Below are 72089 nucleotides of genomic sequence, written 5' to 3'. Positions count from 1 at the left end.
AAGTCCAGCATGTAATAAGTATATCTGCACCTACATTTTAGGAAGACATTCAACATGGTATAATCATTTTTGTATAATTTCATTAAATGAAAATGATAGCAGTCTGCTGGTTTTAAATGATGTACATATGTCCTATGCAGATAGTCTATTTGTAATAAATGCACACTATATCAGCCCGGCACAGGGCAAAACCAATGGATTGCACTCCACAAAGCAGCTGAATCAGGAAAATCCAGTCGTCAGCAAAATGAAGACGGCAAAAACAGTTAGCACCAAATGTCCTTTATTTAATCAAAAGTGCATCAGAGAAGAGGACCTGAGGAGCACAACGACGCGTTTTGCGGTTCTCCGACCGCTTGATCACGTAAGTAGGGAGAACATAGAAGGAGGACTCCTTTAAGCAACGTTCAAACTCTATGGTAACAATGCATAGAGAGGACCTAGACACACGGTAATGCAATGTATAATTGACTCGGCAGCCATATTGGAATGTGCAAATAACAGCATGTGGTTTAGTGTACCATCAAATAAATAGAATAAAGTACAACACTGTATATTAACAGTCAGCAATCACCAATTTCAAACTGGCAAGTAGTCTGCGCAGCCGCAATATTCAATAAAAGTGGGAACTAAAAAAAGAGACGTAAAACTAAACGTATACAATGCGTGTAAAATACGAACATACAGAGGATAAAACCACAGCCGGTAGCAAATGCCGCTGTCAAATGAAAACCCCTTATAATGGGCCATTAAAGAAAACCTATGCCGTTAATGTTGGCATACTCGGCTAAGTCATACCGTCTCAATAATTAGTCCCACAAATTGAATTTAAAAAGATATATATCGCCAGTGAAAAAAACCTTCGTTAAGAGTTAAGAGTGAGCTAAGGTGATCAGGTTTTCTTTGTTAAAACATGTTTTATTAAGGATTAATATACAATGCATGTGTGCATGTGCAGAACATGACATGATAAGAATGTATAACAACTTATCAATTGATATATAAGTCAGAATTGAATGATTCAGGGTATTGTAATGAATGAAATATAGCATTGTATTGATACTATGTATATTCTAATCAAATTATTTTTTAGGAATAAAGCGGGACGGGGAGGACATATAAGACATACAATAAATGACAAGAGGTAAAGGAGAGGGGAGGGATAAAAAAGAGGACAGGGAGGGAAGTGGTGAGGGCAATGATTAGTTAATTATTTTGAGTTTATGTTAAAGTAGTCAGGTTATCTGAGGCAAGGAAATCAGTAAACATTTTCTATTTCAATGCATATTTGCAAAACAGTAACAATGTCAAAGCATTAAATCCCTCAATTCTATGAATATTGCATGTAGAGTCTGCCATATTTTGTAATTAATAAATTCAGATTTTTTCCAGTGGAAAGTTATTTCTTGAATTGCAATTAGAATAAGAAGATCACATCGATTAGATGCATGGGAGTTTAGATGATGAAAAAGAACGCTACCCAAGAATAGGATTTTTAAATTAAAGGGTTTAGTCAATTTAAAAATACATTTAACAAAATGCCATACATTTTTCTAAAATCTTTTAATTGAGCAATTCAGCAAACATGTGTTGAAATGTTCCTTCTCCATTTTTACAGTTCAAACATTTATTGTCTAGAGTGATTTTACACTTGGACAGGCTAGCAGGAGTAATAACAAGTAAGAAGAAGAGCGTTTGGGTCAAATTAGCAGCAACAGTTATGGTAGAAGACTTTTTCCAAAAAGCCATCCAGGATCTTCCAAAATGATTGAACAGTCTTGTTGCCATTCTTGTTGTGTTTTCTATTGAGGGTCCTGATTGGCATCGTTGGTGAAATCTTTATAGATTATAGAAGTGGGAGGCAGTAAACTGACATCAGAAGTTAGTCCAGATGGCTGTAACAGTGGCTGTAAGTTGTCTGAAACGCATTGATTAATATAGACTATAAAATGTCTGTGGAATAAGGAATTTTATTCTAAATTCATTAAATGTTAGCAGCATACCTTGCTTAAACAGTTGATGTACAAATTTGATCCCTTTAATAATCATATTTTTCCAGAAAAGGACTTTGGCATTGATTTCTATTAGTTTGTTAAGCCATATGGATTGTGGTATGAACTCGGGTGGATTTTAAGAGGTAAGATACCTCTTGATCTCTTTGGCTGTCGAGTGCACATTGTAGTGTTTGGTAAATCTATTATTAGAATCAAATGTATAACAATCAGCAAGAGAGAAAGGTTTAAACATGTTCATTTCCAAACTAACTCATGTAGGTACTAAAAAATGTTCATTTTGAGAAAACCAACATTGCCCTTGTATGCAACCCAGGCCTTCATAGTGCATCAAATAGATCATCCCACTCAACTCTATTCAACACATTTTCTGCATTTAAGGCAACAGCTGCATATGGATCTGTTGAGAGGGTAGTGATATTCAAAGCATTCAGAAACATTCTAATATTGGATGCAGAATATCTTCCTTTAACATATCCCACTTGATCTTGTTTAATTTGCTTTGGCATGTACGGGAGGAATGTATTAGCTAGAATTTTTGCAAAAATCTTAAAGTCGGTATTGATTGGAGAAATTGGCCTAGAGCTATGTGATAATTCTGGGTCTTTCTTGGGTTTAGGGAATGATAGGAGCATAGATTCAGTAAAGGATCCTTTTGATTTAGAGTTAGCGATAAAATGAGTTAAAAGGTTCTAATAACTTGGGAGTGTGTATTGATTTGAAGTGGGCATACAAATCCATTGTAATTTCAGTTTGTGTTAAGGCAAATTGAGTGACTCAAAATTGATCGTTGGATAGTTTGTGCATGTAACATTTTGAAGGAATGCAGCAATATTTGGATTATTGGGGATAGATTTGGAGGATCATAATTGATGATAGCATTTTTTGAACACGTTGATGATGTCTTTATCATTACATTTTCTGATGTCATTCAAATCTCTTATCACAGTAATTCGGCTTCTTTCCTTTTTGATTTTGAGATAGGAGGCCAGGGATTTTGCTTATCTTATTAGTGAATTCATATATTTTGTATTTATATTTGAGCAGATTAGCACTAGAGTAATCAGATGTGAGTTTATTGTTTTGAATTCTTAATTTTAATATGTTTGAATGAATTATCGGGGAGGGGTTAGTGAAACCTTGTTTTTCAAGAATTTTGAAATTTATGTAAAATTTCTTCAGATGCTCGTTTCATCTATTTTTTATTTTTAGCTATGAAGGAAATTATTTCTCCTCTTAAGACAGCTTTATAACAGTCCCAATTGGTGGGAATAGATGCATCTTCTCCCATGTTCATTTCGAAATAGTTTTTGTGCATTTCTGTTAGAAATGCAGTACATTTTTTGTTTTTCAGTAGGGCCGAGTTAATTCTCCATCTATTTGATTTGAAGGCAGGATTGGAATCGCTTAATTTAATATGAACCGGGGCATGGGCTAATAAGGATGTACATTCTATATTAGAGTCAATTAGGTTGGCAGATATAGATTTAGCGAGGAATATATAGAGAAGTAATCATGGGGGAGGGAATGGAAGGTGTATTCTATATCTGATGGATGATGTAGCTGCCAGGGGGCAGTAGGGTAGGGCTCATTTCAGAGATAAAGTTTAGAAATTGATTGTGAGATTTTGGGTGTTTAAATGGAACTTTAGATTTTCTATGAAGAAATTGATCCACTATTTTGTTGCAGTCTCCACATATAATATTTTGTATATTAGAGTGGAGCAAGTGTTTTCCGAAATTTAGGATCAAGTGCATTTGGACCGTGTACATTAAGTATTGAATAATATATGTAGTTAAAAACAATATTCAAAAGGACCCATCTCCCTAAATTGTCAGATTGTGAACTTATGATCATACAGTCAAGTTTTTTGTTCACTAGCATAATGACTCTGTTTTCCTTGCCACTAGCTGCATTTGCAAATACTTTGCCAATCCAAAGCTTTTTAAGTTTGGCCGCTCTTGTATACAGGCAATAGAGGGCTTGGATCTGTTAAGATAGGTGAGAACCTTTTGTCTCTTGATAGGATTGTGGAGACCTTTAACATTCCAGAAAGTTATATTTATAGACATATTAAAACATAGGTGTAAAATAAAGGCCTAGAATAAGACATTTGTTCAGATTTTTTTGGTGAATATACTTGGTTACAGTTCATTGCAAATATGATATTCATTTCAATCATTGTGTGCACAAAGTTACCTTTTAGGAAAGAACAGGAGGAATAGGTGATACACGAGGGGAGAGGGATGACAAACGGCAACATGAAAAAGAGTAAACATTGGTAATGACTCTTAATATATGAAATCAAAATGGCTAACAGGAAACATAACATTTCATGTTGAAATAAAAAAGCAAACATTGTAAGGGCGGTGTGTCCAAATTAGATTAGGCCACACAGGGCATCACTCACACACACCTCATGTAAAGCCTACTGAGTCTCCAGGAAGAAAAAAAAGAGAATAGCTTTCCTTATGGTATGTTGTTAGAGGAGGAAGAGCCTCCGTGACTTCGAACTTTGTAAGTGAATGAAATGCTTCAGATCTTCTGGGTTATGAAAAGACATAGTGTGACCATTGAGGGTTACGAATTGAGTAGCAGGATGTACTAATCCATATCTAGCGTTGATTTGTTTGAGTGCAGGCCTTAAAAGTAAGAGTTATTTTCTTCTTGCAGCTGTTGAGTTTGCAACATCTTGGGATAAAGATGTGGTATCCATTCCAGATTAGATGTTAAATAAGCTTTGTTTTTGCACTATTAGCTGAACATGCTTGAAATCCAAAAGAGCAAAAATGAGAGTTCTTGGTGCATTTTTGATGTTTGTTTGAGGAGGAATAGGTCAAATTCTATGCGCACACTGAATGTTTAGTTGTAATGATGAGGATAAATCCAATAACTTGGTGAGCATGTTCACAAGGAATAGGCTAGCATCTGATGCTTCAATTCCTTCAGGAAGGCCAACAACAATGAGTATGTTGTTTCTCCTGTTTCTATTTTCTACAGTGTTTCTGGAAAGCTGTGACTGTATTTTCCAGGATTCCAACTCTGTTGGTGATATCCTCTGCATCACTAACACTGCTCTCCACTTCAGCTATCCTTGTATCAAAAGCCGACAATTTTTCCTCTAACAATTGCAGTTTATTATTTGTTGCTTCCATAAATGGCTTTAAGGCTCTCATTTCAGTTAATATGGTTAGCATGACTGGGTCCATAGCTTCTTCCTGGGTTGGTGAGTCACTTTTAGGCCTCTTTAAGGTAGTAGATTCCTTGCTGGGATTTTTTAAAGAGGTGGCAATAGTGTATCTTGGAGAAGATTTGGTAATAGTTGACGCTGAACAAAGTTGAAAAGAATTGGCTCTGACCAACAAGCGCACTTTATGAAGCCACAGCATTCAGTTTATTAATGGAAAAAGTGTTGTCATGAAGTTTGGTGTATTTTTCCTACATAGAGTTAGTTTAAATGCTTGTTAATACTTGACAATGCTTGTTCCAACTGTTTTAGCTCTTAAAGTTGTAACAGTCACAGAAAATTGAGTGAAAACATCAATACTTTTGTTGTCTGAAGTGTCTGTGTAAATAGGGCTTTTAGCTTTCAAAGCGCGTTACCTTTAAGAGGATCGTGCTTTTAAGGAATCGGCTTCCATAAGCTTTGCAGTGTGCTTGTCACATGAGAGCCGACCAACTGACAGGAATTTCGGCTGTGTGTTAACTGTGACACACTGTAACGCAGGCCCTGCTTCTTGTCACTTCTTCTCTTCTGCCCTTCAGGACATGGAAACACTGAGGCGCTGCAGGAGCTCTAAACACATCCCCTTATCTCCCAGAGGTTTTCCGCACTACATAAAAGTAAGGCTTTTGGTTTTTAGTTATATTTAAAGAGATTTAACCGTGTGTGGTGTGAGGAGCCAATCGCTAGCCCACCAACCCATACAGCTCCAAGCCACGCCCCCAAGATCATCAGGTTTAAAACAACAAAAACCCTGAAATTCATCAATCGCATTTTGAGCAAGTCCACCTTAACTATGTGCCCCGTTGCACAGCATCTGCCAACATGATGACATCACTGGTGGCAGCACTAATGTAATCATGCAGGACTTCACTAATGTCACTGTTTTGATTAATTACATTTTGAAATATGACAACTTTGTTTTTTGACATAACATATATGTGTACATATTTCATACTTACACAGTACAATGTATTCTGCCCTTGTTTCTTTAAATGTAAAGTGTGGTATACAATTGTAAGTACATGCAGACAGTATAACAAAGAAGAATAGTATGTAGGCATGTATGTACTTTGGAAGATAATCTGATATGTTGGAATACAAATGCATATTTTCATTTTTTTTGTAAAAGGACTACACATATTAGTAATACCATTGCAATGGTCATAAATAAATATTTACAGTCTAATATTTGTTCCTTTTCTATAAATGTAATTATGTAGTATAAGTAACAGATTTTTTGTGCATATTAACCAGGTTTCAAATTCTTAGATTCTATATCATCACAATGCGCACATACACGTACTTTCTTTTCCTACTGAGTTATCATAAACAGACAACCAGGTAAGGGAAGTTACACTATTACAGAGTCTGCTTCGGCTTATGCCGCTGACTTTCTCAGAAGGTTCCTGATAAACAAACACCCCACCCACTCTAAAAGAATTTGAGAAATTAATCAAAGAGTGGAGGCGTTCTACGCATTTGGGGAAAGAAAACAAGCAATGCAACCTGTTGTGCACATATACCAGGCACAAAGGGGAAGGGCAAATTGGTGAGACAGGTGAAAATAATGCACAATTACAGATCATTGTGAATGTGTTTGTTAGGGAACCATTCACAGTCTACCACACTAGCAGCAAGAAAATGCCAAAGAGAAAGTAAGCAGGATTCAAAAATGGGCGGACAAAAACACAATGAACCGAGGAATTTGGGATACACGTATCTATACTGCGAGTTTATTTGATCAATACATTTCTAACGCGCCTCTATGTGATTTCACTTGCAGGGTTAATAAAACATGTTGGCATTTAATTTGATACAAAAAAGAAGGTGGGTGAGGCGCGCACTCCCGGTCCTGGTCAATTGAACCTGTTGCAAAAAATATAATAAGTAGCTGGGTCAAATCCCAAAATGGGCAAATATTCACAGGGTTAGATCCCTTCTGCTGCAAATCAGGTACTCAGTAATACCAGGGTTAGATCCATTGCTGCAAATCAGGTACTCAGTAATAACAGGGTTAAATCCCTCAGATGCAGTTCTGTGGTCTGTAGTTGTTCTCCTCCTAGCGCTTTCTTATCTCAAATAATCATCAGGGAGGCTGTTGAGCAGGTGTGTCTAATTAGACTCAAAGGATTCTGGTAGCTGTAGTGAAAACTTTTTTTCTGTTCAGGTGACCAGCAACCGACACCCCTCCAAAGCACAAGTCCTTCCCAAATTTTGGGCAGGGGAGAGAACCATCTTTATGATTCTCCAAAGTGGGGCACAGTCACCCCGTGGCGCTGCCTCTGGAGCCCGGGACTCCCATAGCATTCAGTACAAAAAAGAAGGTGGGTGAGGCGCGCACTCTCGGTCCTGGTCAATTGAACCTGTTGCAAAAAGTATGATAAGTAGCTGGGTCAAATCCCAAAATGGACAAATATTCACTGGGTTAGATCCCTTCTGCTGCAAATCAGGTACTCAGTAATAACAGGGTTAGATCCCTTGCTGCAAATCAGGTACTCAGTAATAACAGGGTTAAATCCCTCAGCTGCAGTTCTGTGGTCTGTAGTTGTTCTCCTCCTAGCGCTTTCTTATCTCAAATAATCATCAGGGAGGCTGTTGAGCAGGTGTGTCTAATTAGACTCAAAGGATTCTGGTAGCTGTAGTGAAAACGTTTTTTTCTGTTCAGGTGACCAGCAACCGACACCCCTCCAAAGCACAAGTCCTTCCCAAATTTGGGGGAGGGGAGAGAACCATCTTTATGATTCTCCAAAGTGGGGCACAGTCACCCCGTGGCGCTGCCTCTGGAGCCCGGGACTCCCATAGCATTCAGTACAAAAAAGAAGGTGGGTGAGGCGCGCACTCCCGGTCCTGGTCAATTGAACCTGTTGCAAAAAATATAATAAGTAACTGGGTCAAATCCCAAAATGGACAAATATTCACAGGGTTAGATCCCTTCTGCTGCAAATCAGATACTCAGTAATAACAGGGTTAGATCCCTTGCTGCAAATCAGGTACTCAGTAATAACAGGGTTAAATCCCTCAGCTGCAGTTCTGTGGTCTGTAGTTGTTCTCCTCCTAGCGCTTTCTTATCTCAAATAATCATCAGGGAGGCTGTTGAGCAGGTGTGTATAATTAGACTCAAAGGATTCTGGTAGCTGTAGTGAAAACGTTTTTTTCTGTTCAGGTGACCAGCAACCGACACCCCTCCAAGGCACAAGTCCTTCCCAAATTTGGGGGAGGGGAGAGAACCATCTTTATGATTCTCCAAAGTGGGGCACAGTCACCCCGTGGTGCTGCCTCTGGAGCCCGGGACTCCCATAGCATTCAGTACAAAAAAGAAGGTGGGTGAGGCGCGCACTCCCGGTCCTGGTCAATTGAACCTGTTGCAAAAAATATAATAAGTAGCTGGGTCAAATCCCAAAATGGACAAATATTCACAGGGTTAGATCCCTTCTGCTGAAAATCAGGTACTCAGTAATAACAGGGTTAGATCCCTTGCTGCAAATCAGGTACTCAGTAATAACAGGGTTAAATCCCTCAGCTGCAGTTCTGTGGTCTGTAGTTGTTCTCCTCCTAGCGATTTCTTATCTCAAATAATCATCAGGGAGGCTGTTGAGCAGGTGTGTCTAATTAGACTAAAAGGATTCTGGTAGCTGTAGTGAAAACGTTTTTTTCTGTTCAGGTGACCAGCAACCGACACCCCTCCAAAGCACAAGTCCTTCCCAAATTTGGGGGAGGGGAGAGAACCATCTTTATGATTCTCCAAAGTGGGGCACAGTCACCCCGTGGCGCTGCCTCTGGAGCCCGGGACTCCCATAGCATTCAGTACAAAAAAGAAGTTGGGTGAGGCGCGCACTCCCGGTCCTGGTCAATTGAACCTGTTGCAAAAAATATAATAAGTAGCTGGGTCAAATCCCAAAATGGACAAATATTCACAGGGTTAGATCCCTTCTGCTGCAAATCAGGTACTCAGTAATAACAGGGTTAGATCCCTTGCTGCAAATCAGGTACTCAGTAATAACAGGGTTAAATCCCTCAGCTGCACTTCTGTGGTCTGTAGTTGTTCTCCTCCTAGCGCTTTCTTATCTCAAATAATCATCAGGGAGGCTGTTGAGCAGGTGTGTCTAATTAGACTCAAAGGATTCTGGTAGCTGTAGTGAAAACGTTTTTTTCTGTTCAGGTGACCAGCAACCGACACCCCTCCAAAGCACAAGTCCTTCCCAAATTTGGGGGAGGGGAGAGAACCATCTTTATGATTCTCCAAAGTGGGGCACAGTCACCCCGTGGCGCTGCCTCTGGAGCCCGGGACTCCCATAGCATTCAGTACAAAAAAGAAGGTGGGTGAGGCGCGCACTCCCTGTCCTGGTCAATTGAACCTGTTGCAAAAAATATAATAAGTAGCTGGGTCAAATCCCAAAATGGACAAATATTCACAGGGTTAGATCCCTTCTGCTGCAAATCAGGTACTCAGTAATAACAGGGTTAGATCCCTTGCTGCAAATCAGGTACTCAGTAATAACAGGGTTAAATCCCTCAGCTGCAGTTCTGTGGTCTGTAGTTGTTCTCCTCCTAGCGCTTTCTTATCTCAAATAATCATCAGGGAGGCTGTTGAGCAGGTGTGTCTAATTAGACTCAAAGGATTCTGGTAGCTGTAGTGAAAACGTTTTTTTCTGTTCAGGTGACCAGCAACCGACACCCCTCCAAAGCACAAGTCCTTCCCAAATTTGGGGGAGGGGAGAGAACCATCTTTATGATTCTCCAAAGTGGGGCACAGTCACCCCGTGGCGCTGCCTCTGGAGCCCGGGACTCCCATAGCATTCAGTACAAAAAAGAAGGTGGGTGAGGCGCGCACTCCCGGTCCTGGTCAATTGAACCTGTTGCAAAAAATATAATAAGTAGCTGGGTCAAATCCCAAAATGGACAAATATTCACAGGGTTAGATCCCTTCTGCTGCAAATCAGGTACTCAGTAATAACAGGGTTAGATCCCTTGCTGCAAATCAGGTACTCAGTAATAACAGGGTTAAATCCCTCAGCTGCAGTTCTGTGGTCTGTAGTTGTTCTCCTCCTAGCGCTTTCTTATCTCAAATAATCATCAGGGAGGCTGTTGAGCAGGTGTGTCTAATTAGACTCAAAGGATTCTGGTAGCTGTAGTGAAAACGTTTTTTTCTGTTCAGGTGACCAGCAACCGACACCCCTCCAAAGCACAAGTCCTTCCCAAATTTGGGGGAGGGGAGAGAACCATCTTTATGATTCTCCAAAGTGGGGCACAGTCACCCCGTGGCGCTGCCTCTGGAGCCCGGGACTCCCATAGCATTCAGTACAAAAAAGAAGGTGGGTGAGGCGCGCACTCCCGGTCCTGGTCAATTGAACCTGTTGCAAAAAATATAATAAGTAGCTGGGTCAAATCCCAAAATGGACAAATATTCACAGGGTTAGATCCCTTCTGCTGCAAATCAGGTACTCAGTAATAACAGGGTTAGATCCCTTGCTGCAAATCAGGTACTCAGTAATAACAGGGTTAAATCCCTCAGCTGCAGTTCTGTGGTCTGTAGTTGTTCTCCTCCTAGCGCTTCCTTATCTCAAATAATCATCAGGGAGGCTGTTGAGCAGGTGTGTCTAATTAGACTCAAAGGATTCTGGTAGCTGTAGTGAAAACGTTTTTTTCTGTTCAGGTGACCAGCAACCGACACCCCTCCAAAGCACAAGTCCTTCCCAAATTTGGGGGAGGGGAGAGAACCATCTTTATGATTCTCCAAAGTGCGGCACAGTCACCCCGTGGCGCTGCCTCTGGAGCCCGGGACTCCCATAGCATTCAGTACAAAAAAGAAGGTGGGTGAGGCGCGCACTCCCGGTCCTGGTCAATTGAACCTGTTGCAAAAAATATAATAAGTAGCTGGGTCAAATCCCAAAATGGACAAATATTCACAGGGTTAGATCCCTTCTGCTGCAAATCAGGTACTCAGTAATAACAGGGTTAGATCCCTTGCTTCAAATCAGGTACTCAGTAATAACAGGGTTAAATCCCTCAGCTGCAGTTCAACATTTAGAAACCTATGATCCTAGTGTGGTTGCATTTGCTCTATTAAAGAAACTGTATCCAGACATGGGGTCGTTGACCATTTGCCCGAGCAATTCCTGCTGGTGAGCGGGATCAGTCATGGGTGCTCCCTCTCACCCCTCCTCTTTTCCCTAGCAGTAGAGCCACAGGCAGAGTGGTTCAGGTGCAATTTGATACCTTTGGGATTCCACTGGCAGGTGGGATCAGAGGATAGGATATGACTGTTCTTGCATGACCTCCTGCTATACCTTAGTAATCCAGATATTTCCATATTGAGAGCAATGGACAATTATTATGGCATATGGGGACCATAGTCGGATGGGGATTATTTAGGAGAGGTCCATTTACTTTGCCGTTAAGGATCAGAGTTGCCCTGGTCTGAACAGATACACACTCAACCTGGCTAAGATCACATGTAAATACATGATCATCCATTTTTCCAGATGCAGGGAGATTTTCTTTACACTTTAATTGGGAACCCCTGATTGAGGTATTCATGACAGATGTTAAACAATGCATTATGCTATCACTAACATTGCTGAGCCGGGCATTACTGTTTAAAATGATCTCTTTCCCGCAATTCATATATATTCGGCAGTCAACCCCACACAACATCTCAAAATGTCATTTATTAAGTTAAATAGGGTGATTCAGAAAGGTCCATTTGGGTTGGGCACTTGGCCTTCCGGACATGAAAATATACTATTGGGCTAAACACATTGCCACAACCAAGTGGGTACATTCAGGGCACAGTAACTGGTCAGTCTGATTAGATCTGGATTGTATGGATCCATACTCCCCAGAACATGTGCTAAATGGTGAAGTGAAGGTATGCACACTTTGCCCAGGTTGCAAGATAGTAGTGCAAACATCAGGGTAACCTATGGTTATGATAGGCTGGAGGGATAGGGCGAGTGTGGCAGTGCCATTGTGGGAAAGTGTACAATTCCAAGAACTACAGAAAATTCCAAATTTTAGAATCGGAACAGATTGTGGAATTTTGAGGTTGCGGGACCTAGTGAGCATTGCAAATATTTTGAGATGATTGTCTGGAATCTTCTCGACTGCAACGCGATGTGATAGATAAGGTGATAAGCACTTAAGCCCATCTTCACACTACATATGGTATCTGCAATAACACTGTACAACTATTTACGAAACTATGATCAAGATGGTAATCTATTGGTATGTTTGTATGAATATATTGCTATGTTTGATGAGGATGATTGAGCTGAAGTAGTGATGGCACCCTGGGAGGTGGCGATTAGCAGTACGTTGTGACAAATACAATTTAAAATACTATAATACTAATTAACTGACTTCCCACTGGCCCTGAAATAGTTCAATAATAAAGAACTGTAAACTGTGCAAAAATGTAATCAGACACGGTTCATTCTTACATATTATATGGCCTTGCCCACAGGTTTAGGGATAATGGTATACGGTTTTTGATAAAAATTCAAGGGTCCTAGGGTTGCAGCTTAACACTGATCCAAGGTTAAATCTGTTAGGAATATGGGAGGATTTCAATGTAAGAAAATATGATCAAATATTGTCACCATGGATTTCGTTACACCTGCAAGAGACATCACAAAGAAATCGGGGGCAGCTGAGAGACCTAGGTTTTTGGAATGGATGTTATCACTGGATAAAAGCTTGACATTTGCAACAACTCCACTAGAAATGTAAGGTACACCAGATGAGGCATGAGAAGAATTGGGGAAATTGATATTTCTTGCCTATTAAGGTTTTGGATTATACTAATAATTGTAGGCGTGAAAGGAAAGAGTAGGGTGGGGGAAAGGAATGGGGGCATCTCAAGAAAGGTTTGTCTATTTATGTTTCTTGGTTTCTATGTTTTCAAATGTTAATAAAACAAGATTTTATTAGAAACCTGAGATGTGTGTCAAAGGGGGTAATATGTATATGGCAAAACAGAAAAATACATAAAATGTTTTTATTCAAAGTTTTGAAATGATAGAGACTGGGGTGATTTACAACAACAATGCACCTTGTTAATCTCCTCAGAGCTGGGTCACAATGGTGTTTACTCTTCTGGAGTGCTCCATGATATATTGCCTGTTTTGTAAGTGACTTCAATCCAGCAATCCAACTAAGTCAATGCCTAGTCTGGGTTGCCCAATGGAAGCCCTTATTAATATATTTTTATGTCAAATTCTTTGACTCTGGATGATAAACCCTTATATAACGCCCCTCTCTATGAATCCCCCTGACCTCACAGAGCCAAGAAGTAAGTTTGTTTTGCAAATTAAAATATTTATTTGAGGAATAAAACAATATATATATCACACTTTTATGAATAAATTAATATTTGATAGCACACTTATGAATATAATAGTGATCAACAATGGATAATATTACAATAGCACAATTGTTTAATCACTTAGGAGTTGGTATAGAAAGAATAAGGTAGCAGAGAATACTTTGTATGGTTTCAAGGAAATGCAAGATGGGAAAGAATGCAACACAGAAATAAACTCGATATGGTTTCAACAAGAGATGATATATCACTTTTTCCCCTGTGACTACTCACTCCCCAATATTCAATATGAAGAGATGGAAAGGAGAGCACACAGGTTTCCAGAATACAATCAAATGCAGTTCAGTTCCAGTTCCCCCCAGCAAACTTAGAGAAACAGGGATGATTTTAAAACACAGGCCAAATGCTTTGAAATGTGGTTGCAATGGATGAGAAAATATGCTAAATGCTTTTTAATTCACTAAAGGAGATTCAGGGTAGGTGATAGTTACTTTAGATTGGTACAGGTCAACACTAGCAATGATTCATGAATGATTATCAGATTGAAAACAAAATTCAGCAGTTGCAAGCAGAAGACAGCAATTTTGACAGGTGGTGAAAGGGAGCTAATTTTTCAATTCGTGGCACTTTTTCCACGTGCGTATATCGTGATTACGGAAAAACTATAATGAGTTGGAATGTCTTATGGGGTTTTTTTGAAATCTTAGGTTCATAGCTTTAAAATGATAGTTAAATCTCGCTTCTAGGACGTGTGGTTCAAAAGATACAGACATTTCTGTTTTTTGTGGAGGTAGATTTTCAGAATGACAGATGGCGCTTTTACAGATTTGAAATCACAGAATGGACAAACGATTTCTATGCAGTTCTGGACAGGTTGAAATGGTTTGAATAAGATTATTTTAAACTAAGAGATTGATTCTGTACAATTCTAGACTGGATACTCACTCCTAGTTTTGGACTGGAATGGCCTTGGACTGCACTCTCGCCACCGGATGGTCTCTGGCACTGGTTCTGCTCACAGCGTGGCCTTTGGTCTGCTATCAGCACTGCACAGCGGTCTGGTCAGGGTCTGACAGGTTCTGGATACAGCGCTGCTTTCTGGGTCTGGCTCTGGTTCTGGCACAGGGTTCTAGCCAGAAGCAAAACAGCTTACCCTGATGTTGAATAGTTTAGTTAGGTTGCTGGATTCTGAGGCCTGCTGAGAAGAGTTCAGGTTGTGGATTAGGCCTCTACTTCTCCAAAGTTCTAGAGTTTGGGTTCTAGAGTTTTGGTTCTGGAGCCTGTCTGGAATCTGGAGCCTCAGGAGTCTGGAGTCTTTGTCTGGATATGGTCGGGCAGCATGCTGCGCAGGAATCGATGAGTAGTGGGAAAAGGCGTCTCCCTATCTGGGTCCCAGTGGTTCTTTTTATGTGTTTCCAGTAGGTGTGTGGAGGCTGACTTTCTATGCCCAACCCACTAAGGATTTGATAGGTTAGAGGATTATCTGTGCCCTGACTGGAGAATAGAGTAGTGAGTCATCCTATGTCATCAGGGGTCATGTTTATGGCTTGCGGAAAGAACACTCCCCTTTGCATTTACTTAGAAAAACAATTTTTCATAACCAAACATGCTTCTCAGATACACAAGTTGTTGAGAATACATGTACATATCACATATTAATTAAGACAGGTCTCTGTTTAACCCTGATCTTTCTAAGAGCTTGGGTTCAGAAATGACAACTTATCCACGATTTTAGTGGGTTTCGCAATATTGGTTTTGCACCGAATATTACACAGAGGTACACACCCTATCTCCGCATATTACTATAAGTTTTCAATTTTCTAGTATAAACACAGTGTCTACAATATTAATACATATGGGGCTTGGCCAACTTAGTCTTGAACTGTGAATGCATTTTTCATATTAAGACTCTCAAAATTGTACATTTCTATCAGCAGGTTACAATGAGTTATCAGTATTCTTATAAAACATTTATTTGCCTTCACTTCAGTACACCCATTGGTTTGTCCCCGCCCCTAGCAGCTTGGCTTGACTCAGAGGTCACATGTCTTGTTTTTCCTAGAGCAGTGTGGACAGTTACACCCAAAATCAGCATATTCTATTCAATTGAAAGAGTCTATTGTCTTGTGTTCCTGCCAGCATGCCAGGGTGCCAATCTCCATCTAATTAACATGACCATGCGATTTCCTGCCTTGTTGCTGAGAAGACTAGGTGTGAAGGCTTCCCAGGGATAGCAAGCCTTTTGATGTCTTAGCTACATCAGGTTACTGTTCTGATCAATTGCAATAGAGTCCCTTGTAATAAAACAAATATAACATTATAAACAGAGAATAAGCAACATATCTTTAATCAAGTCTTTTTCCACATTTGATCAATGTGTGGCACTCTATATGGCATTTTGATAGACTTCTCTGCTTTGGCTTATTTAGCTTCTGCAAGACAGCTCTCCTGTCAGGATTGGGAATCGCCAGCACCTGTCAGTGGCGAGCACCGGTATTGCACCCATTTTTGACAGCTGTCTTAAATTAAATGTCTTTTAAAAAAAGGGATTTTGTCCTAATAACATATGATTCTTCCTGACATTGTACTGATGTGGATTCTTGCAGTAGAGTAATGTAGAACACCCAACAAGAAGTTGTATCCTTTTGTTGGTTTTGTGAGCCATGATTTTAGCAATTTTGACGATCAAGAAAATAGATTCCCAACAGCTGTGGGTTGCTTTTGGCAATCAATTTTGCTATGGTTCCAGGCTACTGTGTGTGTAGCCCAATGGTGGTTTTAGGCAGTGACCTCCTGTGCTCACTAATATAGGCAAAAAGTGGGTGGTAGCCTATTTTTCAGATTTTTACTGTGCATTTTTGGATGATTTCTGGCAAGCAGCATGCTTTTCGGTGGCCACTCTAATATCTCTGCTGCCAGCGATGTTGTAGGGCTTGGATGCATGGGTGAAAACATCCCACAGTTTCTATTTAAACATGTTATTGTGTTTTCACTTTGTTTCCCTATTAAACAAATCTCTTCTTTGTACTTTCTGCTAAAGCATCCTGATTCAGCCTAGTTCTGTATGGATACATGTTAAGGAGTTTCTTATGATTTTAGTCCATATCTACGGCACTGCTTTATGAAATACGCAGGTGCTAATTCATAGGAATATTTTGATTTGCTTGCGTGGCAAAATAAAACATGCTGCATCCATCATCGGGTATTCATTTCGTATTACAGTGCACTTGCCAGATGAAAGGGTGCTGACAGAGTTTCTAAGCAGGTTTGATAGATATTAGCGAATCCGAGATGTAAACATTTTTGCGTTTGAGATGCCACATCAAGCAACCAGATGAGGCCCTGAACACATTGGACAACTGCTTGCTTAAAATGTGATGCTGCTTCAAATGAATGGCAATCCGGATAAACTCAGGATTATGTACCTTTAATAGTATAGCGACGATTATGGGACATACTAGCAGCATTCCAGCTATGCAGAGGAAAAGAAAGCTCTGTTCATTCAGAACTATTAAGCCGCAGGTTGAGACAAGGTTGAGAATAGCTTTGTGACTAAATACCACAACACCAACCAATCAAAGGGATGCTCGCCCAATGTGTGCAAGTGTGCAGCACGCTTGCTAATTAGGTCTTTCACACACATCAGATGCCAGTACGGATACGATGGGAGGATGGACAGAACATTTATGACATGGTATGTTCAAGTTAGGCATACCATGAGTATGTGGCATATATGAATCCTGGTGACTGAATTCCCAAATGTGTTTCTGAGGAAAGAAATGTGCATGCAAAGAATGAAAAGGTTCACACATGCTCCTCAATCATTGATTTATCTGGATACACGTAACTTGAATTATTTATGAAACAGCAGGATTGCTTCTTATTAATAGGAAACCAATGAGATTGATTATCAGGATCCATGCAATCCCAACGTACCCATTTTGTGTTATGTAATAATATACTGTATTCAGTATTAATGTGCCATTTGTACAATTTTCAAAGCATGATAATCCTCAGAAATGGTTTACATATTAGAAATATTAAAAAATGACCGAGGAGGTTTGGATTGGAAAAGTTTGAGTATCATGGTGCTGTGCCATATAAAGCTAGGGACAAGTGAACAACTTCGGCACACATAAAGAATATTGATTGCATCAGCATCCAATTAAAGAAATTGCTGATAAGAAAATTGATTATCATTGCGCTATTAAAGAATTAAAGAAGGATATCCATTTGCACTAGCCGATCCATAGTACCAAGTGAAAGCAGTCTGATCCCAGACTAACCAACTCCTCCTGCAGGAGCAACATTACAGAGGAAGGCAATGACTTCTCTTCCTCTTATGGATCGGATCTTCAGGATACTGCTGGCGAGGTGGGTACACTGCAGACATGCAGGCTGCATTTGAGAAGGCCGTGGAAACAGGACGTAGGGCTAGATTTGTAAGGAGACCCATATAAATACTCCCCCTATTTCGTATCTGAGAAAATAGACAAACAGACGAGGCAGGCATGGTCTGGCATGGGACACCACTAATGGAGGGGTTACTATGGACAGCTAATCATCGGGAATCATGATTACTGAGCGTTCATGGAATATTCCCCAAGAGGCGAGCAGAGAATGGGTAGAACCTCGGGCATGTGGGACTAACAACTACTTTTGTTCTATGGGTAAATTTATGAATTTCATATACAGAGCAATGGCCTTACATTATACAGTTGTGATTGTTCCCATTGTATTATGTGCTTAGTATGTTATAATAAATCAAATAGGGTGCATCCAACGTAGTAGTCAAGTAACATTTCTCCAACTAGTAAACTGTATATTAAATAATATATTATACCCACATAGGATGAATGTATGCACTCATCTATTGCACATAAGAAAAAGAAAATGAAAGAAAAGACAAATAATCCACAGCACATCTCCATTTCTCCATTGTGGTTGCATCTTCTCAATTGTATTACTACTCAGACTCTTCAACTAAAATAGCATGAATTGGGGGTCCACCTCAAATAACCACGCTGACTCGAGGAGCAAGACCATGGAGGTTTATGTGAAAATCAAGACAGGGTGGCAGTGGGTTTGATGGTATATCTCTTCAGGCTACTGGCTTCTTTTGGGAACGTGGCACTAGAGCTGTCCCTCTCGAACTTGTCTATCAAGCTCTTTCCCTCCCCCCTAGCCCAGGCTTCCATAACCAGATGTTAGTACTGCTGCCAGGTCACCCCTACTGTCTGTTCTTCCAGGGGATAATGTTTCCCCTTATACAGTGGCTACCTGACTCCCTAGGGGTCTTCTAGTCTTTTGCTGACCTTCCCCACTCCAAAGTTTTAGGGAGTTGGGGATGGTGCCTTCTTTCCCCCAGTGCAGGTTTTTCATGGCCATTCTCTTGTGATCCTTTTCTACACTGTTCTCAGGAGATATTCTCCTCCCAAAGTACTACTGTGCCTCAAATCTCTCACTCTGACTTTCCAACTCTACCCTTTTACCTGACTTCTCCTCTCCCTTCTCAACTCTATCACTTCTTACTGTCGCTACCTCCTGTTACCTCTATTGTTCCTTTCCTCCTTCCTCCAACTCTACTTCCTTGCCTGTTGCTGTTCTTCTATTATAATATGCCTCAACTCAGACCATTACTCCTATTCTCTGACTCCCTGTTGCTCCTGATATGCTCCTTCTACTGCTATTCCTACTCCATTATTAATCCTCACTATCACCCTCTACTACCAACTATGCTCTACTGTCTATTCCACTACCACTACTACTACTTATTACTGTTCCTTCACTTGCTACTCTGCTTCTCGCACTACCACTATCTCCACTTCCAACTACTACTACCTCTGTCACTACTACCACTACCACTTCAGTAAGTACAACATCCTTTCGTCACCTGCATGTTCATCCCCAGTCGTTTTAATGTGCACATTGCATCGAATGTCCTCATCTAATTTTTTAGGGGGGGGGTGGCCAAATAAGGGGCAAATAAGGGTTTAGGCGGGTAGGCAATTGCAAAAATAAGTGTGGAAGGGGGGTTTGAGGGAACCCCTCCAACCCCCCCCAAAAAAAGAAAACAAAGTGAGCATTTTCCATGGAATATGCACATTAAAAAGACGGGATGAAATTGCAGGCCATGAAATGACATGGAACCCTCCAGCACTCCTACTCTCACCTTACTATTTATGCTCTCCACTCCCACACAAACACTCCACAGTCCCCCTCCTTAGATCAACCTCTGCACTCCTTTCAGTCTCACCTCTTCTGGTCTCTCAGACATCCTCCACCACCTCTTGCCCTCACCCAACTAACCCAAGCTCAAGCATTCTCACATACCTCCTTAACTACTCCACCCCTCCCAGGATTGATTACTTACCCTGGTGAATTACCTACCTGTCTCCAGGGGGTGTGACAGAGGAAGGGCCAGGGAGGGCTGATGAGGGCTAGTAATCCCCGCCCCCTTCTTGCTGCATTCCTCACAATGGCCTTCCTTTGAACAAAAGAGAACTTCTGTTCCTTCTTCCCTAAGCCTGAGAACTGGCCAGGTTTTATCTCGCCATTCTGTAGTGGTTCAGTGGGAACGTTGTGATTAAGGCCATCCATTGTTTTTAATGAATAATCACTGGTGGGTTAGTGGTGGTGTGTAGGCTCCATCCTTGGATGCCACATTGACTCCTAGAGCATCTGAGAAGTCGTTCTCCTTTATGGCCAGTGTTGTGGTGGTTGTGGCATCCCTAAGGATACCAGGAGTCCTCTTCTGCACGGACGCTGCTGATGTAGCCATGTTAGGCTCACACTAATGCCCAACATCTTCTGGGTTTCGCCGGACCTGCTGCTGCCCCTTCGGCTCCTCCTTACTCCACTGTGGGGTCCATGGACCTGCCGCCATCGCCTTCAGGTAAGCATTGGAAGGAAGGCGCCCTGGCCACACATGCCCTGACATCTACTGGGCTGTTTGGGCTCAGGTTCCGTCCTCCCCAGACAGAGTCCATTTCTCTACCCTGTCACACATGCTAATACTTATATCATAAATGTTATCCTCTCCATGCAAGTCAGTAAACAATGCACACATTTCTTCATATAAATCACTCCTATCTTGCCTCGTGTACATTTTTTTTTATTTTATTTAGAAAATATAGAGCGCAAACAAAAGGCCCGAAGGCATATGGGTGCTGCAGCAGACAGAAGGGCAGAAAAGCAGTAAAACATAAGATTTCACCAGAAAAAAAGGGCGTACAAGAAATTAAAAATAAATAGGTTTTTAAGGCCCTGTGAAAACTCATAAGGCCCGTAATCTACCGAAACTGGGACGACTACTTTTGACAGGTGCACCGGATTGAGGTACCCTGGTAATAACTTTGGTAACCAGGATTGGTGAGCTAATGATGACTGGGACGAGTAGAATGAGCGAGTCCGATAGTGTTGACTCCCGTAGTAATCCATGCTGCAATTAAAGAGAGTAGGGCAAAGACAGAAGAGGCGTGGGATGTTGCAGGAGCCTGCTGAATGAAGCAGTGGTGGAGCAGAACTGTCATTGAAGCTAGGGGGTAGAGTGCGGCTGAGGCACAACGTGGCCCATAATTTGGCAAGAGCGGCCTGAATGCTGCAGCAGAACAACAGAGCCAGGAGTGCGATGAGGGCTCCACAGCAATACATTCTGGGTAATAAGGGTCGCAAAGACCAGGAAGATGATCAAGTAATGCAAAGAGCTACAGCAGAAGCTTTGAAAATTGCTTTTTTAAATAGATGTAGTTAAATTGAATATTAAAATCAACCTATTAGCATAACATGCTCTCTAGTGTCGTTTGGACTAATCTGAAAATGAATAGGACATTCTAGAGCATGGTTTCCAGCTTTACCAAAACTTAAATGAAGGAGTTATGAAAACAAGTGCACAAAAGTGTAACTAATTCTAATTACACACCACACAAACAATCAATATAAAATCAAAATGCGCGCACCCGAATATATTCCAATAGTTATATGTCGAACCTTAACAACTGTCACTGTAAGATCACAAATGTACAGCCATGAGATGCATAACACTTAAGTAAACAGGCCATATGTGTTCACCGTGAGAAAGAAGCCTTTCAATTTGAATGCTACGCTGTGCATAGTTAAAATGCACATTCCAAATCATTGGGGCAGGACCGATTCCAAGCTGAATCCACATGCAGTAGCATCTACTCTATGTGCCAACTCAAGTACAACTGACCCATAGGTTTTACTCTTGCTTTTTAAGAAACATGCCAACTGCGGAAGGAGGAGATAAGAGCACTTCGAACGTTTTTAATTGACTGAATACAATTCTGTGCAGAACAGAATTATGAGGTTGTACTAAAACAAATTGAACTGGAGTCACAAAACCGTATTTTAGTGTAAGTGAAGGATGCTTATGCAACTGTGAAGGATGCTTATGCAAATCAGGAAGCACCCTGCTGAGGCACAGCCTTCACTTGTGAGGAGAAAAGATGCCGCGTATTCACAAAGGTGTAAAAGAGAGCGGCAGGTAAATTGAACAATACAAGTGTATACATGGCCAGGAGACGCTGGTGGCAATGCAAGAAGGTAGCCCAGCTGTGCTGCACATTCCTTTAGTGAGGGAAACATTCACCTGGCTGTGGAAAGAATTAAAAAAGGTGTATTGACAACAAGTGGGCTACTTATCTAGCCGACAAAATTGCCTATCCGCATTCACTTCAATCCAGAACTGCAGCAAAGTATGGAAGGCCAGCTGCATCCAGCATGGAGGATCTACTGGACCTCATGCAGCTGCGTCGCCTGAGGAGGAGGAAACGCAGGACAAGGGCCACCAGGGTTACGGAAAAGATGGTTAGGAGGAGAGAAACCTTCCCTTGCTCCATTAGATGATGAGCTATGTATTAGCTACAGCTCCCTCACCACCTGTGATACTGGAAAAGCCGGCTCATTGGATGAGTGGCCCGACTGCACCTGCAACGCGTTCATTGGCCATACAACCACTAGTGGAGCTAGTAGCTAGTAGCTGCCCTGCATTTCTTTAGTGGCCTCACAAGAAGAACTCAATGTAATTGCATTCCCTGTTGCTCAAAATATTTCCAAGCTCTATCATTCCCGTATAAGGGCATGAATAGAGTGAACATATTTCTTCTTACCTAGATTACAGGGAGTGTGCAGAACAACCTGTGATACTGACATTCGATCAGTGTTCAACGGGTGTCTGAAGCCAGTAGCATTATCCTGCTACCTCGGTGCCAACTACCCTGGATCCACATACAGCAAAAAAGTAACAAATAGTTGCTTGTTAAGAGAAGCATGAACGAAATTGACACGTATATCCTTAACGTGCGTTTAGACACTGCTGGCATGACCATCAGGTGACTGTAGATACTCCATTAGGTAACTTCTGGGGATAGTGTTTTATGGCCTTGTTCCAGTGTGCATTATCATAGTCATCAGTAAACTGCTGCATAGTCAACATGTATTTTTCCACCTTGAAAATACATATCAATCATGGCCTGTTCCCAAAGTCACAGATCCTGCGTGCTATTGCTATTATATTGAGGGATGTTGCAGAGAGCATTAGTACAAACCTGGTAGCAAGATACTCGACAAAAGATCCTATGTGTTCCCTGCCATGACGAACTGCAGTGTGCATGAATGGTAAGTGACTTTTTTTAATAAACCATAACAATGCAGCATGGTATTTCCCTGACTCTGCAGCGGTCCTGCAAAACATGTTGAAACACCTTGCTGTCCCGCAGGGGCGGAGAATGATTTTGGTTGCCGAGGTCAAGCAACACACCAACTAATAGGCCTGGGCTCATCTCTGGGGCCATATTAGATACTTAACTATTGCACGATGGTGCAATGCGTGGAAACATAAACATCCACAGCAGCCACAACAAGGCTAACATACTCTATAGTCTGAGTCTGATGTGTCACATTGGTTTAGGGAGATTTGACCGAAAAACAATTGGCCGTAAAAATAGTCCCAAAAAAACGGACTGCATGCAACACCATTTAGTAATGGTAATCAGGCTTTCTCAGTGGCTGCAGCCAAACTTTGGGATGAGCTGCCACTGCCATGGAGGTGTGTTTCCAATCACCTGGAGTGCAGACGTTCCCTGAAGACTCTCTTGTTTTAGGCAGTGGCCTGTGGTCTGTGTGTGTGCTGTCCTAGCGCCAAGATACCCCTGGGGGATTGTGCACTTTAAAAGACTTGCTAACATAACATAACAGAGTGAGGTGGAGTTAGTGGGGGACTGTGAAAAGAAAGAGTCAAGTGGGCTAGTTGGGGACTGTGATGAGGAAGAGTGATGTGGAGGTAGTGGGGAACAGTGACTTGGCAGAGAGATGTCCGGTTAAAGGTAAGAATACTATTAGGTATTAGCATGGACAAGAGGGATGTGGGTTAATGGTAAGAGGAAGAGGGATTTAGGAGTAAGGACATGGATTACAATTGGGTACTGGGACGATGAAGACAGGGTAATGTTAAAGGTAGAATTAATAATTACGTACTGTGACAAGGAAAAGGGATGTGGGTGTAATACTAGTGATTACTATTGGGGTACTGTGAGAAGGAAGATTATGTGTGTATAGTGCAGGACTTTGGTGAGGAAGAGTGAGGTGGGGTAGTGGGATCTATTATGAGGAAGACTGAGGTGGGGTTAGTGGGTGACTGTGATAAGAAAGAGCGAGGTGGGGGTAAAGGTAAGAATACTATTGAGTAATGTGCCGGGGAAGAGGGATGTGGGGGTAAAGGTTGGATTGCCATTGGATAGTAGGACAAGGACAAGGGATGTAGGGGTAATGACATGGATTGCTATTGGGAACTGGGGTTAGGAACAGGGAGATGATCATACAGATAGAGTTAATAATTAGGTACTAGGATGAGGAAGAGGGATGTGAAGTTAATGCTAGTGATTACTATTGGGGTACTGTGACATGGGGTATTTGGGGGACTGTAACAAGGAAGGTTTAGGGTGGTAGTATGGGACTGTGATGAGGAGCAAGGATATGCGTTAAAGGTAAGATTAGCATTGGGTACTGGAATGAGGAAGAGGCATGTGTGGGTAAAGGTAATATTTCCATTTGATACTGGGACAAGGAAGAGATATGTAGGAGTAATGTCATGGATTGATAATGGGTACTGGAATGAGGAAGAAGGAGGTGATGGTAACGATAGGATACAGAGTTAGGTGCTGGGATGAGGAAGAGAGATGTGATGTTAACATCAATTATTAATATTGGGGTACTGTGATGAATAAAAATGAGGTATGTGTAGGAGGAGACTGTGTCAAGGGAGATGGGATAGTGGGGGAATGTGATGAGGAAGAGAGAGTTGGGGATAGTGGGGGACTTTGATGAGGAAGTGTGACATTGGGGTTGTGGGGGACTGTGATGAGGAAGAGTGAACAGGGGCTGTGGGGGACTGATGAGGATGAGTGAGATGGGACAACGCAAACTGTGACGGGGAAGAATGAGGTGAGGTTAGTTGGGGTCTGTGATAAGGAAGAGTGAGGTAGGGTAGGAGGGAACAGTGATGAAGAAGAGTGAGGTCAGGGGCATGGGGGACTGTGATGAAGAGAGGGGGGTAGTGGAGGACTGTGATGAGGAAGAGGGAGGTGGGGAAGTGGGGGACCTTCATGAGGAAAAGAGAGGTGGGATTAAACAGGAACTGTGAGGAGGAAGAGTGAGGTGAGGGCATTGGGAGACTGTGACAGGAAGAATGAGGCCAGGGTAGTGGTGGACAATGATGAGGAAGGATGAGGTGGGGGAAGTGGGGGAATGTGACAAGGAAGATGGAGGTAAGGGTATTAGGGGACTGTGACAAGGAACAGTGAGGTGTGGTTAATAGAGAAGTGTGAAGAGGAAGAGGGATGTGGGGTAGTGTGGAACTGCGAAGAGAAAAAGTACAGTGGGTTAGTGGCAGACAGTGATGATGTAGAGGGAGGTGGAGTAGTAGAGGACATTGATGAGGAAGAGTGAGGTGAGGTAGTGCGGGTTGTGATAAAAAAGAGTGAGGTAGGGTAGTTGGGTACTGTGACAAGGACGAGTGAGGTGTGGTGGGGGACTGTGATGAGGAAGAGTGACATCTGGTAGTGGGGGACTGTGTTGAGGAAGAGTGAGAAATAGTGGTGGACTTTGACTAGGAAGAGAGTTGTTGGGTGAGAGGGGGAATGTGATGTGGAAGAGTGAAGTGGGGGACTGTGGGAAGGAAGAGTTAGGTGGATAGCGGGAACTGTGATGAAGAAGAGTGAGGTGAGGGTAGTGGGGGACTGTCATGACGAATAGTGAGGTTGGGGTAGTGGAGGACTGTGATGAAGAAGAGTTAACAGGGGTTTTTGCGAGACTGTAATGAGGAAAAGTGAGGTGGAGCAATGGAAACTGTGATGAAGAAGAATGAGGTGGGGTTAGTGGAGGACTGTGATGAGGAAGCGTGAGGTAGGGTAGCAGGGTAATGTTACAAGAAAGAGTGAGGTGAGGGGTGTGGGGAACTGTAATGAAGAAAAGTGAGGTTGGGTAGTGGAGGACTGTGACAAGGAAGAGGGATGTGGGTTTAAAAAGGAACTGTGACGAGGAAGAGGGAGGTGAGGGTACCGGGAGACTGTGAGGGGAAAGAATGAGGTAGGGGTAGTGGTGGCCAGTGATGAGGAAGAGTGAGGTGGGTGAAGTTGGGGACTGTGACAAGGAAGAGGGAGGTAGGGGTAATAAGTGACTGTGACAAGGAACAGTGAGGTGTGGTTAATAGGGAAGTATGAAGAGAAAGAGTGATGTGGGAGTAGTGTGGAACTGTGATGAGGAAGAGTACGATGTTGTAGTGGCAGACAGTGATGATGTAGAGGGAGGGGGTAGTAAAGGACAGTGATGAGGAAGAGTGAGGTGAGGTAGTGGGGGCTGTGATAAGAAAGAGTGATATGGGGTAATTGGGTACTGTGACAAGGAGGAGTGGGGTGTGGTGGTGGGAGACTTTGATGAGGAAGAGTGAGGTGGGGATAGTGGGGTACTATGATGAGGGTGAGACTGTGACGGACGACGAAGAGTGAGACACAATGGTGGACTTTGACACGGAAGAGTGTTGTTGGGTGAGAGGGGGACTCCGATGTGGAAGAGTGAGCTTGGGGTACTCGATGCTGTGACAAGGAAGAGTGAGGTGGGACTGTAATGAGAAAGATTGAGATGAGGATAGTGTGGGTCTGTGACAAGGAAAGGTGAGGTGGGGACTGTGGCAAGAAGAAGTTAATTGGGGCTAGTGGGGGACTGTGACAAGAAAGAGTGAGGTAAGGTTAGTGAGAGACTGTGATGAGGAACAGTGAGATGGGGTAGTTGGGAACTGTGACAAGGAAGTGTGCGGTAAGGGCATTTTAACTACCAAAGGTGCATTAGAACATAGACAAAATGTTTTGAAAAGGTGTTCCATTTTGATAGCTACGACATTCAAAAAGCAAAACAAATAATTTTACAATAATCCAAAGGATTTGTGGATTGGAAGAATTCAGTTGCATTCTGATGACCTTCAGTTTACACATTGTTTATATTCCAGTATCCCATTTCATGCCCATGAACAAATAAATGAGTACATTTTTAAAGTTAGTATGATTTCGCAATTTTTTTAAATATCATTTTCTTACAGAAAATGAAGACTAATTCATAAATGTTAATCCTATGATGTAGGTAGCTGATTTGATATGGTTTTTTGGGAATTGTCATTATAGAACATCTAGATTAGAGCCCCTCTCATCACTATGATTGACTTTTTCACAGTTTGTTTTTTAAATAAATCAAAGGAAAGTCTATGAGAAATTGACCTGCAGACAGTTGTCCATTTGGATTGTAGACGGCCTGAGCTTTGCGGTGGAATGGGTCCTTTTTGGGAGGAACCCAGAGTGCAGTTTTGGGGATGAGATTTAGATGTTCACTGTTTGTTTTATTTTAAATCACTAGAAAGTTAGCAGAAAATAGGCTTGCTGGATGTTTTAATATTTCAGAGCTAAAGATTTAGACACGGACACCCTCATCTCAGCATTGGCCTCTAGAAAATAGGAGGCATTTGCATAAGCCTGATTCTCAACCTATGGAGGAAAGCTACAAAGAGGAGCAGAGGCATAGCTTCTGCACTACCGGGTGAGCATATTCCAAGGTGGACAGCAGAGCTAAACCATTGAATAGGATTCTTGATCTGCTCTTGTAAGAAGAAGAAGCAGCTTTTTTAAATGTATTTACCAGAGTAGATTAAATCTCCTTGCTGGCCCTAAAGCTGCCATCTTTCCAGTTTTTCCAAATTGTATTTTTTTCTCTATTTCTATAGTTTATGGGCTGAATGAAGGTGTTTAATCATTTGTTCCACATGTCTCTTTCCCATGGTGTGGATAACAACTATGGGCCATGATCTATTTGTGTTAAGTTATCTTCCAACCTTTTCTCTGATATATGGGTAAACAATGAGCTCAGTGAGCGGTAAGGCTGGGCAAAGCACATTTAAAAACGTCTTCTCCTTGAAGTTCCCTGGCCATGATATATTGGCCCATACATGTGATAGTGGATGGCAAGGAAAACCCAGCAGATAGATTTCAATTGTTTTCTCTTGCATTTTGTCTATTTAAAGGGGTTTGTAGTGATTGGTATAAACTTATCTGTCCATTAGCTATCTTATATCTAATAGGTTTTACTGTGCTATATTTTACATGACTTTATACATTATGTATCGGTTGTAGGCTGTTGATATATGGAAGTGAAAGGGAGAAGAGTAGGATTCTAGGGCTACATTGAAATACAGTATTGCTAATATTGGGTACTTCATATTGCTTGATTATAATATGTTTAATGTGTATATATCATCCCAACAAGAGAATACATATATGATTAATAAGAAAAGACAGCATTATTTGTTTATTTCTGTTTATGAGTAAAACGAGTGAATGCTTGTTGTTTCAACGATAAAACTGTGCAGAAAAAATATTGCTGACATCCAATGTTAATAATTTGCACAAGAGTAATAAGAATTGGTTCATGGATATTCTAGGTTAAACACATGACACTATTGCTCTCCAAAAGTAAACATGACTGAGTCTGAGGGAAGTGGTTTCTTTTGCATTAAGCACAGAGTTCCTACTCTCTGAAGAACCTTGCATTGGGTATGTCACTATTTTCTGCTGGAAAACCTGCCATACTCCCATGTGGGTCTTAAGTCCTCCTCTGTGGTGGAGGTTAGACTCTGAAAAGTGGGGAATGATGAAAAGCATGGCAAGTGTTGGTTAGGGATTCACTTTGGGTACCTATTAAAATGGCACAGGAAGGTAATGAGTCACACAGCCCTAGGCGTTCTTTGTGAAGTGTGGAGAGATGTAGAGGATACCGGAGATCTTGCGACTTGGCCTAACCCCTGTATCCTCTGTGGAGTACCCTGCTACAATAGGAAGGACAGACCTGAAAGATATGCAATACTAAACAGATAGAGACTTGGAGAGAGTATGTCACATTTTTGGGGACCACAGATTTAAGCCAATGCAAGCAATTGAGGGCATGATGGGAATGGAGAAGGTAAGGATCTGCTCATTTCTTTAAGAGTGAAGGGGTATAATGCTGAAAATGGACTAGAAAGACAAGGCTCACAGAGAAGAGCTGGAATTTGAAAAGACAGTGGATCAGGCAATCTCAAAGAAAGATAATCTGAAATCCATGGTATTTCAGGTAATGGACCAGTAATATAAATTCAGGAGGAATGGGAGAGAGATTTTGGAAGGAAAATCCAAGATACGCTTTTGGTAAGACTTGTGAAATCTCTCTGTGCATCCCATTGACTCATGTGGTAAAATATGGATTACACTCAGATGCAGCAGGGATGCCCGAGGATTAAGGTTTTCTGTGGTTGAATCTTTAGCGGGATGCACTAAATTGCCTAGGTTGGCTAAAGCAATGTTGGGCACAGGAAGGATGAACCTTGCACAGAAATGAGAGGGATGCACTCTTCCATGAAAAATAGGACATTGCTGGGGAAAATCTGGGATCCATTCATGTTGGAAAATGGGCATGGTCAAGTATCCACTTTTGTTGAACATTAATGACCCTTTATCACAAGGTATTCCACAAACTCAGCCTCCTTCACACATCCATGCTGCTCAATTCCTACTAGGTGCAATGAGGATGAAAGTGAAAGTGTGCATGGTGGAATGGCATGTGAGAGACGCAGGGTGGGTGGGGGGCTGGGCAGATCCCATTGAGCCTGCTCAGTGCAGACAGTAGATGACATGAAATATGGTGGAAGGAGAGCTCTGTGTGTGGAACATTATGTCATATATAGAGATGATGGGGCACAACTGTGAGTAGTGGATTTGTGTCTATCATATGTTTATACTTTCTGTGTCTTGTAGGATTTTGGCATGGGTTTTCCATGAGGTGCAAGGGAACTATCAGATGATAAATGTCATTGACGGAATTTTCGCTCATATGCATTAGGTTGTTTGGTTGGAACTATTGGTTGGCACACTAGCACCACCAATAAACCAAAACTATTAGTACAGGAGTAGAGGTAGGAAGGAGATGGGAGATGAGGAGCAAAAACAGCCTTAGGCTTTTACCTAACGTTTGATCCACAAATTGATGAGCCATGGCTCAGCTAATTTCTTTGGCCATTGCCACTAAATGTGTATCATCCCCTGTGAACAAGCCCCTTTCCCTTGTGAGATCATTTTCAGCCCACTCTTTCACAAATTAAAATACACTGTTTGCTTTTGTGGCGATGCCATTGTTATTTTGAGTCAGTCTTCAGAGAGTAGCTTAATTGCAACTGTAAATTAGCTGTTCGTGCAATAAATATTTCTTAAGTAGGTGTGTCTGCTCCTGCTTGATTTGTAAGCAGTCCCTTCCCACAACTAGTTTAAAATTAAAAAACCGCCAATATCTGTTTATGGGATATGCTCCTAGCCACTCTTTAATGATACAGTCCTGATCTTGTATGGCCAGCGCTGGAAGAAATGTTGATGTCATCTTCCACCACATAAAAATTGTATTTTTCATAGAGCAGTTCCATCTGCTCAGAACATCTGACTTCATGCCTTTCACTTCTGAATCCCTAGCAGCAGTTGAATGGGCCTAAAGAATGTCTCCCCCCTCTTTCATTGAGAATGCCATGTTTAAGTTCATAGCTTTATATCCAGGGTTCCGTCAGGACAGAAGCAGCAGCTTTAGAAAGTGAGTGTTAACTGCACATGAAATGTTTATCATTGACAATTCATATGAAGTGTAACTGCAGCCCAATGTTTCTGGCTAAGTGTGTGTGATTTCTGCATGCACATACATGTCCTATTGAATGTTCAGTGCTTGATTGAGCCATGCGACACATATTCATTATAATGTTTCTATTCCTCATGTTTACAGAGTTCTGAATATGTAGGTATACATACTTTGTCAAAGTATCAAACCACTTAATTTAGTAGAGAGGAAATACTTGGCAAGTGACAATCAAAGCTGCACTGAGGCCATGCGTATGCCAATCTTTGTTTTCAACCGACATCTCTTTGCATTCTTGGACTTGTATTTTTTTTGTCATCACAATAATTGTGTCAGTATTCTAGGAAAAGCACTGTTGTCAAAGAGGTCAGGACTGATTCAAGATTTCATGTAATTTTCAAAGTGGCCCTGTATTACACATTTTCAGCAAATCCAACTGTTTCCCTGTGGGAACATTTGGAAATACCACACAAAAGATATCCAGGGTGCAGAGGCCTTTCCGGGAAATCTCCAGAGTTCCCTATAGGCCAGTCCACCCCTGGGCCTGGCTCTACTTGCCAGTCATCAACAATATGAAAGCTGTGACTATGACTAGTTTAATGAGGTCATTCTGTTTTTTTCATTTTTTTAACACAGTTCATCCATTTCCCCTTGAGCACTACAGAACACTAATGTGTGTTTGTATCCTGGTCTGTTTATTTTAAACAGCATATTTCAAAGGTAATAAGAGCCCACTCCAATAGAACTAGTCTAGTGTCCTACTGGAGTGCCCATGGGCTTATTTTCCAAACTATTCTGCGTTCTTTTTTCCGTGAAATAAAAATTCTTCTCACTCCTTCCATCCTTCCCTTTTCTTCTGACTAATCCCAACTACCACCTTCCAGACTCCTACCTCCACTACGTTATATCCCGTCATCTCCCTTCCAACTCTGCATCCAACCTATCCATTCATTTGTCCAATCAGGGTTCTTTCTGTCAGACAAAGACCAAGGAATGTTCTGGTTGGTAAACTATTCCTAACTGTTAATGCGTTTACTTCGTTCAGTTTCAATATTAGGCTCATGCCTCCACAACATGTTATTGGGTTGGAGAGGTTTGAATGAAAACAGCGAATCTCATATATCGTCTATGTCAGATATTGTACTATTCATTACACTTTTAACTGATCGTTATAATATTTACGTGGTTTCTCTTCTGTAGAGTAAACGCGGGCGCTTGGTGTTACATTGATATGGATATTGAAATTTTATTTGTATCGCGCTCGTACACTAGTGTTTCAGAGCACGACTAGGCCAGGGAGGGGAACAAGGGAAAACAAAACAACAATCTTATTAGACCCAGTGACATTGAGAACGTGCAAGTGCATGGGAGAGGGAAAGGGGAAAGTGCATGGGAGGGGGGAGAAGTGGAAAGTGCTGAGCAAAGGGATACAAAATAAATAGAAATAAATAAGTAATAAAAAGCAACAAACAATGGTAGTGCAGCCAGCAAGTGGCAAGTGCTAGGTTTAAGGCAACAGACAGAGTTTGTCAGATACGTGCAGGAAAAGAAGGGGGAGCTGTAGAGTTACAGATACAGACTCCAGTGCAAGGGATTGCCAAGAGGCACCGCTGCTGGGTGGCAGGGTGCGCAGGTACCTGGGCCCGAAAGTCAGAGGGTAACCGGGTGCACGATGCCGAGACAGAGCAGTTCAGCAGTGGAGAGGAGCAGCAAAGGCAGAAGCAAAGAGGAAGGTCTTGAGGTGGTTCCAGAACCGGACATGGTTCACCTCAAGTTTCAGAGTGGCAGGGAAGCTGTTCCAGGGGGAGGCCCCAGCCGAAGACAGACGTCTACACCAGCTAATTTTTAAAAAAAACGACTGACCCTGAGGGAGTTAGAGGTGGAGGAGCGAAGAGCTTGGGAGGGTAGGTATTTATGGAGGGACAGTTGAAGTTATTTTGGACCCAGGCCCCAGAAAGCTTTGTGGATAAAGTAAAGGGTCTTTAATTTAATCCTTGCATCCACTGGGAGTCAGTGGAGAGATTTCAGGGCTGGAGAGATACGAGCCCAGGGCTTGAGATCTAGGACAAGTCTTGCAGTCCTGTTCTGGATGAGTTGCAGAGGGCGGAGAGTAGAAGCAGGTACATTAAGAAAGAGGTTGTAATCCAACCTAGAAAGAATCAGGGCTCGAGAGACAGTGAGATTCTGGTGGAAGTACAGGAAAGGCAGAGTACCTCTGAGGAGGTGCATTAGGAAGTTTGACTTTTTAGAGACATCAGAGATGTGGGCGGAGAAGGAAAACGTTGAGTCAAAAATTACCCTGAGCTTCTTAGCCTCACAGGTGAGAGTAGGAGGAGGGCCAAAGATGACAGGAAAGGAGGGGAAGGTGTGCCGATGAAGAGGATCTCCATCTTTCTGATGTTCAGGCAGAGATCATTGGTGGCACACCAATCCTGAATGGCAGAAAGGCAATCAGAGATGAGAGAAGGAGAAGAGGTGGCTGAGGGAAGCCTGAAAATGAATTGAGTGTCACCCACATAGCATTGAAAATTGCAGCAGAAAATGGTAATGCAGTGGTGGAGGGTTGGCAGGTATTGGGTAAAAAGCCAGGGTGAGAGGTTAGACCCCGGCGGCACACCGTAGGTAGAGAGGGAGATAGGTGAAAAGAAAGACCCAATTTGGAACTGGGAGGGACGATCAGAGAGGAAAGAGGTCAGCCGGCCAGAGCCTGATTGGTGATACCCAGGTTGTCAGAGATGGTTGAGCAGGATGGTATGGTTGACCGTGTCAAATGCAGAAGAGAGATTGAGTAGGATGAGCACAGAGGGGATGTTAGAGTCGAGGTTGGAGAGCAGATCTTCACTGATGTTCAGGAGACCAGTTTCTGTGCTTCTGGCAGCTCTAAAGCCAAACTGATGGTCATGGAGACAACCAACCGAATCAGAGTGAACGTTAAGCTGTGAGATGGCCAGCTTTTCCAGGAGTTTGCCCAGAAAAGGAGTGATGGAGATTGGGTGATAGTTAGCCGGGCAGGAAGGGTCGGCTGTGGGTTTCTTGGGCAGAGGGTGCACAAGAGAGTTCTTCCGAGGGGAGGGGTAGACTCCTGAGGTGAAGGAGAGGTTGCAGAAATCAGCCAGGGAAGGAGCAAGTGTGTTAATGTGGTCCTTGATGGTTTTGGAAGAACAGGGAGAAACTTTTTTTTATCAAGACTTTCATAGATCAGAGTTTTCTAGAGACCTCATCAACGGAGAAAAGAGGAGGAGAAAGTGGGTGGGGGATGGCTGTTGAAGGGCCAAAGTTCACAGAGTGAGAGGGGAGAAGAGGAGGATGAGGTGAGAGGGTGGACAGGATATCCTGTTTTTTTAGATCAGGTGAGAGGGAAAGGCTGTGCAAAAGGCCTGGGAGGCGATAGGAGAGGTAGAGACCGCAGCAGGGTTGGCCAGCTCCTTTCAGATTTTAAAGAGTTCAGCCGAGTTGTCAGATGCCACAGAGACACGGGCTTGGTTGTGGGCTCTCTTCCTGCAGTGGACAGAGAGTCAGTATTGCCTTTGGAGCAGTCGACAGGCCAGTTTGTCAGGGGATGAACAAGAAGCCCCCCATCTCCTCTCAGCCACCCCACTCTTACGTTTAAGTGTAGCTAGGTCACTGTCATACCAAGAATTGCACTTGGCTTTGGGCTTCAAATGGATCCTATGTCAATAACTGCCAGACAAGTTAGTTCAACTAATTATCAGCAATTTGAATTGTGTCTGTAGAATTTCTAACTTCCTCTTCCACTGGATATTTCTCTTGTATTACTGAAAAGAGACCTTACTGTTTTTTTTTTATTTTTTTTAATGACACCTGTTTTTTATTCACGGTCTCATTCAACTGTTTTATTTCTTGTTCTTGCTGATCACTAACTTGTAGAATATATGTAATTCTGCCAAGGTCTTTTGGGTCGTCTCTGTAATTGAGCTTATGCAAGTTTCACATTCAGCCAGTCCGTCCTCCACCAACTTGTGGTGTAAAAATAGATCAGCCAAGAGGTCCACACGCATATGCCTCTCTTCTTTGCTAGTGGAAATTATTCACAATTTCTGTAATGTCTGGTCTAATGGTCTAATTGTTCCTACTTTCTGCACTCTTTCCCTTGTTGTGTCTTTCTATAATTAAAGATTTTGCATCACCAAATTGCCAATGCAGAAATTATCTTGACAGTGCATGATCCTGGGCCATTTCTAAATCAATAACTACATCATTGACATTTTTGGATTGAATATTTGATCACAAATCACAATCAAAAATGAATTCATAACAATGGATAATAAATTAAACAATCCTTCTGAATTTTATTTCTTACTTCTAAAATCTCAATATTTTATCAAATTACAAATCCACAAAAGTACAACATCATTCTCAACTACATGTGCGTCATTACTAAAAATATACATTTGTGATGTCATCTTTGATGTCCTGAGTGTTAGTCTTAGCAGTGCACAGTGGTGCCGCGAGTTGTGGTTGCTTAGCTTACCATAACTGGCGAATTGCTATGGTTTTTCAGTTTTACTTTTAAACATAGCCTCCCTTTAACAACGCTTTTTCATTGATATTCACAGGTTTTTCTTAGTGCGATTTAACCATAAGGCCCCTTTGACAACGTTTTTTAAGTGAATATATATATTTTGTAAGTGGTTTGCACAATGGCTTGTGCTGTGCAACGCACTTGCTCCCAGGTTGTTAAGCAGCCATGTTGATTAGTGATACTGGTGTGTCCCGCAATTTCTCTTCCTTCCAGGTTCTACCAGCTCTGCACGGATTTGTCTTTGAACAGTGCCGCTGCTTGAAGTAAAATCCTTAACGTAAGTGGCTTTTCTAATGTATGCTTCAATGTGAGATTGAATGAAAAGCATTTAGTGGATATGCACGTGTCTGTGTGTGTGTTTGTCATTAACACAAGTTACTAGTTGAGTGAGCATTAATATTCTGCATGTATGTATGTGTATAGGTCGTGCCCTCTCCCTTATGCAAGTGATTTTTAGGGCCTCATTACACGGATGGCGGAGAACCATGGCCCTATTAGCGCCATGGTTCATGCCGGTAAAATACCAAGGTTGGCGGGGCGGTAATTCCCCCTTCCACCATTGCCCTTCCCCATTCCCATTTTTGCCCCATAGGGCTCAATGGGAATGGGGAAGGCGCTAATTACGGTACCGTAATTAGCTACCTGGGTCCCTTTGCGGGTTGGTTTTTAATGCCTGCAAAAAGCAGGCGTTAAATCCCCCAACCCGCAAAGGGACCTCGTAGTAAGGCAGTAAGGATTTACCGGTACCGGTATTTTACCGGTACCGGTAAATCCTTACCGCCATCCGTGTAATGAGGCCCTTAGTGTCTATTACTGGCACAGAGAGAGGTTGTAGCCTCAGCCTGATGCAAGTGATTTACAGTGACTATTACTTCCATATATAGCTTGTGACTGCAGCTTCATGCAGGTGCTTTATGATGCCCATTACTGGCATAGGTGCATTGTGGCGACAGGCTCATGAAAGTAATTTAATAATAATAATAATAATAATAATAATAATAATAATAATAATAATAATTTACAGACAAAGATCATTACTGGCATGTACAGGTTGTGGCCTCATGCTCAAGCAAGTGATTTACAGTTGCCATTGCTGGCATGCATAGGTTGTGTCTGAAGCGTGATGCAATTGATAAACAGTGACCATTATCTGCAAAGAGAGGCTGGGGCTGTAGGTTCAACGAAGTGACTGATGGCGATCATCAGTGGCATAGATGGAATATGGCCAAAGGCCCATGCTACCGTATTAAAGTGACCATTACTGGCATAGATTGTGGTCACTGCCTCATGAAACTGTTATCAAGTGCTCCTGTGTACTGTTAGTAGCATGGCATCTAGTGGAATTGTTCATTTGTTACGCTACAGAATCAATTGTAACTTGCATGGCTTTTTACCTCATGTTTCTTAAAAGTGTGTTTTTACAATGCACATTTTAAACACATTATTTTAAAAATGTTCTCAGGGGAGAACTCTACTGAAACCTTGCTATGCTTGGTCACTCATACTAATTTGGGGAAATATTTGGACCCATACACTAGATGTGACTCCCCATGAATCATGAAATTGACTGGCTTTTCTGATCTCTTACCAAAGAGAACCAATTGTAAATTGTATGGCTTCTTCCTAATTTTCCTCAGAAATTGTGCTGCAAAATACACCATTTCAAAATGTTTGCATTTTCTTCTTAAATCCCCTAAACCTCCCTTAACTATTTTGTGTTCCTTGGCAAGAAGTCACAAAGGAAGATACACGGGCTCCACATTCGCAAACAGATTCTATGAATAAAACGATCCATCATACATAGATATCTTTCCAGTGAGGTCCCCTGTCACCTCTGGCAAAACATTCTGAAGCCAATTCCACCAGGCCCACGAGAGCAGCCTATGCACACCACCGGAGGCTCTAGTTTCCTAACCATCACAGCCAAACACTGGAACTTACTCCCACCAACCCTGCAAGCTGAGCTCTCCTACTGGGCCTTACGAAAATCACTAAAGACTTTACTGTTTGCCTAAATTGTTATTATTAGTTTCCCTTGATTCACTGTCTGTATATATATATATAAGCTGCCTGTAAGTAACTGTTAATGAAACAACACTTGATGCCTCAGGGTTTAGTGTGCGACATATATGTAAAAAATAAATGAATACATAACTATGCTGTGCTCCGTCGCTCATGCTAATTTAGGGGAAATATTTAGCCCCCTTTACTGACAACATTCACCAGCCATGCGGATTGGCCCATTATTCATTTTGAATCCTGGTGACCCCCTGGGGAGCCACCCAGCTCCAACACAGGCACCAGAAATCTGCATCCACCACTAGTTTCACCTGCATTAAAATCACAAAAGAATGGTTGCCTTCCTAATTCACAAAGGTCTAGATGCACAGATTATTCATTCCAGAGCAGATTCTATGGGTAGGTGTGCTGCAGACAGACTCAAAATTGGGCCCAATGTGTGCCCACTTTAATCATTTACACCCATCCACTGGTGATATTGCTTTTTTGGATGCAATGGGTAAACTATGGTCTGAGTTGGCAATAAACTTGATCATACCTTCTGGTGACCTTAAACTCCCCCAGACCCACACCTTGACTGAAGATTAACTGTGTGCTTTGCAAAATCTCTGTGCCATAAAATACCAATATCTCCTATCAAGACCCTATGATCTAATGATACCTTAACAATATTGTAATTCCACCATTTACATTTTGCTTCCTTCTTCAATCCCCACAATTCTCATTTTAAGATTGATGTCACCCCATATAGTCAAATGATTTTACCCTACCCGTTGCAGGAAAAAATTAGGACTATCTTGATCTCTGACAATGCCCCCATATGGAAGTGTCTAAACTCTGCTCTTCTTAAAATTGTTAGCTAAGAACCATAATGATACCTCACACGCCCGCAGCTATATCCCCACAAATCACCAGAGATGTGTATATGATCTCCTTGAGGAATCAACCAAAATCTACTGTCTCACATAGAAAAAAAGGGAATCACAAGTCCATGGTGTTTCTCAAGGTTGAGGTGCAATCAGCAGATAGAGTCTATGTGGCAACTGGTCATCCCCTAAAAATGCCAACATTATTCTCCTTATTACTTTTGCTATGTTTCACCATGAAAATAATAACAACGGGAAATCTTAGCCATGTATTTAAAGGCAGATCAAGAAAGCTGTAGGATTTTTTGCTAATCAGAGGGTAAAGCACCATTGTCACTAAGCACCAAGAAAGTTAAGCTGAATTCATGGCCTTCTAAAAGTCCTGTTATGATTCTGAAATCTTGCCTTCAGATGATGACAATTTTAAAATCTCATTTAACCCCTAAACCTTATTGCCCCAATGGTGAACATGAAAATGATGAAAACTCTGATGTGCCACCACAGTAGTGATTGATTCCATCAACTTCCACTCGAACGTGAAAGCCCCAGAATCGTATTGCCTTTCTGACAATTCTATGTTCCATTTGCCACTAATTGAGTTCCAAGGGTATAATTAATTCAATGGTGGATGATGGCATTAATGACAATAATAAATTAATCGTCCGCACTGCCAGTGTACAATCCAAATGCAGAATGGGAGAAGAGGAAACTTTAAACATTAAATAAAGTGTATGTCACCTCTTTGGTCGCTAACTGTGCAAAATAAATTGCTCCTCAACTACCGGGACAGAAAATGCACCTCCTTTCTATCAGGGACTTTTGCTATAAACACAGACACTATTCTACCTAGAGTTTTAGTGGGGCAGGCTTTCATCTATAATTATGTTGCTTGTCCCTAAGACTCTTCACATTGAGGTCATGCTCACTCTACCCAAAAAGTAACGACATAGGGCCTCATTACGACCCTGCCAATTACCTGGGTATTGCAACCCGGCGCACCCGGTCGTGCCCATTGCAGAGTGCCGGAAAAAATTGTTCCCCATTCCCATTTGAGCCCCATAGGGATCAATGGGAATGGGGAAGCTGCATGCACCGGCACCATTCGTGAATGTTGCTGGTGCATGCAGCATGCTGTGCTCGTGGGTGCCACTCTGCCTGCCAGCTCCGACCTGGCAGGCAGAAAGGCACCCGCAAGCACAACTCGTAGTTTTCTGGTCCGGGAACTATGGCACCGGCAGGCTTACCAGTACCATAGTTCCCGGACCAGTAAACTTGTTATGAGGCCCATAGAATATATACTTCTTCTGTTCCTCTGGGGCAAAAAGAGACCACACATGAAACTAAGTGTACTTCAACTTGAAACAAGCTAACGTCTTTTTTCTGAAAATCACATGGCGCTTTTTCTAAGATCAAAATGGTTAGTAGACACAGAACATGTCTCCTGCCGAGTCAGACCTGAAAGAAAACAAGTAGTCCCTTTGTTAACAAGGTCAAACATTGTTTCTCACATAGGCCTCCTTCCTAACAGTAACTTGGTCCTGTGTTTTCCTTCTTAGTTCCTTAAGTCTCTGCGTGATAGAGAAGCCGGCCACCGGCTGACTCTCTGGAAGCACTAATATGTCATTGCAAACATACCCTAGAGGGTCCAAGAGAAATCCAATGGCCCTTGTGGGCTTTGAAGGGCTCGCCTTTTGTTCATGAATGTCTAAGCACTGACCAAATCATGTTCTTTCACCATTCACTATGCAGAATCAACCTTAGCCCTTCCTGGTATTTTCAGCATTTGCTACTTTAAACATGAATCATCAAGGTGCTAAGGAACAGGGCCTTCTAGTTCTCCAACTTTTCAAACTGTTCCTTAAAAATAACATTGGACATTGATCACCTGACTTTTGTAAGTCAACCAACCACTGCCGTCATTGGAGGTACAAATGGTTCCTACTGTTATTTCCTTTCCACCCTGTAGCGATTAATTCACAAACATTTGCAAACTGCCATTAAATTGTTATTTTGTCACCAAAACAGTGCAATTGCGAGGTATCTTGCAGTAAATGAGCAAATATGAAAAAATGAAGAGGAAATATGCCACACAAACAGATCTTGCAGCACATGTCATAACCTTCTGATGCTAGATCTACGTGCTTAAATAGACCCCGAACTAATTTTGGTAACTTGGCCACCCTGATGCCCCTGAAAGACAAAACCCATTTGATTTGCAGAGGACATAGCCATGAATTCACGTTCACTGCAATCTTGCCATTTAGGCAGATGGAACTGTCATCATGTTTTACCCAAAAGCCCGTAAGGCAACCAGATATCCCTAAAACGTTTTCGGAAGCGTGAAAATCACCCGAACAACTGAGACTGTCCGTCCCCTCCATTGCTTACTGATTCTTGTTTAACTTGCATGTTGCCGGCATAGATGTGAGCTGGAGGCTGACATGTTGCTTTTATTTGCAGAAAAAATGGCTGACCTGGTAAAAGTAAGCCTTGTGAGGTTTCAAGGGGAAATTCTCGCTGCTGTAGACAACACCCCTCAGGCCTCGTTGATGGTTCTAGTATTCAGCACCATCCCTTCTAGTGCATTTTCTTTTGAACTGTCTTAAAGTTTTGCATGTATCAGTATAATATGACATGAACCGATAGTCTGTGATATTTTACAGCTTATTAATACAAGTGCAGTTCTGACACTAGAACTATACCAATAAAATAAACTGTTCTCACTCAGGTGCCCTAGTCCGATGCATGCCCTACCCTCAAAATGATCCCCTTGCTATTCTCTTGGCAGCCACGGCTGAACTACGCAAACTACACACAATATTCAGCACTTGCTGTAAACATGCATGGCACTTCCAGGATACGGTATGCATGGATCATACAGGGAAAGTACCTATAACAACAATAAATGAGGGTTTATCAAGCTCTTAAGAGTTCTTCAATATCACACAAGACTTGCCTACAGACCTGTGGTTTAAGTAATTGCATAACTCTGAAATAGCTTAATGGTATGTTCTTTTCATTTAGCATCATGCTTCATTGTCTAGTGATGCAATAGGATCTGCAAGTAAAGCGGTAGTGTTTGGCTCGTAGGGACAGAGGCAACCATTTTGGATTGTTTTGCTGTTGTGCTAAAGTGTGCCAATCATGTGTCCTCGGGCTCCATGGCTGGTGGGAGTCCCGTGTGCCCTCAAAAGAGGAAAGGTAGGCTGAGAATATGTTATACAAGCTGGTGGGTGAGATGTAGAGTTCGGATTGTTTTAGTGCATATTGAGAAGGAAGTGATCAATTCCTATGCGTGAGTTATTTTTGTGTGTGTGTATTACATGGTGAAATACAATTTCATTTCATGAAATTACTAGAGGTGTATGCTGCATATAAATATAGTATAATGTACATAACACAACACCTTAAAGAGACACTTACTTATCTGTGCATTCACCATTCATTCACTCATCACTACCCTTGAACTTGTCATCTAGGTTAGGAGTCTGAATAAGCCTTTTGGGTTTCATACAATATTGTAATATATTTAAACAACTTTTTCTAGTTTTAATATCAAAATGATTTTAAAAAACATATCTGATTTCAAAGTAATCAAAAATATACACAAAGTACAAAAGACAAGTGTAAAACTCAAATTTTTTAAACAATTTTTAGCACTCAAATACAGAGTTTCTTTTGCAACAGATGCTAAAGATGTGGGGTTAGTACTACAGTGCCATACATTCACCAAAACAGTTTACCAATTTTAAGCCACAGTATTCGAACTCTGGAAAACACAATACACTGGTCTGGATTATCCTATCATTCCGTACAGTTTTTTTGTCTGGTCATATTCTATCTTTTATACAACTTTCACACCTTTTCCTTGGCCAGATGCATTGTAGCCAAACCACAGATCTGGGACCACGGGCCAACCAGTCTAGGTTTCTGCCTTCGAAGACCATAAAGTTTATCTGAAATATACAGTGTTTCCACCATAAAACATGTTGACACATGTGTGTTTCGGCCTTTACATCACAGATTTGCGCGTGCTAGGCCGAGCGCTCCACATTCCTTTCAATTAGACCTTCATCAGGACAAATATCACTAAAAAGCTCCAAACCAACACAATTTGTATGGACACAAGACTTCTGGAAAGGTAATTCCCAGGCCTTCTTTCTCTTTTTCAGTGTTCAGCTCTTGGAACTGTTCCAAATCAAAGTATAATACCTAGACCCTAATTCACAAACCATGTGATTTTTACCTGCTACCTTACACCCGCCACAAAGAGAGCAAATCTGGAGATTCCTGGAGCATCTTTGAGATGTTCAGGCACGAATGTGATTCAAAAACAATATGTTCTCAGGAATGTCAGAGATTCTCCAGGCATCACCAGATTTACACGAGTGTCAGGCTTAGTGAAAAAGGTATAATGTTTCAGGTGCAGATGCTGACAGGCAACATATGATTTTCTCCAGAGAATGTTTTTTTTAAACTGGCTGTACAGTACCTGTTTCAAAACAATATATACCATAGATGGGTTTGGCAATAAAATAGACACTGTGAAAATATTGCCTCGATAAGTGGTTATCTAACAGAGTAGTATTTGCTCACTGTGCCTTAGAGAGGCTTAGATTCACTTCATTGCTGAGGCTCAACAAGGCCGAAAGACATGTGTGTGGTTGCTGATAGTACTCTTTTTCAGAGGGAAATTATCTAGCATTTCGGAGCTAGATTGTTCTTGTGTGTGGGACCAGACTGATATTGAAATGTATATTTCTCCTCTGTGAAGGGTGCAGTACCTCCAGAGTGGAATACACCCTTTAGAACAGGTTATTAGGGGGGCTTGGCTTGACTCAGGGACTGATGGCTGCCTGATTTTGCACCTCCCGCCTGTGTCTCCTTACTACAATCGCCAACAGCAACATATTAACTATTTTAACTCCTACATTGTAGCAGGACATTGGGCCTCATTACGACCCTGGCGGTAATCGCCCGTCATTACCGCCATGGCGTAATGAGCGTTTACGCCGTGGGACGATGGCGTAAAGAGCGCCACATCACGACCCATCGCGCACGAGCATTACGCCATGGCGGTAATGCAATTAACGCCATGGCGGAAAAGGCCCCTACCGTCATCGCTAAGCGAGCAAGGTGCCCTTCCGCCAGCGTAAGTAGCGGCCACCGTAATTTACGGCCACCGTAATTTACGGCCACCGTAATTTACGGCGGCCGTAAAAGGCCAAACCGTAAATAGCGTCATCGCGCCGGAACGGGAAGCAGCCCGTCGGCCATCTTTAAAAACACAATCCATCGCCATCCTACCAAACAACACCAGACCCAACCCTGACACCTGTCCCAACCAAACACCCACCCATCCAAGTACCCGAAAATGCCAAAATCTGTGAAAAAGGCATGTGACCGCCAGCGCCAGGAGCGATTCAGCCGGGAGGAACTCTGCATGCTAGCGGAGACCCTGCAGGACAACGCAGGTGTTGTATTCTCCCCTGAAATGACCAGGACAGCAATCGGGAAGAAGAAGGCCATCTGGGCCCTGGTGGCTGAGCGCGTCAGCGCGGTGGGGACCGTACCCCGCACCCCACAGCAGTGCCGGAAGCGCTGGGATGACCTGCGCATACGGGTCAGAGCCGTCATCTCGGCAAACCGCAACCTTGCCCAGGGAACCGGTGGAGGGTCGGAATCCCCCCTGAAACTCCAACCGTGGGAGGAGATCTGTGCTACCACCATCGGCATGGAATCCATCGAAGGCGTTGGAGGGATGGAAAGGGGAGCCCCGACATCAGGCGATGAAGGTAGGTGCCTCATACAAGACATGCCATAGTCACAGCAGTCCAATCATGTGTAGCACAAGGTTGCCCTAGAGTGTAAATGCAACACAAATCAATACTGCCCATAGCCACATGCGAGCACCACCCTGCATACACTGCTGGCACCCGCATACCTGCATCCACATACCACACCAAAAGGAGACAACCTGCATGGCACTGCCTGAAATCTGCCTCATCCACTGGCCAAAATAATGTCAAGCATTGTCATTCAGAAGTCCGTAGACCCATCAATAACGCCCTCCCACCTTTGCTCCACCACAGGCACAGAATCACACCCAGAGGACCAGGACACCCCTGCGCCGAAGAGAGCGAAGTCCAACGACAACCTCCCTGCACCCTCAACCTCAGCTGCAGTGAGGCAGACCCCACGACAAGCAGGTCCCACTGCAGGCATACCGGAGGTCCCACCGGCAAGCACCCCTGTTGGCAGCAGGCCAGCAGCAGCTGCTCCACCTCCACCGACATTGCCTGCCACAGAAGGCAGGGGGTCAGCGGCCAGCAGCAACATCGGGGAGACAGCTGCAACAGCTGCATGTTCTGACTCGGACATGGAGCAGGAGGTCAGAAGCCCCACTGACCAACTACATTCCCCCTGTTTCTCAGACGCCAGCCCCCATGAGGGCGACACACAGGGGCACACTGAGGCAGAGGAGTGGCCTTCCACCCCATGCCCTATCCACACTCCACAGGAGGGGACCAGCCCCTCCATCACTCCACCTGCACTGGCCATGGGCCAGCACGGCCAGCCGTCCCTCGAGGACATCACTCAGCGGCAGCATCAACTGTCCGCAATGCTGGATGAGCATGCCGCGGAATGTGTGGGGGCTAGGTTCAGCATTGAACAGGCCACGGAGACACTAAGGGCGGAAGTGGCGCAGAGCACTGCCACCCTGAGGGATGCCATGCAGGCCATGTCCAGGGACATCTGTGCCGAACTTGCGGGCTTGCGTCGTGCGGTCACTGACCTCACCCACACACGACAGGAGCTGCATGCACATGGGCAGCCAGGGACATCCTCCACTGCCAGTTCTGCGCAGAGCAGCCCCGTGCGCCGTTCTGGACGCAACCTGCGCTCCACAGCCAGGGGTGCCCCGGGTGCCGGGAGAGGGGGCTTATGACGGCCTGTGGACACGGCCACAGGCATCTGTTGACAGCTACATGGGGTGTGTTGGGGTGTGCAGGGGGGAGGTGGGAGGTGGGAGGGGGTGTGTTGGGGTGTGCAGGGGGGAGGTGGGAGGTGGGAGGGGGTGTGTTGGGGTGTGCAGGGGGGAGGTGGGAGGTGGGAGGGGGTGTGTTGGGGTGTGCAGGGGGGAGGTGGGAGGTGGGAGGGGGTGTGTTGGGGTGTGCAGGGGGGAGGTGGGAGGGGGTGTGACACGACAGTTCATAGTTTCAATACACTTTTTTCTTTCAAAAAAAGAAATGTGTGGACATTTGCATTGCGTATGTGTGCTTTATTGGTGTACAGTCCACAGTGTGCATGTCCCAGAGACACACAGTGCCCCAAGTGCAGTCTCCATGCGATAAACACCAGCCGTGTGTGCTAGAAGCAGTGGTCGATGATACTTTGGCGCATGGCACGCCCCTCCTGTGCATCGCCTCCTCCATGTGGTGGCGCCCCATCTGCACCCTCCTCATCCTCATCGTCAGGTGGTTGCAGTTCTGCGTCAGGGGGCAGGGGCACATTCCGTCTGACGCACATATTGTGCAGCATGACACATGCCATGACGATCTTTGCCACCTTCTCATGGCCATACAGGAGTGCCCCCCCAGACCTGCTGAGGCTTCGGAACCGTGCCTTCAGGAGGCCGAATGTCTGCTCTATGACCACACGAGTACGTGTATGTGCACGGTTGAAGTCCTCCTCGTGCTGGTTCTGCGGGTTCCGGACTGGCGTGAGGAGCCACCTCTTCAGGGGATAGGCTGCATCACCTGTATGTAGGCGAGAATGTATGTGTCAGTCATGTTGTCTGATCAGGAACATGATGTTCCACCATGGCTGGCATGGAACTGTTACCTTGGCTCACTTCTACATGCACTAATTGATTCACACTATGCAACCAGTATATGCTCATTGCTGCCATGGCCTGTTTTGCATGCCATCACCCTATGCATGCAGAGGGGTTTTGTGCATTGTGAGTGCCCTTCCTCTGTATCCGTTCTCTGTGTTACTCACAGCCAGGTGGAGTATGCATCTTCCCCCCCCCTTTCTGCCAGGTGGAGTATGCATCTTCCCCCCCCCCTTTCTGCCAGGTGGAGTATGCATCTTCCCCCCCCCCTTTCTGCCAGGTGGAGTATGCATCTTCCCCCCCCCTTTCTGCCAGGTGGAGTATGCATCTTCCCCCCCCCTTTCTGCCAGGTGGAGTATGCATCTTCCCCCCCCCCATTCTGCCAGGTGGAGTATGCATCTTCCCCCCCCCCTTTCTGCCAGGTGGAGTATGCACTGGTACGTCATTCCCATGCCCACTTCCATGACATTGCACTCACCGAGTAGCCAGGATCTTGGGCCTGCATGTCGCTCCATGTAGCGTGGTATTGTGGAGTTCCTCAGGACCATTGAATCATGGGTTGATCCGGGGAATCGGGCACAACAATGTGTGATGATCTTGTTGGAGTCACAGACCATTTGCACGTTGATAGAGTGGAACTGTTTCCGGTTGCGGTACGGTACCTCCATGGCACGTGGAACCACCAATTCCACATGGGTGCAGTCGATGGCACCAATGCAACCGGGTATGCTGGCTAGTGCATGGAAACCCACTTTGGTGTTTGCAATCTCCTGGGCAGTCCGTGGTAATGAGATGTGGTCGTCTGTGTGCTTGAGGAGGGCATCGAGCACTTGGATGAGTGTTCGTGAGAATAATGGTTGTGAAATGCCATGCAGGTGCCCCACTGTGTGCTGGTAGGTGCCTGTGGCAAGGAAGTGGAGTACAGCCACTACCTTCAGTAGGGGGGGGATGGCGGTTGGACTTTCTATCATGCTGACGATGTCGTCGTGTGTCATGTCTACGATGGCGGTGATGGTGTCCCGGTCCAAACGGTACAAGGTGTGGATCTGCTCAGCAGTGAGGTTGTTTGGATTGGCTCTGATGCGTGGGATTGGGGGCTGCCTGCGTGGTGGCACTGGCTGTGCTGGTGGGGCTTGCTGGGCCTGCCTTGCCCTCCTTCTCCTCCTGCGTCTCCTCTGTGCTGCCTGTTGTTGTTGTTGTTGCTGTTGTAGTAGCACATGCATTGCTATCAGGTCCTCCAGCCCCAACATTGCTAGTCGTATTGCCATCATTGTGGAGTGTGACTGGGTGTGGGTAGGGGTGGGGTGTGCTCTTTTTGTACTCCCCTGAGTCTGTATTGCCTTCACCTGTGCTGTTTCTGTGCACCTGTGGCAGCTGCATTCACTTGAATTGGCCCTTTACGGTTGGTTCGCGATGGCGTTATTTGCACCATGGCGGTAAGGTACTTAGCGGCCTCGGTGATGGCGTTAGGTGCATGTCCGCTTGGGTCGGCATTTGCGTACCTTTCCGCCATGGCGCTAAGTACGGTGTGGGCGGTCGCGTGCGCGCACCCTTAGCGCAGTTAGCGGCAGCGTTAACTACGATGCCGCTATTGGCATCGTAGTTTACGGTCAGGAGTCATGATCGGACCTGGCGGAAAACGATGGCGGTAACCATTTACCGCCATCGTTTTTCACTTACCGCCAGGGTCGTAATGAGGCCCATTGTATTTTCTTTGGGGCTATGAGTGATACGACTCTCTTTTATTTTACTCATGTTTTTGCTGACTTTTTTTGGCTTCGGTGCTCCGATGTGACCATCAGCTGACAGGAGCCGACACAGCTGAGGATAATCTCGGCTACATCTTCAGGAAACACTGATTGCTTCCGAGACTCTTGCTTATGCCACCTGCTGGACAAACAATATTTGGCACCATTTAAAACGGAAAGTAAAGGAATAACATGGAGAACCAAGCTTTCATTTGCTTTACCACAACAGTACCTTGCTGTGGTGAGAACCCTCATTTGTATTCCTATTTTGTATTATTTTGGCACAGCAGCTTGCCGCTTCACATACCCCATATTGTTGCTAACTTGGCCAAAATTTTACTTTTAGCTATTTTTCACAATATTACCAAAGTTTCTCTCCCTGGCCAAAATCCTAATATCTCTGAATATCACAACTGACCACACAGAGATATACTATGACTTCAGGAAAAAGTGGCCACAAGCCAGCGCCGGCCAATAAGGACTCCCAGTCTGCTTTGTCCCCAGCCACATTAAAAAAGCCCAAAAGTGACTCCCCTCCTCCATCCAATTCCTCTGACTCCAGTATGGATGTATTACTTCAGGAAATAAGGTCTCTCAAACCTTTTATCGAAACAATCAACTCAAAGCTATAACAACTTGATGACAGGTGGTGCGTGTTTGAAAATAGAATGGAGGAGGTGGAATAAACAGTCGGTATGATGGAAGATCTCTCTCCCAGAGTTACATCACTTGAAAGTGCTGACAAAGAACTCCAAAATCATAATGAAGATCTCGAAAATCGAGAAAGAAGGAACAACCTTCGTATCACAGGCCTTCCTGAAGGATGTGAAGGGAACGCCATTCTGTTCCTGCAGAAAATGCTTTTGACCTTCCTCCACATTCCACCTGACATCATCCTCAACATTCAACGTGATATGATATGGCATTTAGTCCTTTCTGTTGTCACCTTGCTCTCAACTGCTTTAGGTTAACTTTTTTGGGATTTTTTCCTGACATTTATTTTATCTTTCACTTATAAGCTATTTTTATTATTCGAATTTATTTCCACATTTCCTATTCCTCTGGTATGTTACACACATGTCAGGCCTGTTTGTCTCCCCAGCTTCCAAGTGTATTCTCCTTATGTCTCAAGCTCCTTCTCATGAAGCTTTTTATTTTATGTACTCATTCTGTTCAATTGCCTTGTTTTAAAGGTAGTGTTCATATATTTTCCTAGAAACATCTGTAGTAGTTAATGAGTGGTTTTAAATGCATTTCCTGGAATATAAAAGGGATCAATAACCCCATTAAGTGGTGCAAGGTCCACTGCACCTCAAAAGATTTGGTCCCGTTGGTGCCTGCACCCAGGAAACCCACCTGTCCATGATCGAATCAATGAATTTGAAATCCCTTTAGGTCCAAGATGTGATCGCCAGCTCTGCCCTAGCCAAGAAAAACAGAGTCGCCATACTCATCAATAAGAACTTTCCCCACAAAATAATTGATCAAATGACTGATAATGAAGGTGCAGTGTGGGTCCAATTTCATATCTATTATGAATTTATATGGGCCCACAAGAAAGAAACACCTTAAAATCTAATCTCCCCAACCTGGTTGTGTGTGGTGACTTCAACAATGTTCTTTAGCCTTTCATGAATAGAAGATCCAAATGTGCCTTCTAGGGCTCTAAATCGCAATTCATTAATTCACTGCAAATCAGAGACAGGATGGGTGGATACATGGAGACTTTCACACCCAACAGACTTTGACTTCAACTTCCACTTGTTACCACATGACTCCCTCTCACGCTCCCTATCACGCGTAGACTACATTTTCGTTACACAATCACTGTCACACACCATTCCCGACTCTTGTATCGACAACATTGTCATATCTGACCATACCCCTGTTGTTACCACCTTTGACTTTCTTAATAACCACAAACCCTCTAAGAGATGGCATTTCAATAATATACTATTACAAGATGTTCAATTTATCAAGTCTTTCACTAGCTTTCAGCAGCAATTCTTTGCAGATAACAAGGATGAAGACACCTCTAAGGGCAATAATTTGGACGCATTTTTAAACTGCACTAAGAGGTCGTGTCATTCAGTATGTTAGTAGAAAGAAGAAAGTATACAAGACGGAATTAAATGATGTATTCCTTAAACTCACTAAAATTTTCATTTCATTTTCAATTTTAATTATCAAACATCTAATAAAGCTGGGAAGGCTCTTGCCTCTTATCTTATATCACACAAAGAGAAAACCTTCATCTCACATATCCAAAATAATATTGGCATTACGTTTATGAAATCAGAGGAGATTCTACAAGTCTTTAAGACCTTTTACTCTGACCTTTAGCCCCAGACACCACTACCTCTCCGGACAGCCTGCTTTCTTTCTTTCAAAACATTAAGCATGACTCCTATCCCTAAATTGATCTAAGCAGCCTTGATTGCCAAATATCCTCCCTAGAAATCACTCAAGCTATCAAAGATCTCAAAAACGGCAAAGCTCCTGGTCCCAATGGCCTATATCCGGAGTTGTTTGTTTGTTTGTTTGTATGTTTGTTTATTTTTTTGTATTGCACACCAGACCCGAAGGTATCAGGACTTTAAACTTTGTTCCCTTGCTTTTCCAACATCCTTTCCCCCAAACTCAAATCACTCTTCACCTACTTTTCTAATAATAAGTCTTCCTCTGGGTCTTTCACTGAGGCTACCTTAATTCTCTTTCCTAAAGCCCTAAAAGATTCTGATCTCCCTAAAAATGATAGGCCTATATGCCTAATAAATGTTGAATGCAAGATATACGCAAGGATTCTTGCTAAAAGAATCAAATCGTTTCTCCCCAAACTAATTAAAGCTGATTAAGTTGGCTATGTAAAGGGGAGAAACATTTCTTCAAATGCTCAACTTTTACTCAATGCCATTCATCTTAAAGCCAAAGACAAGACAGATAAACAAGGCTATGCTGTCATTGTGCTTGATGCCGGGAAGGCTTTCGGCCAGGTGGGCTGGGATTTCCTGTTTCAATCCTTATAATGGTATGGTTGTGGGGAAGGTATCATCTCATTGGTCAAGCTTCTTTACTCAGACCCCAGATCTTCTAGCCTCATCAATGGTCAAGCTTCACCTTACTTCTTCCTGAAATGAGGCACTAGACAGGGATGCCCTTTTTCTCTTATTGTATTTATCCTTTCTCTTGAGCCATTACTGCAACACATAAGAAACGATACTCAAATCCCAGGTGTTACTTGTTGCCGCAAGAATTCAAAATTGCAGCCTACCCTGATGACATTCTCATTCTTTTAAGAAACCCAAAAGATGACATCCCGGGTTTACTGTCAGACCTCAATGACTTCTTTCTAGATTCCGGATATAAATTAAATAGAGATAAATCAAGATCTTGCCTCTTAACCCATTGTGCCTCCTCAAGCATGAGATTAATTTGTTTGGCTTCAAATGGTGTGGCAACTCACTGAAGTACCTCAACCTTCTCTATACCTCTTCCACTAAGCTTACTATTAAATTGAATTCTGCCTCTCTCCTTCTTAGACTCAAATTACTTATCTCTCTCTGATCTCCCTTATATCTCTCTTATTGGCGGCATCTTGAAACTATCAAAATGATGCTATCACCCATTATACTTTATTACTTACAGATGCTTCCTATTCTGCTCCCCTCATCCTTCGTTTCTGCAATCAACTCTATCCTAACCACTTTTTTATGGGGCATCAGCAAAAACAAAACAATTGCCATTTCTAAGCTTAGAGGCCCCTTTGAGCATGGTGGCGTCAAATTTCCAGACTTTAAATACTACCACAATGCATTCCTTGTTAAACAATCATGAATTTGGCTCATCTCCGCTGAAGTAGCAGACCTTCCCCCCTCGTTTCTTCTTGAAGTGGAATTAATTTCACCTATCAAAACCCAAGATCTGGTATATATTTTTGTCTCTCTATCCTCCAAACTTACCAACCCAATTAAGGTGGCCATGTCCACCCTTAGAACCTTCCTTTTCCAGTCTACTTGCTCACTGTCTCTCAAATCGTTACCCTTTTTATGGAACAACAAGCATATTACACATAATAACAAGTCACTTTTTAGGAAATCCTGGATCATCAAGAGTATTAGATTTATTCACCAAATGTGCCATACCACTGGTTGAGAATCCTTCCAAGATATTCAAAAAATGGTTTTCTTAACCTCGTTGGACTTCTGCTTCTATAATAGATTAGTTAATGCTTGCCTTAACAGCTTTGACAATTTCACCCAGAATGAGCTCATGCCCATGCCCGCAAGTATAACCTCTTCTCCCAACGTCAGAGCGGCCCAACAATATAAAGTTTTACCTGACACGAACTCTCCGACTGATAGATGGTCTATCCAAGCCCAATGGGACACAGATTGTGGGTGGTGCTTTGACGACAATACCTGGAAATTGCTCTGGTCCAGGGTTACAACCATTTCCACTGCAGCCAACATTTTGCAAAATTGGTTCTTCTTTCTCCATAGGGCCTTCATTACCCCAATGCATCTGTGGAAAACTAAGTTAGGCTCAGATGGATGTTGCTGGTCTTGTGGTGACAAATGTGGATTCTATTATCACATGTTTTCCAATGCACCTTTGTTCAATCATTCTGGCGAGAGCTATGGACTCGTCTGAACACCATTTTCGAGGTCTATCTCCCTCTTACATTATCAAACATACTCTTAGGGAACATTGCCCTCGACAATGGAAGGAATACGCATCCGCCTACAATCTCTACAATCTATTTATTGCTGTCGCCATTAAACTGATCACAGCTAACTGGAAATATTCCAAAAAATGATCAGTAAATGTTTGGTGGAATAATATCTGCCACATACATAGACTAGAACATTGTATGGCAGCACGTCTTAATATGAAATTGAAACATGATGTTAAATGGTCCCTGTTTACTGAATATCTCTCCTTTCATAATACGTCAACACATGGTTCATAAATATCTTTTGCTTTTATGGTTCAATTTTCTTCATTACATGTAAATCCACTTAGCTATACCCAGTTTTATATATGCTCAGACCACATCCCCCTTCTTTTTTTCCTCCGTTTTCCTATTCATTCGTGTTCGTCCATTCATAATGTATACCATGTTGATTAGATCAACCTTCTTATTTAACATTATACTTGTGTTAGTGTTGTGATACCCTTGCTATTGGTGATTTCACCTATTCTTGTTATAACCTATCAAAATGATTGATCTAATCTTTTTGTATCATTGTCATTACTGTTAAATGTTCAATAACAATCATTCAACACAAAAAACAGGTTATTTGAAGCATGTCTGCCCTCGGTAGAGGGGCTCACAGACTTGTGTAAAAACACAATTGCATTTCTATGTTTTATCACAATGGATTCAGTACCCATCGACTGAAGGCAGAGCACACTAGGCCATACGCTGGTGAAATATCTGCATCAGTATGTGATATGAATGGGATTCCAAAACACCCGTGTGGCTCGTGTGGCAGCCACAAGACATGGCACTGGAAATGACAATGTGATGTTTGCGAAGGTGCTGAAAGTAAATGCAAGTCGTTCCAGCCACCGCACTGCATCCATTAAAAAAGAAAGTCCATGGCTTTAAAAAGAGCAGGCTACATTTCTTTGAGAATCCAAAACGTGGCCACTGTCTACAGGGAAATAAACGATGCACAATGCCCTCGTTTTGCTTATCTTGCCCGCTTTCTGCGACGCTAGACGTGTTGCTCCTAACTTAAAAAGCATCTTTGAGAAAGGAAGAGCGTTTCCTTGCCTCTCTGGGCCTGATTCAGACCGTTTTTTTTCAATGGGAATCAGGGAATCAGGCCCTGCGTCTCATGTCGCCAAACTTAAGAAAATCCTATTTCTTTTGCATAAGCATTAATTAGGGAGCCATTCATTCATGCATCCACATCCTGGGTGTGCTGATGCATGGAGGCAAGGCAAAGCGAGCCCGCCAGCTAGCCGCGGCGCAGCCGTGAATGCTAAACTGCCCTTCAGCGGATGACATGCAAAGGAGGCTGAATAATTTATTCAGCTGATATTTATAAGTTTAAGGGCTTGCCGCTAGTTGTTTTGCTTGCGCCTTCTCGTGTGCGAGTAATCCAGATGAGCAATGGAAAAATAGCCTTTCCGTTTCTTCATCGGGTTAGTGAAGAATGGCGCGAAGGAGCATTTTGCTTCTACACATAGACATTAGGAGCCATCATTTCATTAAATATGGAGAACGTGTGCTTCTTTTCGATATTTGTGTATTTGTTGACGGCATTTGCAATGCCTAGCCATGCAGTTTACATAGAATATAATTGCAGTTTAGATGCCATGACACAGAAACCGGGGAGGCAGGGGAGTTGCTAGGTCTGGAAAAGACCCGGGGCTACGCTGATGTCGGAACTGTTGGGACTGGGGGCTAGCTAGTCTTTTGGCTGTAGCTCTTGAGATTCTATCCGGGGCTACAACCAAAAGATCAGTGGCTATAGCCCCCTTAGCCCCCCCCTAGCAACGCCCCTGCGGGGAGGTATGTGGTGCATGGGGCTATCTCCCTATAGTAGAAGGGATGTGACTGGAACTGAGCGGTTTGGACATAGAGACGCTTGCTTTTGGTCGGTGAACAAATGAATGGATCTAAAAGGAATTTTAGCTCAATGGCAAAGTTTCTGTCTTGATAGCTAAACAATGTAGACAACACAGGTTCGAATCCCGGTCTCTGGTATTAAGCGATTGCGTGCGCGTTATAAAAGAGCAAGTATACTTTTATAACCCTATTTGAAGGAACATGAAGCGAGTGGCATACACGAGGTCATGAGTTGTATAATGGCAGGTTATACAAATGTAGTAATTTTAGGAGTTTTTAATAAGTGGAAAGACATTTCTTGTAAGTAGCTGATTGGAGAAGGGGTGATTTAAGATATTGACATGTTGACATAACTGGGCGGAAGTGTATTTTGTGTTTTTCTTTGTTTTTATGGGTTTGATGTGATTTTATTATTTTTTTGTAATCATTATTGTATATCTACATGGTTGGATGTAAACTGAGAGAATAACAAACCTACGTAGACCAACGTTGCACTCCATGTGATGCAGAGAGTTATTGTAGGAAAGTATTGACAGAGAAAAACAATAATGGCAGCTTCTACATTGAGAATGATGCAGGGGTCATTTTATGCTCCTCCTATAGTGCAAAGGAGGCGGTTGTGACCGTCTGAACTGATGTGCAAAAGGCCCCCTGTGTGCAACTTTGGACATTTCCGAAATGGGAATGTGAGCAGTACATCTCCTCCACACGTGAGTTTTGCAATTCGTTTAGGAAAAGGGCAAACGCTGCCTGCAGATTACAATAGATTTCTTTGAAATCCACCTGCTTTTATCAGGTGACAGTCAAGCGGATTCCACAGAAATCCATTGGTTTTCACCCAACATGAAAATAAATCCTGGTTAAAAACATGGTGCTTTCTGAAGGTAGAGCGGGAGAGCAAGACAGAAATGTAAATCCAGTTCTGTGTCCCCAGTCTAATTGTTCCCTTTCTAATTGTATGAAAATCCACCAGATCATTTAAAGTAAAATGTAAAAATCATATGCGTAACTTTACCTTGCCAATCGGGGACGGGGGTTTAGAAAATGTGCTCCATAGTGAATGATCACAGTATTTTGCATTTATTGAGAAGCCAGGAGAGATCCAACAGTCTCACTAGTCACTGACATGTTTCTGTTTTCTGTTTCTCTTTTTTAGTTGCACTCAGCGGTGACCAGGATCCAAGTCCAGAGACGGGGTTTCAATTACACCTTTGCCCACATCTGTCTCCTGAACAATGACAAGACGTGCATTGTTGATGATATAGTGCACATTCTGGAGGGCCTGAAGTCTGCCCGATCCTCAAATCGTACAAGTTTCATTATCACATATCCAATCACAACACTAAAGGATGGCCGGGAGGTGTACAATGGGCACCAGCTTGGTAGCGTGACCATTCACAGTAAAGACCGAGTTAAGTCCGCAGAGGCCGTCCAGCTCACCTACTACCTACAGGCCATCAATCTGCTGGATGACGTGCTTGCCGAGAAGTGGGAGTACAACTTCTGCAACACAGTGGATAACTTCCAGAGGGCCAACCGGGAAGTCAAAATGTATCCCTTTACTTCTGCCTCACTAGGAGAAGACTTTCAGAAGACTAGCTTTGTGTCTCAGCGCTACCTGATCACAAGCCTGGCGCTGGTGGTCACCTTGGCCGTACTTTGCTGCTCCATGCAGGATTGTGTCCGCAGCAAGCCCTGGCTTGGCCTCTTTGGATTGATCACCGTGAGCCTGGCCACCCTGACCGCTGCAGGGATCATCAATTTGACAGGCGGGAAGTACAACTCCACATTCGTGGGCCTTCCATTCATCATGCTAGGTAATCTGCCATTTATTTCATTTCTTTACATGGTTATAGGGAATGTTCTGAATGCCAAATAAGAAAATGCAGCTTATTGTCGCTCAAACAGAACTGATTTTCTGAAAAGTATTCATTTTGGCAAGACATTCTGTTCTAGAAATTATGCTTGCAAATGAAGCACATTGCAATGCACAATTATAATAGATTGTGCTATTGATGCGAGGGTTAGTACTTTAATGCAGTTTAGCTTAAAAAATGAATGGCTATGCAGTCATAAACTATATGTGCCAACACGTTGTATAAATCAGGACCATGTCCTGCCAAATGAGGTTTTGTGGGCAAGGTCGCTTAAAAACTTGCATAAATGACCTGAGGCATTGCTTGGGAAATGTACACCTGAATAGAGGAATATTTTTCTGTATTTTTACAGTAATGAAGTTCATGGTGTACACAGTCACATCAAAATTCCAGTAAAAGAAAAAGTGAAACTTCATCACACATGCTTCAAATTGTGTGTTTTTAAAAATGTTCATAAAACAAAATATACAGGTAGTCTTTTAAGATAATAATGCGTTTGTTAGGTTTGCATTTGTTTTTAGTCTGCTAGCTTTCAAACCCACATTGTCCCCTTTTCTATCTAGCATGGTATTTCAGACTGCTTTTCAACTGTATAACTATTCTGAAATGGTTCCATAGACACAACCTCATCAACATACTACAGGCTCGAATCGAGTGACCTGCGACTATTTGGATGACAACAATATCCTAACTAATGCTTTTTCAATAATTAATTTACATAAGGGATAGGAAGGAGTCGCCTGCTGGAGCAACTTCAAACCAAATAAGCCCCATTTTTCTTACATTATTTGTAGTTTTGCTATTAAAGACGCATCTGTAAAATAGTGTTAGTTTTTTTCATTAGTATAAATGATTTGTTCCCATAAAATATGGGCCCAAATCGGCAAAGTCCCTGTGAACGGACAAATCTGATAGTGAGGAAAGCAAAAGGCTTATATTGTGGCTGGCATATCTATGGCCAACGCTCTTATGGAATGATCATTCAAGCACCGAGGAACACTGCATGGCACTGTGCCCAGATTGGGAATAGGATTTTGCACCTCAGGTCCATGAGATGTAGGTCTGTGGCTGACAAATGCACACACCTGCGCCACGGCACACCTTGAGCTAGTTTCTTTCGGCTTCAAGTGACAGTAATCAGCCATGAGTGGAAAGTGGTCAGATCAGTTCTCTGTGACCATCAATGACAGGCCGGATCTGGCCTTTGACGGTAGGCTGGCATTCATTCTCACATTGTCTCGAGGGACAGCAGATAGAATACAGCAAAGTCACAATGCAAACATACCATTCCCGTGGACCTATGATCGGTATAAGTCCAATAAATCCAATTGAAACATGAGCTCTCTTGCGCCGCAGTGTTTGAAACGCGGAGCAATTCAATTACTGCTTGGTATATAATTGACTCATTTGGATAGTAGGACAATTATTGCAGTGTGTTTGCAATATTCACACTAAATGTGTTAAATCATTCCTATTAAGTGCTTTATTCATGTAATATGCCAGGCTTTACAATAAAACTTTCACCATAAACAAAATACACAGTGAATAATAAATCATTACAATCTTCACATTATAACATTAAACATTGAGGTAGAGAGTTTCTACAGCCTATAATGTAGTGCAATAAATCATTATACAAAAAAAGCAAAAATAAACTTTATTGTGAACTTGTTCAAATTCATAAAATTCAATGCATATCAATACTCTATAGAACATTATAGTTTATCATGGCAAACATTCATCAGGAGCTATGTAGTTAGGGTCACTAATAATCCTAGGGCTCTCTGGTTAAGAACCCCTCTAGTCACATTCGAATCAGCTTCCGAATTGGTTCTGAATTGGTATTTCCTCAATGCACTTTACTGCCTCCACATTATAGGCTCAGGTGGTTCTCAGATTTCGCCAGGGGATGCCTTATAATTAGACCTAAATCCGTGCATGCTCATGTCGGGGTCTGTAGATCTCATAAAATATGGCTGTAGATTGAATGCCCAGTCCGTCTGAGGTGTTGAAGTAGAAACCTGTTAAGGTGCTCCAATCCGCTTGGGAGCCTAGTGGTGAGAATTGCGTAAGTTCTGAGACTAGTCTTACAGTAGGAGGCTTCTGAATAGCGTCAGACTTTGCTGTTCTTTGGATGATAAACTGAGCCGGGGACGCTGTGTCACCTCTGTGGATTGGGTTGTCAAATGTTCACCCTTAATTGGAAGACTAACAGAAACATGTTGAGAGGTAGCCAACGCTCAAAAGTGGAGGCAGTTTGTGTATAAACCACTGATCACACAGAGTTACAAGTATCTCCTTGAAACTGTAATTAAAATACTTCCCACCATTCTAACTGGCTCTACGTTGAAGAGTGACTCCTACTTAGATAGGTAATTAGTCACTGTTTTGCAACTAGCGCAATACTTGTGAATTGCATTTTTGTAGTGTTTGGTCTCGCCACACCGAGAGGTATTAATTGATAAACTGCAATTATCTATAGAGTATTGATATGCATTGAATTTTTATTAATTTTAACTGGTTTACAATAAAGTTTATTTTTGCTTTTTTTGTACAATGATTTATTGCACTATATTATAGGCTGTACACACTCTCTACCTCAGTGTTTAATGTTATGGTTCTAATCCGGGAAGCGATAGAGTCCGCACATTTAAATATTTAAACGAGTGTGCCCCGAATTTCCCTCCTTATCCTAAGCAAATTCACAGTATAACATAAAACAGAATCCTTTTAACATAATTCCAAACCGTATTCAATTGAGGGAATAGATACGAATCTAAACTATTTCTTCACCAAGGAGATCGGGGTCGCAGCTTTTAACCTGTTCCAGAAAACATCAGAAGGGACTGAGTCAGATTTATGCACCAAAGGAGCAAAACATGCAGTTCTTAGTGACTCTAAAACTCTGCAGCTCATCATCAAATGTTTAAGGGTCTTTAAAAATCAAACATGTTTGAATTTCTCTCACAAGGTTCTGTCTACAGCCCAGGACTTCATAATCAACTATTTTAATCGAGCACACCGAAATTGGCATAAATAAGTGGCAACTGTCCCCAATCAGTTCTCCAAATATGTCACATCAGAATAGGACTTATTTCTCCTAATTGCATGGCACCAGTAGTGTTCCCACAGCCTTTTCGTTCCTAACATTTAGGTTTGCTGCAAAAAAGGCACAGTAATTCGCCAACTGTGACAAAATTCATTCACAATATTCAACACATTCTCGAATCACTTTAGAAGGTCTATTTGAAGCAAGATGTCACAATGCCGATGTATTAGCAGGGGAATTCAACACTAAAATAATCTTTCATAACATGGCTTTTTCAACAACACTTCACAAACGACTAATTCCAACTGACATACAGACACCAAATCACAATATTGTGCTACTGTTAAAAGATACCAGCCCACATTCTGGCTACCCACACTCTGTACAGTGCTCTGCTGATCCCGACCGATGTCTGCGCTTTAAACAATAACATTTTTTTAAAAAAAACAATAAAACACATTATGATAGAGTAACCATTTTCTCCATATGGCAATAGCTTCTATTGATTGTAAACCGAGATGAAACCAGATCATCAATTCACAACACATGGGGGTTAATATTAAGACCTCTCTGCAAAGGATTCCGCCTAAGCTTGTTATTTTCTTTTCATTCCTCAATACAACACATTTCCAGACGACTGAGTTACGACTGGGATGTAACCTATGAAGGATGCGCTGATTTCCTAAACTATATGTTGGTCATTTACAGCAGTATCAGCATTAGGAGGTACCCCTAATCCTCCCAGAAATGTGCACGACAATGTAAGGTTATATGCTGACAAACTGCTCTATGATCATGGACATTAGTATCCTTGAATATCTTTCCAAAATGAATTGTCTTCAAAACACTGCAAATGTGCAATCCAATTTTTAATAGTATTATCTATCACAGCCGACGCATGTTTTGACCTAGGGTCGTCATCAGGCAACTTCTTCCGTCAGTCAGTTTGCCTAATGTTAGCTTCTGCTGGGTGCTCATCCAGTAATGACGTGACCTTGCTCAAGCTCTCTGATATCACCAATCATATTCCAGTCTATTGATGTTGTGCAATTCTGTTATCCACAATTGGTCAAGGGAAAAAGCCCAGTCCTCTGGTGTTTGTCTTGTAGTTCAGTTACATCAGAAACGCTGGTTCCATAGCTTCCTTCTTAAACAGTGTTTTGGCCCAATGGATTGGTCCTCTCAAGAAAGTTTTTCTAGGTCCCAATACCTAAAGTATTTCTGTTCCTCTAGTCGGGCTCAATCCTGTGTGACTGTTCCTTCACAGTCATGTGGGATTGAGCCCGACTAAGGAACACAAAATTAAAACACAAAATAGGAAACTGACTTTCTATTTCTAACAGAGCAGAGTTAATCCTAAATTATGGAGCTTTTTCAGAGAGAGTGAAATTCGGAAATGTAGTTTTGGAGATGATAATCAACAGATCATTTGGCCTCATTACGACCGTGGCAGCCATAGTATGAACGGTGCCGGTAAGAGACCGGCACCGTTCATACCAGGCCGCCACATTCTGAGTTCTGACAGACCAGACGTACAGAGCGGGACCCGCTAGCAGTACAGGATGCTAACAACGGGACTCAATCGGAATGGGGACGTACCGGGTCCGGGTCCTGCGAAAGGGAATTACCGGACCCTCCAAGGTCGGAATGGCCCGGTAAATCCCCTTTTGCGGGACCCGGACCCGAGAATGGGGGTAGCAATGCCGCTAAAAACGGCATGGCTACCTCCAAACTTGTAATGAGGCCCATTGTCTTTTGGAAATACTTCAACCTTCTCTAAACAATGCTGGAGGCGAATGGGGGTCTGATTACAGATTATAATATCATGCGCATATTCTAGCCAGGGGAACTTTATATTCCCTAGCTTAGGTGGAAAACATCATACCATTTCCTGTGCCATCCCCATGTCAGACACCTACAGATTTAATAGACAGGGCACAAGACCGCAACCCTGTCTTGAACCTAGATGGGTGTGTACCTTGTCTGTAACAAGGCTGTTATTTGTTCACCTCACTTGTATACTGGTATTTGAGTTTAATAATATGACCAGCCCCAACAAATCTTCCGGGAGCCCCTAGCATTGCAGTGTGTTCCACAATGTGGACCTATTTTCCTGATCAAACACAGAAGATAGGTCCAAACATGCAGAATAGAATGTAACTGATTCACACCAAAAATGTAAGAATTAATCCATTCAAGGAAGTACCACTGTGCTTCTGAAAACCTGTTTGATATTTCACCAACCTACCAGACTCAACTGCCCATTGCACCAGGTGTTGCAAGATCAGAAGAGCAAAAACGTTGCTACTCACATAGCGGAGCTATTGATCGGCAGCTAGATGGATTTAATGCATTCTATTTTGTTATGTATGGGTATAACATAGGAAGGGTCCCATGAGAGGGAGATATTGATTATATGTACAAATAAACTGAACATGAATCCACCCACAGATCTGGTTTCCCCATTAAGCTTAAGTTTGAGAGGCCATCTGCCCCTGCGACACAAGATCGCCTAGATTTTTAATTTTTTAAATTTTTTATTTCTATTTATTGTATATGGTTTTCAAAGAAACCTTTACAAAAAGAAAAAAATATTTTAGAAAAAAAATAACACATTCCACATAACAATCATTACATCTAAATTTCAAGTATAGAAACATATGTTTAAAAACATAGATCCAAAAAAAAAGATTCAGTGCACTTACAATTCAACATTAAAAATGTACAGTTTAAAATACACAATGGGCCTTCAAGAATTGAAAATTTCATTTACTCAAGCATAATCATAAAAGGGGGCGTATAAATCTAGAGCTTTAATGAAACCCGCCACAGCAAGTCCATCCTTGATATTAGTAATGGCCGGCACTGTGACCAAATTAGATTATCAGCCCCCATTTGACCCATTTTCTTGAATCTAGCTAAATATTTGTCCCTTGGCGATGTCAGAGCAGCACAATCTAAAAAGAGATGCCGGGAGGTCTCAATCACTCCCAAAGTTTTACAGAAGCGACAGGTAGAGTCTAAATCTGAAAACTCCTTCCTTTTATGTAGGACTTCCCGGTTGGGAAGGAAATTCCATCTGAGTTTGAGGAGAAGAGAGCGGTAATATCTATTGGGGAATTGAGTCAAAATAAAAGACAACAGACCTCTTTTCTTATGATCGAATTGTAGGTCTCTCAGAGAGGAATAAGAATGCAGTTTTTCAATGGTGTTGCTCCAATCATGACTAAAAAGACACTCCTTAACCTTGTTCGGATTCGTTAACAGAGTGTCCCTATCAGTGGAAATATCTGACAGGGTCTTGTCACAGAGATCACTGAATGCGTTAAGATATAGATTGCGAACCAGAGGTCCCTGGGAAAAAGTTGTAAGACCCACATCAACATAGAGTGTATCAAGTTTGGGAGAGAGCAGAGCTGAAAAGAGAGTAAGGACCCTCCAAAGAATCCTGGCTCGCAGTGAAACTAGCCCTAGTTCATATCTAATAGCCACAATTGGAATAGAATTCAGCAGTTTCAAAATTTTCCTCCAATAGGTACCCTCAAGAGAATCCCAAAACGTCAAAAGTGCTGAATAGTGAAGTTCCATCCCATAGAGTAGCTTAGGGGTAACCTTACCCTTAAAAAAGTCTACTACAGGCTTGAAAGAGAACATGCAATATTTGTTGTCCAGTCTAATGGATTGGGAGATGAGTGGGAGCAGTTTGTGTCTGAGAAATCATCTGAGTTCAATCACCGAGGGTTGGGCCAGAATGACAAATCCGAGATAGACGATTTTATGTGCTCTGATGATATTTTCGCCACCTATTTTCCATACTTGGTTATTCCCAAAAGACCATGGTACGAGTTTTGCTCGGGTTAATCTTCAGCCCATTAAGAATGGCGTGTTCTTCAAATTTGCAAATGAGCCTCTGCAGGCCAACTTTAGCGTGATCAAAGAGAAGAAAATCATCGGCATATGCCAACCATGAGATCCTCAAGTCCCCAAGTTTAGCGCTCACCATACCTGTATTTCCCAGAAAGTCACCCACATCAGCCATATAGAGGATAAAAAGACAGGGAGCTAAAGAGCAACCCTGTCTCACCCCAATACGGGTCCTTATCCTTCTGGAAAGAGTTCCAGCCAAATCAAGCCTAATATGGACCCCTGAGTTTTCATACATTGAAATTGTGTTCGAGATATCCTTATCATCAAACCATATTGTCCATGATTTCTGAAATGCCTCTGGATATGCTCACTGGCACCCCCTTCAGGGGCATATAAATGGGAAAAATGCAGTAACCAGACTTCAGCTGCAATTAGAGTGAGCTGAAGTTTAGGTTGAATTACACTAATGTAAGATGTTAACCACCAAAAGCTTGATGTATTGTTCCTTAAGAGCAATTCCAACATCTGCTGGCTGACTTATATAGCAATGCAATATCAATGTGACATTACCCAGTTGTTAAATTAACGCTTAAGTTGTGTTGTGTCCAACAGAAGATATACTCATCATGAGTCAGACTGATATCCCTTCTGAGATGGTGTGAACGTACTCGCATATCGTGTTTCTTTTGTTGCATTGCGTGGTCAAGAGCATGACTATGCTTCTTCCCATGTCAATCTGGATTCAAGGATTAAGGTTGTCATTCGATCAAAAAAGTTGGAAATGGATCTAGAAAGGATAGGAAAACACAAATGTCCCTTAATAAGGAAGGAATCCCGAAATGAACCGATCTTAAACCCCTTTACCTCAGGCTGAGGCCACACATTTCATGTACTCATTGAATATATAACAATGTTAGAAAGGTCCTCACATAATATTGCATTCCTATATTCTAAGACTAGTTCTAATACTAAACATGCATGATCACTGTCAATGGACAGCAATTGGTCTTGTGATGAAAATGTTATCTATTGTCAAACTATGGAAACCTGAATGCCATGTCGGTGAAGAAGGAGCCAACATGTATACGCCCCAGTCATTCATTAGCTCTGACCAGTTTAAACTCCTCATTGTATAGTCTGTTGAATTTAAATAAGAGCTGATTTGACGATTACCATCAAAAGTAGTCAATGAAGGACAGGTACAAATCAAGTCACTTGCCAGAAGCATATGGTCGGAACCAACCTTTGTATACCATAATGATAGAACTTTACTCAGTTTGTCTAAAATATTTTTTCATTGCTATAGATTGGATTGTAATATCCATTTATCAATAACATTTACTTAATATTGGTATGATCATTCCAAATGAGATTAAATGCCAATAGTCCATCAATCTCATTTTGCCAAAATTCTGTTTTTGCTCCTTATTTGATACATATAGGTATAAGGAAACCTTAAAAGTGTTGACCCCTAGGACACTTCAGAGCTTTTTGAAAATAAATGTTATAACCATTCATCAGCAGACATTGCACGAACCATACTTCCTGTAACAATAGCACATGAAAATCTTAGTTTTCAAAAGAAATTCTGATTAGCCATAACCATATTATGACCCTGGAATTCCAAGAGGGCAAAGACAATAGTAAAATGTTAAAGATGGTGATCCTCTATGGTACTGCCAGTAGAATGTGGTATTGTTGACGGAAGCCAAGCCTAGTCATCTTAATATCTTCTTGATGAACACCCTTTGGATCGTCGCAAAATCTGGCCATTGTTGTCTTTTTCACCATGGACAAACACCTATCAGCAAGTCCTTAGTGGAGGGTGATTCATTTTTGTTTAGCAGTAGAGCTTCTTTAGAGAAAGACACTTAAACAACAGATGGAGCTCTATATGCCAATTTACTCGCAAATGGGGTGGTATTGAATTCCAGCACCACAAATGCTAAATCTTCTGTTCAATCAGATTAAAAACCAATTTGGATGCATTGTGCAGGACCACTATATCATCCATTTTAGTGTTCACAAATTCAACACATACATTATAGTTGTAGTTATAGCTTGTAAACAAGGAACCTCAGACAATAGTGATAAAACATTGCAACGATTAGGCGTAATTGAATTAAAGTTGAGAAAAACTGATTGCAAAATTACTTCATAGGATCTCCAAACTATAAAAGTGTGTTGGTTGCAAAATGAGGCTGAAGGACATGCGTAACCTGTAAGGTATAGAGACAGAACTAGGAATCCAAACTATGGAACAGGCCTCTCTTAGGATAGCCTGTGCTTGGGCACAAGATATACCATCCAAGCCCATGATCTGGGACTGATCTGTGGATCATATGTGAGAATTATCCATAGTTGCCCTTACCACATGTACCATGGTTAATGAGCATGGCTGATCAGATGACAAGCTTGAGGTCGGCTTCTCAATATATGACAATATTCCTTCCGTGGCACTCTCTTTTTGTTGTTTTTCTTGTCTGTAGACAATTTTACAGCCACCCCAGCTCTTTCAATTGGGTCCTTATTATTGCTTAAACAGGGATCTTGCATTAAGGATGCCTTCAGTATTTCAGTTTACATATTTTAGTGAAGACATTTGTCAGAGCTTTTCTTCTTTGTCTGCTGCAGATTCATAGATTATTTTAACTTGCTGCGGATGTAGAGATTTCTTTTTATTCCCTGCAAATGGCCTTTGTCTCAATGCCAGTAAAACTGAGATTGTTTGCATTGGGACACCGGCTCCTGCTTCCCCCTCTCACTCTGGCCAGCCTCCCTTGGCCCTGTGCCTACCCCCACTTGTGAGGACAAAAACATTGGGGTCATTTTCGACTCCACTCTCTGCTTCTCCTCTCACATTTCTGACATTTCTAAAAAATCTAACTATCAACTACACCTCCTTAGAGGTACTCTACCTTTTCTCACTTTCCCTCAGTGGCTCACTGTCTCCAGAACCCTAGTCCTCTCCAGGCTGGACTACTGCACCAGCCTCTTCCTCAACCTCCCTGCTTCCACCTGCACCCTCTGCAACTCATACAGAACAGAACCAGAAGACTTATCCTTGGCCTCAAGCCCAGGAACCGCATCTCTCCAGCGCTGAAATCGCTTCACTGGCTCCTTGTGGCTGCAAGGATCAAATGTAAGACCCTCTGCATTGGAAGTAGCACCCAGTGTTGAAGAAACAGTCCCTGCCATGCTCTATGGCTGTTTCATACAAGAAGTGTGATTCCAGGGAACATACGAGATATTTGAAACATCTGATTTAGATTTCAAGCCAAATTCTTGTCTGCAATCATTCAGCCCAGGGGATAGACTGTTATTAAGAATGTCTGTCATAACCTCCAATGATCTTCGACCTTGCTGGACGGGCTCTGATTGAGTGATTGGGCTTAGCGTTTCGGTGAGCATTGTTAGACAAGTGTTGTGCCCCGGGTCCAAGGAACCAGTCAGGAGAGCTGTAGAGTACATGCTAGGCAAATTAACCCCAAGCTTGGAAGTTTTAAACATATTGGGGGTCATTACGACCCAGGCGCTAATTGCGCCAACATTACCACGATGGTGTAATGGCGGATTTACCGCCCCATTCCAAGGTGAGTGGGGCGGTAAATCCCCATTTCCCATTTTCCCTTCCCCATTCCCATTTTTGCCCCATAGGGCATAATGGGAGTGGGGAAGGCGGTAATTACGCCACCGTTAATTATGGTGGCGTAATTAGCATCATGGCAAGTTAGCGCCATGGATTTTAACGGCTGCTAAAAGCAGCTGTTAAAATCAGAATCAGGCATTAAGGGTTAACCACGGCGTTAACCCTTAACGCCTGGGTCGTAATGAGGCCCATTGGCTCGAGACCTTCATTATTTCTAAAAATAACACACATTTACAAACATGACTGGAACACTTGTGGGTCCAGATGAAGCATGTAGAAAGGCTAGAAACCAACTTGCAAAGCCTATTACCTCTGCCGGTGTACCTCCTAACTACAACCTACAACAGCTGATGCACATAGAAGAAAGCACAGATATTGAAAAAAAAACAAAGGCAATAGCCTCAATCATGAAGGGAAATATAAAGAAGGCTAGCACATTTCCAAAGAAGTGTCGAGGTAGCAGATGTCAATTGTCGTAACACGCTCTGCTTTTTTTTAAAAATAGGTCAAATGCTGCATATACTTCCCTTCAGGCTCCATCTACAAAGACTCTGAGCTAATGAAGTTTTTAGAACACAATTGGAAAAACCCTTGTGCTTATAATATTTAATACATATATTGTATTGAGAAAAAAGAATGGATTTGCTTTATCATGATTGGTGGCAATTTATTATATGGTAGGTACTTCCTTGTGCCGGTTTTATCATTCATTAATGTTGGTCCATTTGTTATACAACAATTAATTGCATCACACTGTTCATCTCATGTTCCTCCTCACCCTCTGCACATGTAGCTCATCAGGAGGAATATAAGAATTATATATCTTTGATAATATGTTGAATGCTAGATGGTATCAATTTCCGGATTACCAACGTTTCCTAATTTAAAAGCTTGATTTTTATAGTTTGTAGATCCCACAATTCTACTTTTGATGATCAGAGTGGTTCTCTGCTCTACTCGTGCTTATGTGTGTGTTTGTGTATTTTGACATGCAAGCAAGTTAGTTCCTTACTCTCTCTCTGACTTTGATTGCCCCTGAAGGGTTTTGTAGAGGTTCTGTAGAGTCTGTTTGTGGCCTTAGTGTAAGGAACAATGTGGGTGCTCTAAGGAGAATCCCCCATATACCTCCTCTGGGTACAACAGTAACTTGGGGCATCCCTGCCCATTTGATCACTCTATTGTTGGTCCCAAAGTCTGCACACTAAACTTTATCACACCGCTCAGAGTTTTGTAAACTGTCAATGATATCTCCTTCCTCCAGGTGCTACAGTTATCACAGTTAGGCAAGATATGATATGATTGGTTATTTATAATGCACTTAATACCCAGATGTTGTGTGTGGAAATAGGCCTGGCCTATTTCTGTGACGCACGTAGCCTCACAGGAGGAAAAGAAAAGACACTGGGCACTCCGTGTAATGGTAGAGCATGAACTGCCGTTCGGCGGGCTCCGCGTATAACTTTATTTCCAGATGTACACGTGACCGTGGTCACGTGGACATCGCATTCCTCATCAACTTTAAGATAACTAATCAAGCATAAATAATGTTTCAGTGTCCAAATAAAATACTTAAATTAATAAACTTTCAGGAAACTGTTCAAACTTTAAAATCCAACTACGGGCATTCATAATGTAATAGCATAGTCTTTCAATCTCTGTTGTCTTTTGTGTGTTCTTCTCCAATTACCACCGTGACCTCGTGTGTACACTATTAAGAACATAGTCTTTTAGCCTCGTCGACGGTAGTGGTTGTCTTCTTAGTGTGTATCTCTCACTCCTCTCTCGTGGAGGAGTGTGAGGCGTGTCTTCATGCTCTTCTTCTTTCCTCACGCAGGCTGGAGATCTACAGTCAGTCTCTTTACTTTGCCTTTCTTGAGAGTTGTTGGTCTGTGTTGGTTGATTTTCACTGACACTGTTTCTTCTTTTTCCTTCTTCCCACAGTGTTAGCAGTATTTTTTGAAAATGAGAGGCATTCCTTGAAACTGACTCTCGCCCTCGCGTGGCTGACACTATGCCGTGTTTTCGTTGAGTCACTGTCCAAGGTTCTGATTCGTATGGTAGTGACATTTTTCCTTTCCGATTTCGAGTTTTCACTAATACTGTCACCAACTTGTATTTTCCTGGTCACTGCTCTCCTGGATAGATCTTCTCTTGCGTTATGTAATCTCCTCCTCGACTCACTGTCATCCCAGTCAACTGGGATCCGTTTCCAAGAGTGGTGCAGGGGTAAACCTCCTTGAACGGGGACTTGGAACATTAAGTCTGCTGGGCTAACATGTGTAGAGGAGTGTGGCGTGAGACCGTACATGCGTAGAAATCTGTAAAGTTCAGGAAACCATCTACGGCCCTTGTCCTTTGCAATTCGGATGGTTTTGTTGATAGACACCATGAATCGTCATTCCTGTTTCTTTCACAAAGCGGTGAACTTCTTTACTTGTAAACAGTGGACCATTATCACTTCGAATCGCTGATGGAATGCCATGTGTAGCAAACATTTTTTCTAGGGCTGTGGGAACTTCTTCTGCTTCTGTAGAGTAGACCAGTTCTATTTCAGGATACCTGCTGTGCTCATCAATTGCCACTAAAAGGTAGGCTTCATCAGCGACCGTGCAAAAGTCAATGCTGATAGACTCCCACCTACGAGTGCTTCTTGGTAAGTATTCCATGGGTTCTGGCGGTCCTGGACAGTGAGAAGAATGACAGGCACGGCAGGTTTCTACAAGGGCCAATACTTTTTGTTGCATGTGGGGTAGCCAGATGCGTGACTTTAGGTATGCTAAAGTTTTGACAACACCATGGTGTCCTTCATGTGCCAACTGGACTCCTCTCTCGTGTAGTGATAGTGGCAGCACAATTCTATGTCCATTTAGGATTAACCCTTCTGTAGATATGGATAGTTCATGGCGTATCCCAAATAGTGCCTGTAAGAATTCTTGTGCTGACTGTGTTCTTCCGGCGACTGCTGATAGGAATGTATACCATTCCCCTGTCAAAGTGGCAGTTTTCACAAGCTGTGGTCATGGATCAGCTTCTGTTTCAGATTGAATTTCCTCTAGCATCATGGTTTTTGGTCTAGCAAGCTCAATGATTTGGCAGACATGTTCTTCTGTGATTTTTGCAGCTTCCTGTTCAGATGCTGTGGCCGCTCGTGGATGGCGCGATAAATAATCTGCCGGGTTGTCGGCTCCTGCACGATATTGTACATTCAAGTCAAACTGTTGTACTTGTAGTTGCCACCATTCAATTCTTGCAGGTGGGTGTGGAGCTGTGCCTCCAAAAATGGGGATGAGTGGTTTATGATCAGTGAGTATGGTTACTGGGTGCCCTAGGATGTACACTTGAAAATGCTTAATTCCCCAAATAATGGCTAATGCTTCTTTTTCTATTTGGACTTAGTTTCGCTCTGCCGGTTTAAGTGGCCTGCTTGCAAATGCAATATTGTAGATTAGTCCATTCTTGTCTTTTTGGGTCAGCACTGCTCCTAATCCTACTGGACTAGCATCCACAAGCATTTCTGTGTGGCGATGAATGTCAAAAAATGCCATAGTGGTGTCACTGTAAAGTGATTCTTTTATTTTCAGGAATGCTTGTTCTTCTTTTATGCCCCATTGCCATTCAGTTTTAGCTTTTGTGAGTTCTCGTAGAGGGGCAGCAATAGTGGCAAGATCTGGGATAAAACGGCCACAATACATAGCCATGCCTAAGAAACGTCTTCTGACACAGTCAATGGTGCTTTTGTCAATGGTGCTTTTGTGTTTTTGATGTTGCTTACTTTATTGGGATCCGGGGAGACACCATTTTCATTGAACACATATCAAAAGAAACTCAGAGACTTCTTTGCAAACTCGCATTCTTCAGCATGAAGTGTGAGTCCTGATTCTTCCCATCTTTGCAAAGTTGCTGCTAACTGAGCTGTGTGTTCTATTTCTGTTCTTCCATACACTAAGATATCATCACTAATGTTAGTGACACCAGGTAGGTCCTGAAGCACTTGTCGAATTTCATTCTGGAAAATCTCTGCTGCTGAGGATATTCCAAAATTGAGGTGACAATATCGTTGGAGTCCTAAATGTGATGAGAAAGTGGTAATGTAGCGTGATTCCTTGGCCAAACGAATCTGATGATAGCCAGATCGAAGATCAAGTTTGCTAAATACGGCTGCGCCAGTGAGGTCTACAATTAGTTCATCAATTGTTGGCGTAATGTCTTGTTCCCGACCAATGGCTCAATTTGGTAGACGGATATCAATACAGATGCGCACAGCTTTTGGGTTTTGGTTTTGCTGTGACCAACATGGGAGAGACCCATGCGGTAGCTCCTGTTGTTTTTTCAATAATTTTCTGATCTTCTAGTTTATTCAGTTCAGCTTCTACAGCAGCTCTCATATGAAAAGCGACCCTCCTTTGTCTCACTGCTCTGGGTTCAATGGTTAGGTCGATGTGTAACTTCACTGAACGGTCTTTGAGACATCCAATGCCAATGAAAAGTTTTTTATATTTCTTAAGAAGTGTATCAATGTTTTCAGGTAGGACTGACAGATTGAACTGTATTACTTCTAGGCGTTCAGCCGTGGTGCAGCTGAGCAGGGTCTCTATGCCAGCATCTACCACATGGATCCGAGTCTTGCAGCTGACACCACGATGTGAAAGTGTCGTTTTAAAATATCCAGTTACTGGGAGAGGCTTCTTGCAACCATATGCATATAATAGGACGGACCGTCGTTTGAGCGTCGGCTGTGGTTTTAGCTTGTCGAATATGGTGACAGGCATCACATTTATAGTCGCTCCTGTGTCTACCATCATGGTAACTGGAATATTTTCCACTAGCACTGTACACCGGCGTGACTTGGCACGGCTGTGATTGTCCTTGTTTCCTGGTTTTACACTTGATATCATATGTACTTTCTCTCTCTTCTGATTATAGTTCTATCTAGTGTTGCTTGGAGATGTCTCCCTGCTGGATTGACTTTTTTCACTGCTACTAGCACTGTCAGAATCTTCACCCCCAATGGCACATGTATGCCCACTTTTACTTTGCTGGGGTTTTTCTTTTGGTCTTTCCCCACGGTGCTGCTGCTTCTCTTGACGTGCAGTGGATCTTCGGTTTCCTGCGCCATCTCTGTGTCGTGGTGCTTTTTCCCAACTAGTAGTATCTCTAGTTGGTCTTGAACTTAAGCATAGTGATGCGTAATGATTCTCTTTCCCACATTTATGGCACATTTATGGTCCGTTTCTGCTGTGTTGTCCAGCACACCATATGCAGTCTTTCGACTTCTTGTTGGATGGTTT

This window comes from Ambystoma mexicanum, chromosome 7q, assembly GCF_040938575.1.
Source record: "Ambystoma mexicanum isolate Mex_15411 chromosome 7q, UKY_AmexF1_1, whole genome shotgun sequence".
Taxonomy (NCBI): Eukaryota; Metazoa; Chordata; class Amphibia; order Caudata; family Ambystomatidae; genus Ambystoma; species Ambystoma mexicanum.
The sequence above is the reverse complement of the archived record's forward strand: the minus strand, read 5'-3'. Positions refer to the sequence as shown.